At 35.1% G+C, this 72089-nt stretch overlaps 1 protein-coding gene and 1 long non-coding RNA gene across 3 annotated transcripts; both read right to left on the reverse strand.

Moving 5' to 3' along the window:
- Positions 1-29864: 29864 nt before the first annotated feature.
- LOC131060476 (uncharacterized) lies at positions 29865-40007 on the reverse strand. 2 transcript variants are annotated; one of them, XR_009110368.2, is made up of 3 exons: positions 39601-40005; positions 31631-31695; positions 29865-30105 (listed from the first exon to the last, which is right to left on the reverse strand). It is a non-coding gene; the product is annotated as an uncharacterized LOC131060476 (long non-coding RNA). The 2 variants fall into 2 exon arrangements; XR_009110369.2 differs by lacking the exon at positions 31631-31695 and having other exon boundaries at positions 39601-40007.
- A 14537-nt stretch (positions 40008-54544) lies between these two features.
- On the reverse strand, positions 54545-55904 carry LOC131060483 (BURP domain protein RD22). Its single transcript, XM_059217913.1, has one exon. It carries the CDS (start codon positions 55216-55218, stop codon positions 54748-54750), a length of 471 nt encoding a protein of 156 aa, XP_059073896.1. The 5' UTR covers positions 55219-55904; the 3' UTR covers positions 54545-54747.
- Positions 55905-72089: the final 16185 nt, after the last annotated feature.

Raw genomic sequence — 72089 nt, forward strand, 5'->3', positions numbered from 1 at the left:
CCCGTACACGGTTTTAGTTTTTAAACCACGTATGCATTTGTCTATCAATAAAATGCAATTCATTTAATATTCCATTAGGTTTTTCGATAGGATATATAGATAAAATATAACATTTAAGTATAAGTAGTATTTCTATGTATATATTGTTAGGATGTTTGAGAGTGGTTCCAGATCTTTAAGAGTTATAATGCAGATTCTAGTTTTTTGAGTATTCTTGTAAATTTCAGACAGTCAAATTTCAGTAATCAGCATGCTCATATCAGCATTATCTCTGTCATCTCTTCCCTACTTCCCTCTCTCCCTTCCTTAACCCCTACCTTTTTTTCTCTTAGGAATCTCCCTCTCTACTAACTTCCCTCTCTTGTGTATCTCTCTCTCTACTTTCTTCCCTCTCTTGGGTATCTCTCTCTCTCTTTCTCATCTCCCTCGCCCTCTTTCTCTCTTTCATCTATCCCTCTCTTTATCTATCTCTCTCAAATATCTCTATCTCTCACTCTCTCCCCCTCTCTTTAGTGTCTCTCTCTCTCATTCTCTTCCTCTCCGTCCCCCTCCCTTTCTCTTCTTTTGTCAAGTATTTCTTTCCCTCTAACTCTCTTTCTCTCTCCCCCTCTCTCTCCATTTCTCTTTCTCTCAAGTCTCACTCCTTCTCTCTATCAAGTCTTTGGCTATCAACCTTTAACTCTCTCTCTCTTCTCTTCTATCAAGTCTCTCTCTCTCTCTGAGTCCGCTTCTTTTTGTCTCTCTCTATCTCTATGTCTCCCTCTATTTCCCTCTCTCTCTCTCCATCTCTCCCACCCTCGCGCTCTCTCTCTCTCTCTCTCTCTCTCTCTCTCTCTCTCTCTCTCTCTCTCTCCATCTCTCCCACCCTCTCTCTCTCTCTCTCTCTCTCTCTCTCTCTCTCTCTCTCTCTCTCTCTCTCTCTCTCTCTCTCTCTCTCTCTCTCTCTCACATTTATCTCTTGTCTCTCCCTCTTAGTCTCTATCTCTCTATCTCACCCTCCTCCTCTCTTACATGTATCTCTCTGCCATTCCCTCCCTCTTCTCCTCCTCAATCCCTCTCTAGGGTCATATGGCATTCTTAGAGGTCATATGGTATTCTAGGGATCCATGCATGCATCCTAAGGGGTAATAGGAAAAAATATGACTCCTTAGGACACCATATGACCCATAACAACACATAAGATGTCATATGGAGTCCTAAGGGGTCATAGGACACCATATGACCCCTTAGAACACCATACAACCCATAATGACACCAAATGGTGTCCTAAGGGGACATAGAACACTATATGACCTCTTAGGATACCGTACGACCCATAGAGATACCATATGCAGTCCTACGGGGTCGTAGGAGACTATATGACCCCTTAGGACACCATATGACCCCTAACAACACCATATGGTATCCTAAGGGGTCATGATGTGTCCTAGGGGTCATAGGACACCATAAGACACATAATGACACCATATGGTGTCCTAAGGGGTCATAGGACACCATATGACCCTTAGAACACAATATAACCCCTAACAACATCTAAGGGGTCATAGGGTGTCCTAAGGGGTCATAGGAAACTATATGATCCCTTAGCACACCATGGGACCTATAACTACACCAAATAGTGTCCTAAGGGGTCATAGAACACCATATGACCCTTTAGGACACCATATGGTGTTGTTATGGGTCATATGGTGTCCTGAGGGGTCATATGGCATCCCATGACCGCTTAGGACACCATATGGTGTCGTTATGGGTCGTATGGTGTCTTAAGGGGTCATATGGTCTCCTAGGGGGTCATAGGACACCACATGACCTCTAATGACACCTAAGGGGTCATAGAACACCATATGACCCTTTAGGGCACCATACGACCCATAACGACACCATATCGAGTCCTAAGGGGTCATATGGCATCCTAAGGGATCATAGAACACATTATGATCCATAATGACATCTAAGGGGTCATATGGAGTCTTAAGGGGTCCTAAGACACTATATGACCCCTTAGTACACCATACGACCCATAAAGATTATCCATCCAATACATCCACATGATCCAAAGAAACCAATACATTCATCTTATTGAAATGTTCTACTTTATGTCCTATCTTCTTTATAAAAAAAAAGGAAAACTGACCACCTTGTCAATCTTCTTATCACCTCATCTATATGCAAAAAAAAGAAGATATATTGGAGGGAGAGGAAGAGAGAGGGGAGGGAGGAAGGGAGGGAGGGAGAGGAAGAGAGAGAGGAGGGGGGGAGTGAAAGAGAGAGAGAGAGAGGGAGAGGAAGACAATGGGAGGGAGGGAGAGAGAGAGAGGGGGGGGGAAGAGAGAGGGAGGGAGGGAGAGAAGAACAAAGACAAGGATGGGGTATGGAGAGAGAGAGAGAGAGAGAGAGAGAGAGAGATGTGGTATGGAGGAAGGGAGAAGGGGAGAGAGGGAGATGGAAGTAGAGAGAGAGGGAGAGGGAGAGAGAGGGAGAGAGAGAGAGAGGGAGAGAAAGAGAGGCACCTTGTACTTACTTGAGAGGGGGAGAGAGGGAGACAATACACATACATACACACATGTGTATATATATACTTAATATATTACATATTATTATATACATATATATATATTATATATTTAAATATTATATATAAATTATATATTATATGTATATGCATATTATATATACAATATCATATTATACACACTCCCAAAATTTAAAAAAATGTAGCACGTACACACTTTTTATACCATAGGTACCTCGTACACGCTTTTGACTATTTAGGCTTGGAAATAGGCTTGCATGACAAAGCTGCCATTTGGAAGTTTGATTTCCCTCCATTTCCCTCCTTTTTGATGTGTTTTATTTTATCAACTTGGTTTCTTGACTTTGTCATCATCAGGTTTACACTTCATCAAGTGGGTATTTCTAAAATTGCCACCATATTTTCACCCATCTTATGAGCTTTCAAACCATATAATTATTTTTAAATTTGAACAACAATAACATATTATTATTGAATTTCTTTTACCAGTGTCTCCATAGTTTGCACAGACATATGTGCACCATTTTTTTAATAACTTTTGATATACTTATCCAAATTTAAAAAACTTTATATATTATTGTAGTGCACTTGATTCTTTAAAATTTAATAAAAGAAAATTGTATTTTCAATTTTTTTAGTGCAACTTATGCTTTGTGCACGAACAAGTACCTAATTTTGAAGTTGTTCTCGATTGGAAAAATCATAAAAAAACAAACACTCAACAAAAAAATACAAAAAAATATACATATTATAGTATCACTCTTAAATATCTTTCTACCATAGGATTTGTCAAAATACTAAATCTAACTATGAGTTTTTTGATTCACACGTCAGATACTATGTTATGTTTTTCTAAAAAAATCAGGGTTTGTTTTTCATGCGCGAAGGATTTGACCCCCTTTAGCTTATCTAATTTTGCAAAAGTTTAGTAGTTTGGAAACTAGATTCAGAGTACTACAATATTTTTTGTTTTATTATCTTCATATCTTGAGTGGATGACTTTCAAATTTTACCTCCAAGTTCAGGTTCACTTGATTTCAGAAAAAAAGTGTCGACTTATACCCCCCTTTTTTACCACCATCTTTGTGCACTTACCCCTACAAGTTGCAAGACATACTGATGTTACAATAAAAGGCTAAACAAGATTTTTGAAAGTATAAATGTGAAGGTTTATGAAGACATTTCTAAAGATTCTAATGAACCAGATGATAGAAAAAGGGAAGAGAAAAAATAGAGAAGAAGGAAAGGAAACTCAAGAAGCTCCGACATCTATATCTAAAACCCTGACATATGTTCATAAAAATCATTCAGTGGATTAGATTACTGGAGATAAGAACATAGGAACCATCACAAGAAGAAAAGAAACTCAAGAATAAATTTTATTATGTCTATTATTAGAAACTAAATCAAGAACAGTAGAAGAAGCATGCAATGATAAGAATTGGATAAAGGCAATGAAAGAAGAACTCGATCAAATTCATAAGAATCAGACATGGGAATTAGTTCATAGATCGATATATAAGAATGTTATTGGAATAAAATGGGTATTCTAGAACAAGCTAGATGAAGATAGAAAAGTTGTGAGAAATAAAGAAAGGCTAGTTTGCGAAGGTTACGCTCAGATCGAAGGCATTGACTTTCAAGAGACATATGCCTTGGTTTCTTGGATAGAGGCAAACAAGATGTTTCTCACTTTTGTAGGTTTTAAGGATTTCAAGGTCTATTAGATGGAAATGAAATCAACATTTTTGAATGGAGAGATGAAAGAAGAAGTTTACATTGAACAAATGGAAGGATTTAAGTTGAAAGATGACCCGAAAATTGTTTGGAGATTGAAGAAGGCCTTGTATGGATTGAAAAAAGATCCTAGAGCTTGGCATGGAAGGATAGATAAGTATTTGATTGATGAAGGTTTTCAAAAGGGTTCAATTGATAGAAATTTATATTTCATAACTAATTTAGGTAAAATTTTAATTGTTGTAGTTTATGTTGATGACATAATTTTTGGAGGAAATGAAGATATGTGTCGAGAGTTTTCTAATGAGATGCAGAAAGAATTTGAGATGTCCATGATTGGTAAGTTAAATTTCTTTTTTGGTCTGCAAATAAATCAGAATAACAAAGGAATTTTCAATTCTCAGTCTAAGTTCATTAAGGAATTGTTAAAAAAAAATTGGGTTGGAGAACTTCAAACTGGTGTGTACACCTATAACTACTAGATGCAAGTTAAAAAAAGATGGCAAGTCCCCCAAAGAAGATGCAAGTTAGTATGGGTCAATGATTGGAGGATTGTTATATTTGACTACTACCAGACCAGATATCATGTATGCAGTTTTTTTGGTAGCTAGATTTTAGCAAGAATCGAAGGAATCACATCTTGTAGTAGTAAAAATAAATTTCATATTTCTAAAAGGAACAAAAGAATTTAATTTATGGTATCCTAAAAATTCAGATTTCACTTTGATAGCTTATATTGATGCAGATTGTGTCAGAAGTGTTGATGAAAAGAAGAGAACAAGTAGTGGAGCAGTCTTTCTTGGCTCTCGATTTGTTTCTTGATCAAGTAAGAAGCAAGATTCTTTCTCTTTATCTATAGCTAATGCAAAATACATTGCAATATCTTCATGTTGTACACATATTTTATGGATGAATCAAACATTAAAGGATATTGATGTAATGTTCAATTAACCCATCTCAATTATGTGTGATAACACTAGTGTAATATACTACCCTTCTGATAATCAGGCCTTAGGTATTCTCTAGAATTTATCTCTTCCTCATATTGCCTGTGGCATCTAGAAAGAAAGAAACAATAGTCTTCAGGGACTTGGAAACTCCTCCTTTTGTTGTGGCTGCTAGAATTCACAATGCTATCAAAGAGAACTTTCTCCACTCCTGCCCCAGCAAAAAGAATGACTCCCCCTTTCCTACTCTCCACAAGGATTGGGATACCATCAATCAATGGCAAATTGATTGGAATATTACCAACCCAGTCCATAAAACCAAGCAGTGCAAGCAAAATTTTACATGGCATCCTCCCCCTATGGGATGGATCAAAATCAATGTGGATGGGGTGGCTAAATGAAATACTGGACCGTCCGGGTGCAGGGGAGTGGCTAGGAATCACCTTGGTCGGCTGGTTTCCGTGGTGGTGCTCCCCCTAGGCACCCAGACTAACCATTACACGGAAGCCAGTACTGCCCACATTGGGCTACACATGGATAAAAGAGAGGGGTTTACTAAACTTTGGCTGGAGTCCGACTCACTAAACATTGTCAATAGCTTGAGTGGTCGCACGAATCCTAGTTGGACGATTTTCAGCCTGATCAAGGATTGCCGAAATATAATTAATGAACTAACAAATTTCAAAATCTGGCACATATACCAGGAAGGCTATAAGGCGGTGGATTTATTGGCCAATCTGATGGTGGGATACGTGGCAACCAACTGGTGGAGTAATAGGGATGCTTTCCCCAAAAGGATTGCCAAAATATAATTAATGAACTGACATATTTCAAAATCTCGTACATATACCGGGAAGGCATTAAGGATTTATTGGCCAATCTGGCAGTGGGATATGTGGCAACCAACTGGTGGAGTAATAGGGATGCGAGTGGCTAGAGTCCAACTCGCTAAATACTATCAACTACTTGAGTGGTCGCATGGATCCTAGCTAGACAATTGTCAGCCTGATCAAGGATTGCCAAAATATTATTAATGAACTGAAAAATTTCAAAATCTCGCACATATAATGGAAAGGCAATAAGGTGGTGGATTTATTGGCCAATTTGGTGGTGGGATACGTGGCAACCAACTGATGGAGTAACATGGATGCTTTCCTTGAAAAATATGTACTATCTGGCACGTAATGACTACTGTGTTAATCAATGATCCCCCATCATGACATGAATGAGTTGATAGAGAAACAACTCTTTTTGGTTTTCCCTAATCAAAAATCTAGAAATCTCCTCGACGACTGGATTTCCTATCTCATTGTGTGGTTTTTCTACTACTGTTTGGATATCCTCTGGGTGTGGCCCTTTTTCTGTGACCAGTTGGTGATAGTGAGCCCCTTCTCCTATTATTTGGTGACCAGTAGCATAATGGAAGGGGATAAGAACAAACAAGAGCCCTCTACTTGCGAGAAGTGGAAAAAGAATAAATATGTTTGGTAGGAAGTCATCGATGGTGGTCTTGTCCCCTTCCTGGACCAGCTTCATGACCCCTCTCCTCTAATTGCAGAGGCCTTTGTTAAAGGATGGAAAAAAGGGAATCTCAAGGCTTATGGTGTTGATTATCAAATTGATGAAACTTTGGTGGAGATGGTTGTTGGTCTGGCTATGACTGGTAGAAGGTTTTATAGGGATAGAAAAACTGGGGAGGACTTGTTGAGTTTCTTCGACAAAGACAAGGAGCGCTCCAGAGTCACAAAAATGGCCAATGGTGGCTATAATAGAAAAGACCCCATGGCCCCATGGGCTGACATGGCTAAGTTTATTATGAGGTATATCACCCTCGATGGAAGGTATGCAAGCATCTTCTCCTACCATTTCACTATCTTAAATTATTTTTGACATAGTAAAATTATCTCTATTCCCTACTATCTTACCTCCTCCCTTGTGAATATCCTTGAAAAGCACCTGGAGAACCCTAACAACCATGTTCTCCATGAGGGACTTATTGCCCTTATCATGGAACATGCTAAATCCCTTGAAATTGTGTCCCCACTTGCTGAGATTGGCCTACAAACGGAGGTCCAAGATGTGTCTGACTTTGAGATGGACATGGATGATAGTGGGGTCCTTGTTGATGACCTTGAATACAAACCTGCGGATGAAAAGGAAATGATGGTCACGCCTGGGATGCTCAACAGTAAGAATCCCCCCAAATGAGCGACTAGCAAATACAAAACGAACAACAAGTTGATCTCCAAGGCCGAACCCCTCTCCAAAAAGAAAAAGCTAGCGGCTAAGGATCACAACCTAAAGACTACAAACCAAGGGATTAAACTAGACATCCCTATCAATGTCCAAAAGGAAAAATAGTGGACCATAGAAAATGAAGAGAGTTGTGAAAATCAGAAGGCTGTTAGTCTGATGAATCTGGTCATTGAAGCCACCATAAGCCAAGAATGTTGTTGGAAGTGGGTCGAGCGCAAAATTGACACCCTCAAAATGGGGGTTAAGGAAATAATTGACATTTTCACTGCCTCCCCTGAACCCAGCAAACCGGAGAAACTCATGGTTATGACTCAAAAAATCTCCCAGAATGTTGAGGTGATGAAGTACAACCACGAACAAAGGATTGATAAGGTGGAACAATCCATGGCTGAGATTAAGAAAAATCTCAAGAACCTGGTCAACAGTAGTAAAGAAGCCATGAACAACAACATTGAGGGGCTTGAAAAGATTAATGCCATGGTTGTTGATTATAGATCCTATCACAGTGATCCAGTGAAGGATCTTGGAGGAGATGATATGGCTGCTAGCGACAACAAAACCACTGGACCCAATTCCAGAAGAAGGAGCAAAAGCAACAACAAGGCTACCTCCAGATTCATCATGGAGGAGCTTGAGGAAATCAATAGGATTTCCATCGAAAAGAACAAGGATCTGGTGCTCTTGCTTAACTGAGAGCTTTTTCTTTTGCTTTGGCTTGTTTGTCTGTGTTTCCTTTATTTTTGTTTCTATTCGAGGTTTCTCCCTTTTTTTGCTATTGTTTCTTGCTGGATTGGCTATTGGTCAGCTATTGTAAAGCTTTAGGTTTTGGGTCCTTGTAAAACCCATTTATCTTTATCAAAAATACTAGTGTAATAATCATTTCCAAGAATTTGATACAACATTCTAGAATAAAACATATATCTATTTTGTATCAATTCTTGATGGAAAAGGTGTTGGATAATGAAGTAAAGCTCAAAATTGTACCTATAAAAGAGTACATTGTAGATATCTTCATGAAGACGTTGTCTAAAGATACTTTTGAGTATCTCCAACAAAAGTTAGAGGTATTGCCCCTTCCTATCTTAAATTGTTGTACATTTGGATGTGCATTGGTTTAGTGAACTACTTGTATATCATTATTTGGACTTATGCTTGGGTGGTTCCTCCTAGGGGAAGTAGGAGTGAGTTTCGTAGGGGGAGTTATGACTGCCTTTTTCCTTGATATCAAAGGGGGAGAGATGTGCATAGATGAAGAGATTTTTGGTGTTTATTGTTGATGGATGTTGTTATCAATGACAAAGGGGGAGATTTGTTGCAAATTAAATATGATATTGATGATTATGATTGGTTGTCATTGATGTCAGCACTTGGTTTTGGTGTTGGTAATTCGGTAGATATGTTCCTAAACTCTTAGGTGCTCTGGAATATCTGCTATACTTGACATTCAACGTGGTTTGGTTGAGTTGATGGTGATATGGATTTCTCTATTTACTACATACAATGTTGATCGAGTGTATTCTTGTGTATTTTGATTCTAATCTTATTTTTGTTATTTTGGGTAGTGCTATTTTGGGTCCGAATTAACTTTAAAATTTGAGGATGAGTAGTGGCATTGTTACAGTGTGTACGAGTCGTGATTTGGGTCCAGAATTTATGATGAATGTAATGTGTTGATTTGACTGATGATGTACATTGTAGCGTGGTCCACTTATCATTCCTTCCCACCACCAAAATGTTAAGGGTTGACCTATTTTAGATCCCTATCTTGGTCGAATTAGAAGATTATGTTTCCCAGAAGATAATATATATATGAGGATGATATGGTTGTTTTAGCATGGAGAAAGTGTAACATGGTTATTGAAGATATGTGAGATTAAAAAGGAAGGATCTGATTATTGATGATGTGCAAAGTGTGTCAATTGGTGTTGAGGCACCAAAAGTAGTCTGGTTTTGTAGTGTGTGTTACAGTGGTGGATTACCTTTCCTTCTTTCTTTCTTTCTTTGGTAGTGATCCTTTTTCTGGGTAGTGAGCCACCCTTTGTAAAAATTACCATAACCAATGTTATATATTAAGAGCTAACATTCTTTGTGGTTTTTCCCTTCTTAGGTTTTCCATGTCATATCTAGTGTTCATTGTGTGATGTGTTGTGTGTATGAGTTTTCATTTTATATCTTCTTTAATTAATTTTGTTGTTTATTTTGGTTGTGTGAAAGCATTGAATAAATTATTTAATTTATCAACTAATTCACCCCCTCTCATTTCTCTGGATATTCAACAAAAACTAGTAGAAAGGAGGGCCTAAAATGAGCCTCCCCAATATCCACAACAACACACCACAAACAACTAATACCCACCTAACCAACAAAGTCTATCTCCATCTCAATAGAATATGTACGGACCTCAATAGGGTAAGCAAGGAAAAAGACCAACAAAAAGAAGACCTAAGAATAAGCCTCCCCCACATCCATATCAAGTATCTCCACCTCAGTAGGAGTCACATAAAAAGATGCTATGAGAAAATAATAAGAAGGCCTCACCAAAAGAGCAATAAGATCCACAAACATGGCTCGAACAAAACCTGGAAGAATAAAAATTTTCCCCCAAACAAAGGAAGAATCCCCTAACCGAAAGCACCAAAGGGAAACAAAAAATACCCCCATCATAGCAAAATCCAAAACAAGAAGCCCAAGAAGGGAACACAACTCAACCATCAATAGACTGGAGGATGTTGTAGTGGGAGGATAGTAAAAAACACTCACTTTCTCACTAGCCAAAATGATAGCTTTGATGCCACAACCACTCCCACTAGAAAAAAAGAGGAATTAGAACATAGGGGCCAATAATAGAGAAATGACAATACCAACCTCTACCCTAGCTCCAAAGACCATAGAACCAAACCCTCTCACACCAAAACAAAAAAAATCTAGAGCTCTAACCCCATGCAGGAAGCCCCTAGCGAATCTAGTAATATACCCTCGTCCATTGAAAGGCAAAAATATTCCTACACATGGCTAGAGAGACCATATCTGGAGTGGTAAAAGCATAAAAAATATGCCCTTTCCCACAACAACCATGCTATAATAGATCTCCATGCAAAGAGGAAGGAACCACCAATAACATCAGGCAACCACTCTACGAAAAATCATAGAAGCCCTCCAAACTATTGGAAACAATGCAACAAACTGAGAGGGGTGGTGAATCAATTTGCGCAAAAACTTACTAAAGTTTTAACTACAAAATATATATGATAATTAATAGTTAAAGAATGAAACAACTCAACATCGATAACACATATAACACCAATATTTTTATGTCAAAAACTTGGTTAAGAGAAAAACCATGGTGGGAACCTACCCACAATGAGATAATACTCTATTAGGAGTAAATGTGAATATTACATTGGGAATGCACATGCATTCAGGCACACTGCTTAGAACTCACTGCTCAAATAAGAAACCCAGAAAGGCCACAACCTTTAGGGAAGGCTCACTGCCCTACATGACGTCTCACTGAAAAAACATTCGAACTACAATCTGGATCACATGAACTGTGAAGATATCATCTCCATATAATATAATTGAGTACAGTTCCGGTTAAGCACACAATCTTCCATGCAACATTTCTCTTCTCCTTCACACTTCTGAAAGATCAAATCACTTGTTCGCACAGACAACTCGATCATACACTTGCAAATACAATGTAGACACTTGTAAACATACATCTTGCATGATTATTACATTTATTTATATAAACCCTCAACCTTAATTTCAAGGTTGGCTAAACCCTCAATACAAATAACAAAATAACATCCTCACACACTAGAATAATACATGTAGACCTAAATGATATTGGCTAAGACATAGTCTGGGACCAAATCAATACTGCAAACACACAACACCTCCAATAATTATGCCTCAATCATCCACAACATGCTACAACCACCAAGAATGTTGCATTACATGAAGAACATCATCAGACAAGGAATACCTTAAATAGGGCGCACAATAATCAATACAGACCACCAATATGCAAAGAAAATGATCTAGAGATATTCACAAGCAACGTGAATTACATCACAACAACTGCAACAACTCAGATTATGATAATCATCATCATCTCTCTGTTGGAGCTCAAGATTATCAACATAATGACTGTCAACCTGAAATATTCACTTGTGGATTTCCAAACCATGAACCAATCAAATTGAGGATACACATCAACATCCAAAACACATCCGCAACTAAAGATATAGCAATTTTGAAGCAATATATAGAACAAACCAGAATACCAAATAACATAAAAATTTGAATAACATCCTCAATACTAGATCTCATAACTCGATCAAATCATCATGCAGACCTCTGCAAATGAGAATGAACCATCTACAAACAACATACTAGAAACCCTTTGAACCACATTAGCTCAACTGCAACACAAGGTAAACCAACTCATTTATCAAACTACAACACTGGAATACATACAAAACACTTTCCAACAATCTCCTCATCAACAATATTCCCATATGTTGACATCAATGACAACATATCAGCCAATGTCCAACAATATCCCCCTTTGGCATTGATTCCAACATATGAATGTGAAAAACAATCAATGCAAAGAAAGAAATTTTAATTCTCAGCAATCTCCCTCAAAATCACAAGGATCAACTCCCCCTTTGACAAACAATTCAAATCTCAAAGTGCTTTACTCTTTGACAAAGTTTTTCACATGCTTCTCTCCCCCTTTGACATCAAAGACAAACGCTTAGGAATCACAATTTTCTTCTCTTGAATTATCTTCACAAATTTTGACATCTGAACCACCAACACTGACTACTCCCCCTAAGTAGTAGCTACACTATCAATCCGGAGCATAAAATATCTCTATGAAGTTCACTGAACTGATGCAAATCCTTGCACCTTAGTTATCATTAGGAGGGGAAATTACCCCTTACTTCTCTCTGAGATACTTAAAAGTATCTTTAGGCAAAGGCTTCATAAAGATATTTGCTATCTATTCCTTTGTAGATAAATACTCCAATCTAACTTCTTTCTCATTCACCTTCTCTCTCAATAAATTAAACTTGATTGATATATGGTTTGTCTTGGAATGCAACACTGGAGTCTTTGAGATATTGATAGCACTTGAATTGTCACAATATATAGCAATAGGCTCATCATAAATAACTCGTATATCCTTCAACATCTAGTTCATTGAAATTACCCAAGTACAATTTCTAGCAGCAACAATGTATTCAACTTCTACAGTAGATAAGGAAATAGCATTCTACTTCTTACTTGCCCAAGAGACCAACTACTTTCCCAAAGAGAATGCACCACTTGTAGTACTTTTTAAGTCATCAACATCACCTGCCCAATCATCAACTATAAAAGCACTCAATGTAAAGTCATCATTCTTAGAATACCACAAACCAAAATCAGCTGTCCCTTTCAGATACCTGAATATCCTTTTTATAGCAGTAACATGAGATTCCTTAGGATCAGCTTGAAATCTAGCAACATGACACACAACTTTCATTCTATAAGGTCTAGTTTGAGTCAAATATAACAAACCACCAATCATATATCTATATCTAGTCTGATTAGCTTTCAAAGAGTCATCAGCTTTTGTTAGCTAACATCTGGTCACCATAGGTGTACCAACAGGTTTAGAATACTCAAGACCAAATTTCTTCAACAATTCCTTCACATATTTAGACTGAGATATGAAAATACCTTCAAGTCCAAATGAGTAATTTGCAATCCCAGAAAGAATTTCATTTCACCAATCTCAAATTCATTTTGCATCTCTTCAACAAATTTCTTACATAGGCAATCATTTCCTCTAAAGATAATATCATCAACAAAAACTTCAATAATCAAGATATTATTCTGATCAATCTTGAAATAAAAATTACTGTTGATAGTAACTTTATTGAATCGAAGTTGCATCAAATACTTATCCAACCTAGCATACCAGGCTCTAGGGTCTTTCTTCAATCTATACAATGCTTTCTTCAACCTGCAAACCATGTCCTATCCATTTGTCAGCTGAAATCCATTTGGTTTCTCAATGTAGACTTCTTCTTCCAAGTCACCATTAAGAAAGGATGATTTGACATTCATTTGATAAACCTTGAAATCTTTGTGAGCAACATAGGCAAGAAATAATCTAACAACCTCAATTCTAGCCACTAGAGAAAAAGTCTCCTCATAGTCAATTCCTTCCATCTGTGAATAACTTCTATAAATCAATCTAGATTTATTTTGGACAACTTCTCCCTATTCATTCAACTTATTTTGAAATATCCATTTAGTTCCAATTATATTTTTATCCTTGGGTCTAGGAACAAGAATCCATATATTATTTTTCTCAATCTGATTCAATTATTCTTCCATAGCTTTAATCCAATTTTCATCTTTGAATGCTTCATCAACATTTTTAGGTTCAATATTAGAAATCAAACAAATTTCTTCAGCAAGTATTCTCCTAGTCATCACACCTTTATTCTCATCACCAATAATCTGATTTTCTAAATTATTCAACCTCACATACCTAGGAGTTTTAATATTTTCTTGACTTTCAGGTTCATGAACTCTTTTTTTTGCATTAACATATGCACCTTCATTCTTAGGCTTTTTTAAAGCAACCTAAACTTGATTTTGGGTTTGCACTAGCTTTTGTTTATCTGAACTAGCATCCTGATCATCAGAATCATATCTGCAATATCTAATCTATCTCACATTACCTTTATCAACCTTTACATTATCACTTTCAACCATCTTTCTCAATGTTTTATTACACCGGTAGGCCTTACTTTTAGTGGCATAACCAAGAAAGATTCCTTCATCACATCTAGCATCAAACTTTCCAAGATCTTCATCTCTTTTGATATAACATTTATTATAAAAAAATTCTGAAATGTCTAATAGTAGAATCATGACCAAACCATAGCACATAAGGAGTCTTACAAGTATCACCTTTGACATTTACCCAATTAAGAGTATATACAATAGTACTCGCAACTCCTCTCCAAAATATATGTAGAATATTTCCTTCAATCATTATGGTTCTAGCACCTTCTTGAACAGTTATGTTCTTACTCTCCACAACAACATTTTAATGTGATGTCTTAGGAGTAGATAATTGTTTCTTAATTCCATACTCTTCACAGTATGCATTAAACTCACTGGAAGTGAATTCTCCACCTCTATCAGATCTCAGACACTTCAACTTCAATCTAGTCCTAGTTTCAACTCTGGCCTTGTGTAGTACCCCTACCGTAATCGATCTCTAACCTTGGTTTAATCTTGATTAGTTATCTTAATATAATGATTATTGTCAGATGTTTGATTTAACGCATAACTATTGATGTGGTTTTCACTCTAGTATATGCTAGTCGGTTAGTGTACCTAGTTCGTGGTATCAACATTGAGCTAACGTTTTCATTAAGTTATTATATATGTATGCATGTATGATCGTTGGTTGCAGGAGATTTCAGGTACGAAGTCGCATGAGTGCGAGGTTCGTCGTCACCTAGTTTTGCAGGTTTGAGCATACCCTTTTTAATCCTTAGAGTTAGATTAGGTGGTCGTAAGACCCTAGTCGACCTTAGTCGTGCTCTAGTGAGCATCGCCAGTCGTCGTCGGTAATCCCTCTTTGTTTGGGTTTGCGAGTCGTCTGTTTGGTTGACTTTCTCAATTTGCGTGCTTGATGTGTTTGGTTAATTGATTAATTAGTCCTTAGTAATTATCTTGATTAAATTTGTGTTTGTGCATTGAAGATAATGGGTTAAATCAATCTGGCTTCCGTTATGCGACTTTCGTTGTTATTGGATTGCTTGTTTTGAATTGGGAGTAAATTCGATTTAAATGATTGATTTGGAATATTTAATGCATTTTATATATGCTATTGAAAAAGAAAGTTTGGTATTTAATCGCAATAGACGTAATTGCATTCTGTTGGATTCTGAAATTTGAAAGGCTAAATTTGATTAAAAGAGAAATTGATTTTGAATTAAAAAGCAATTTAAATTATTGTAATAGCTAGAAAAGTATTAATTTGATTATTATTTTTATAATAAAGATTTTAATTCCAAAAATGGAATTTTTGGGTCAACTCTTCCATATAACCCAAATTTGGGGAAATTGGAGAGGATGGACATTTGTTTTTTTGGAGAAGAAACTTGGAATGAATTTGGAGGTTTTGGGAAGGAATGATGCTGGATCTGGCAGGTGGGCTCTCCTTCAGCCATTCCAGGATTGCGTATTCAGGTAGGATTCTAAATTTGTTATTGAAAAATCAATTGATTGTCCATTTGAATTTGGCTGGAAATTTTCTTATTGAGGTGTGTTATTCCTCATTGCTGTATGGTGTTTGAAAACCCCTGTTTGTGTTAGGAATGGATGAATTCCATCAAGAATCTTGATGCCCAAAACTGATTTCGTTGAAAACGGATTTTATATTAAATCGAATTTATTTTTAAATCGAAATTTCTTATCAATTTTGAGCTGGGCATTTTATGTATTTTCGGACTGGGCGTTTTATGTATTTTCGGACTGGGCGTTTTATAAATTTTATTTTTCGCTGTGCGTGGTGGTTTTGTTATTGGAAACGGGTTGTGCGTGTTTTAATTAAAATTTGTTATCAGTAACTGAGCTGGGCGTTTCGCGTTTGAAACCCTTTTTGGATGGGGTTTGGAGGGCGGGGAGCGGAGCTCCACCCGCTCCTCCTCCCCTCCCCCTGCTCGCACCCCACGTGTTCTTACCCCCACGCGTCCCCCTTCCACCTCCGCTCGCCTACGCAGAGCCTGCGGCTCACGGCGGTGGCCGCAGGGGCCGCGGCACCTGTGGGCACCACCGTGGGTGCCGCTCGTGCTCCCCGCGCCTGCGGCTAGGGTTAGGGCACGGCCCGCCCTAGCCTGCGCTTTAAGTGCATTTTTTTTTGTTAAAAAAAATAAGAACATAGTTTTATTTAAAAAGCGTTTTGTTTTGAACGTAGATTATTAAATCATTTTTTTTTAATGTATTTTTTTTAGTATTTAAAAAAAAATGCATATGATGATATATCATTTTAATGAGAGTATTTTTAATGTTAAGTTTAATTAGTTTTAATCTGGATTAAGGTGGCATATAGTGGTAAATGCTAATTAGATATGGATTAATCTTATAATGGGTTTATAAGTGAATTAATTATTCAATCCCATTTCTCGACCTATGCTCCTTTCCTGATTAAGTTCTAAAACTGTTGATTTTTGCAATTGAATATTGTTACTTATATTCTGACTGATCTTGGATTAATAAATCTAGATCCCACATTCTAGCTGATTAGAGCATTTGGCTAATTAAGGTAGTTTTGTTTAAAAATAATAGAGAATAATATGTTATTGGAAATCGTTGGAATACGATGTAAATTCTACTTAATGATGTTTTGTTGGAGATTAAATATCTTATTTATTTGATTCATGGTTGTCTGAATTTTATTAATATAAATTGGTTTAAAAACTCTTTATGGCTTAAATTGCCTGTTCGATGCTTTGAACCTTAGGAGTTAGAAAACCAAGAACAACTTATCCCTAGTGGAGGTAGATAACTATAATCTATTTTAGATCATGTAGAAAACTTGATCGATTTTAATGTTTAAATCAATTTGAGGAATTATTGTCTTTTCTGATTATTGCCTTGCGACTTTAATTTATGTATTCGCCTTTAATTATGAAATGGCATGTTTTGCTTGTTTAGTAGGACCCTGTCGTATGGATGATTTGGTGTTCTTGTTTCAGTCTTCGATTCCGAGTTGACTGTTGTATTGTGATGTTGTCATAGTTGGTCATATTCCTTGTGTGGGTGTCGAATGATGATTTGTGGTTGACCGTTGTTGGTCAGGTCTCTAGTTAGAGTACCATCAGTAAGTGCTCATCTTTGAGTCGTGTTTGACCAGATGATTGTCTCTCTCTTCTGGAACTCCGTTCGTCTGACCATGTCTATTCCTTGGTTTTGAGTTCGTCTGAGTTTGGTCTAGTGTCGTATGGGAAAGTGGCTTTCGATTGGGGGCCACGCCCAAAGTGGTTGCTGGGTAACCCGTCGAAAGTGAGTCTAATAAGTGATAACCTAAGTAGATTAGAATATAATCTCTAAATAAGATAATGTGCCTCACACATGAGACGAGTGCTATCATAGATTCGACATGCTGTGAGAAGGCCTGAAATGGCAAACCACCATCCTTGTCATCACGAGAGGATGTGTGGGTCCACATGAGGCTTGGATGGGCCGGAAGCTCGGATTAGGTTGCCAGGATGACCCAGGGTATGGGGTCGGGACCTATGAAGACTTGCCATGGTATCCATACCAGGTCGTGTGATGACACTTGTCCCTACGTTCGCTAGTGTGTTGTCGTTTTGTCCTGTTAGGAGTACCTTTGTGAGTTGTCCTTTTTGTCTCTGCCCTTGTGAGTGTCAGTTTCATGTTAGAACTTGGGTGGTGATGGCTCAGTTTTATGGATGCTCTTCTGGACCTCTGTTTTAGCTTGATTATGTTCAGCTGGATCCTGTTCTTTTTAAGGATCGTTTATGTATTAATTGACCGATGCGATCGTTTGTATATTGTTTATGTATCGCCTTGATGGCTGGATTGTATGGTGTAATCTCTTGTACTCTTAACTTTATTATTTATCAGAGGGGTCTTGCAGTTGCGCAGACCCGGAGATGTAGCCCTTTAGGGGTGAACTCCGAGATCATTATGGTGTTATGTGATGTATTCTCTTATGTTTCCTTTATTCAGCTTTATCATGTATGATTAACTTATGTTAGAATGGTTAAGTGGATAATTGGAATTAACCATAAATGCTTATACTCAGTTCTTTCTTGAATGCCATGTTGATCGAATGCATAAGTAGTTTAGATGAGATTTATCGTAGATGCATGTGTGATCATCCTTTAGAATGCAATGAGTTGGAATATGAAAGAATGTAACTTAGAGTAATGAATTATACTCAGTTGTTGTGAAGGAATTTAAATATGCTTGGAAAGATCTCATATGTTTATGATGAAATTCTAGTATGTTAGATTATTAGTTGTATGGCTTGTTAATTTAAATGAAAAGCTTGAATGGAAATTATGAATGGATCTTAATGGATGAATCCTTGCTTGTGATTTACATTTCCATCTTCTGAAAGAAATTATCCTGATTATGAATTATCTTGTTATTAAGATATTCAGTTTATTGGTTTAATTGTGTGAGTTATGTGAATTGTGAAATTTAAGTAATCTCGTTGGGAAACTCTTTAGGTGTTAGTTGATGTCTTCCGCTTTGTAATCTGAATCTTTGATATCTTGTTGCATCTTATGTGTTGTAACTTTAAAAAAAAAAAAAATTGCACTCTATTCTTGTGTTATGGCTTAATCCCTTCAGGGTTTCCTGGCGGGGCATTACACCTTGAAAATCTTGAACTTCTCCAATACTTCAGACTTCTCCCTTAAGAAGGTGAATAGTCATCAATCAGCAACATGAAATACCCGTCACCCTGTAAACTTCTCATCTAGAAGGACCACACAGATGAGTATGCACAAGATCCAACAATCCATTAGAAATACTATTTTCTCTTATAAGTAACTCTTATTTGCTTCCCTACTTGGCATTCCTTACATACTAGATTAGAGGGCTTTATTAACTTTGGTAAATCTCTCACTACTTGATTAGAACTTATATTAACCATATAGTCAAAATTTACATGACACATCCTTTTATGTCATAACCAACTTTCATCAATCTGAGCAATCAGGCAACTTTTACCACCAGCATTCAAGTGAAAGATATTACCTTTTGTCTTTGTCCATGATGCAATCTCAGTTCTGAAGCTACTCAAGATGTCACATTTTCCATTCTTTAATTGCAAGTTATATCCCTTATCAACCATCTAACCAGCACTCAAAATATTATACTTTAATCCTTCAACATACAACACATCATCGGTATTATACTTACCATCAAGATAAATAGAACCTCTACCACGGACTACATGAGCTTGGTTATCATCAATTCTTACTATACCACCATCACACCTTTCTAGGTTTACAAATTTAATCTTATCACCTATCATATGATGAGAGAAACCAGTATCAATTACCAATTCATCTTTCTCTTCAACTTTAGTAGCTAAAGCTTTCTCTTCATTAGTACAACTTGCAGAATTTGTAGCTACAGGATCATTTTCCTTGATAGCAATGAACACAAATTCATTTCCTCAATTTCCCCTGATCCGACTCATAATCTATCAGACCTTCATCAACAACATAATAATACTTCTTCTAATATTTAGGCTTATATGGCTTAAATGGACTCTTAGGATTTCTATCTCTTTCCGAGAACCTTGACGCAAAATGTAGTATCTTATTACATGAAAAATATTTAAGAGATAGCTTTCCTTCATACTTACCGGCACCTTTAGGCAATCTTTTGGCAATAACTGCTTCAAACTCCTCAATTTCTCTTTCTTAATCTTCCATCTCTTTCATATCTTTCTCATATCTAGATACTCTTGTAGAAATTTCTCTCGGATCATATCTATGCTTCCCAGAAATATTAGATTTGAATGTGGATTCAATCTTAGGAAGAGAGTCTCCAAACTCATTCAACTCAAAAGCAACAAGTTTACCAATCAACATGCCTCTTGTCACATTTGTCATAGTCCGAATCTCATCAATAGCAACATCTTTATGTTTGTAAACAAGAGGCAACGATCTCAATACTTAAGAAAAAATCTTAGAATCTTCGTAACTTCCACCAGCACATCTGATTCCACATAGAAGCTCATTCACTTTCTACATATAAGAAGTAATGTTCTCATCTTCACTCATCTTCAGGTTGTCAGATTTACCCTTCAAGCCCTACAACATAGAAATCTTCACATGACTATCACCTTGATGCAAGGTGTCCAATTTTAACCAGATCTCATGAGCAATCTCTAAGTCCATCATATTGGTCATCTAAAAAACTGACAAGGCACTCAACAATGCTTCATTGGCTCTAATATTGAATTCTGCATCCTTTATCTCATCCGAAGTAGTAGGACTATTCTAATAAATTGATGCAGTCAAGGTAGAGAGATCCAATGAAGGATGTCCCATCCTTGCAACCTAACACAAACACCATGAAAGATACATTGATAACCAGTAAAAGAACACTAGATAAAGAAAAAAGAACAACCTGTAACAACACAAAATACATAACCGGTAAACAATATGACCAATTCTTATAATAATTTGAAAAATTACATATGCCATAGGCTAGATCGTAGTCTAGGATTAAAAAAATGCTTACAACACAAATATAAGATCCGCATATTTATACATCAAATCAACCTCCGGTAATAGTTTCCAAGTTCAACCCTAATCCGAACCTCAACCCTTCTGGCTTCAGTCCTACTAGACCAAAATTTTGTCGGTTCTATATCTTCGCTCAATCTCTTCTTTCTCTAGCTTGTGTCTTATATCTTTTGTCTTTTGTCCTCTAAAATGATTCACAAAACTTCTATTTATACCATCCACAAATAATAACAAACTGTTAAAGTCGTCCTAAGACCAACTAGTTCATAATGAAACGTGTAAATAATAACACGTCAGCTCAAATAACTAAGGACATAACAGAATCATAAAACATCATGCGGTCTTCCGGGAACATTGAACGAGGCACAAGAAACATAACTCAACGATCCACAAGTCACAAAAAATCAACCGTAACCCGATTCAACTTCACTCAACACTCTGCAAGACTAACTGGTAAGAACACATCAACCGGGCCAATACCAGAATTGATATCTCATCGGAATTAAATCCAAATACAATGAATTTAAAACATGATAAAGAAAATGAACTCAAGGGAATAAATCCAAATCCCCAATGCTAAAATCTCAAAAATGAAGAAATGTCACAATCTCAAATCAATTCCACTGCTAACTACTCAAACTGGTAAGAACTACATCAGTGCTCCAGCATCAAACTCTCGGGATTAATTGAAAAGTGAGTCTCATCACTTGATCTAGTTTGGCGATCTATCACTAGGTACTTGCAACTGCCTCTGGGGTTCAACGATCTGACTTCAAGTTTCAGTTGCCTCTCCTCGGCGATCTACCGATCCAACCTGCAGCTTGCCTCAATTGGCAATCTACTCAATCTCCACCCACTAACTACTTCAAGATCAACCTCTAGGATCGGTGGTCTACCTGCAAACCTTTCTCTACCTCACGTTCGATGATCTGAACAAGTCCACAAGTTACGTCAACTTCCTTTCCAACCAATCGATACGCAATCAACACTCACTCCAACAACAAGTTCACGAACCAACTCTAATACCATTTGATGCAGTCAAGGTAGGGAGATCTAATGAAGGACATCCCATCCTTGCAGCCTAACACAAACACCATGCAAGATACACTGGTAACCGGTAACACAACACCAGATAAAGGAGAAAGAACAACCGGTAACAACAAAAAATACATAACTGGTAAAAAATATGATCAATTCTTATAGCAATTTGAAGAATTATATATGACACATGCTGGATCACAGTCTAGGATAAAAATAATGCTTACAATACAAATATAAGATCTGCAGATCATCTACACATCAAATCAGCCTCTAGTAACAGTCTGTTGGTTCAACCCTAATCCAGACCTCAGCCCTTCTAAGTTCAATCCTACCGGACCAGAATCTCATCAGTTCTACATCTTCGCTCGATCTCTTCTTTCTCTAGCTTATGTCTTCTATCTTTTATCTTTTATCGTCTAAAATGATTCACAAAGCTTCTATTTATACCATCTTCAAATAATAACAAATCGTTCAAGTCGGCCTAAGCCCAACCGCTTCATAATGAAACATCACGCGGTCTTCTAGGAACATCACACAAAGAACAAGAAACATAACTCAATGGTCCGCAAGTCACGGAAATCAACTGCAACCCAATTCAACTTTGTTCAACACTTTGCAAGACTAACCGGTAAGAACACATCAACTGGGCCAATATTGGAACCGATCTCACCAGAATTAAATCCAAATGCCATGAATTTTAAAAATGATAAAGACAACGAACTAAAGGGAATAAATCCAAATCCACAATGCCAAACTCTCAAACATGAAGAAATGTCACAATCTCCAAGTAATTCCACTGCTAATTGCAGAAATCGATAAGAACTAAACCGGTGCTCCTGCATCATAAATATAATATACATTCTTAGTAATCTTCCAATACTCTTCTCCAATGCATCTCAAATGACATTACACCCGTCTTTTCCAGAGAGTGCAGTTCGTTCCATCAAATATCGAACAATCCTTCTTGAAAGAAAAGGTTACCATCTCGGATCACCTCAAATGTTCAAGCTTCTTCCAGAGGATCTAGCTCTTGTACAAATTGTTGGCAATAATGCAGCAAACTCAGAGGGGGAGTGAATCGATTTGCACAAAAACTTATTGAAACTTTAACCACAAAACTTATATGATAATTAATAGTTAAAACATGAAAAAATACCACATTAACAACACACATAACACCAAGATTTTGACATGGAAAATTTGGTTAAGGAAAAAAATATGGTGGGAACCTACCCACAATGAGATAATACCCTATTAGAAGTAAATGTGAATATTACAATGGGAATGCACATGCATTCAAGAACACTGCCTAAAGCTCACTACTCAAATAAGAAACCCAGAAAAGGCTATACCCTGTAGGCAAGGCTCACTACTTTACGGGAAATCTCACTGACTTATGAAACATTCAGACTACAATCCGAATCACATGAACTAGGAAGATAACATCTTCATATGCTTGAGTACAGTTATGGTTAAGCACACAACCTGCCCTACAATACTTCTCTTCTCCTTCACACTTCCAAAAGATCAAATCACTTGTTCGCACATACAACTTGATCATACACTTGCAGATACAACACATACACTCACAGACATACATCTTGCATGATTATTACATTTATTTATAGAAACCCTTAATACAAATAACAAAATAATATCCTCACACACTATACGAATACATGTGGGCCAAAACGATGTCAATCAAGATATAGTTTGGACCCAAATCAATACCACAAACACACAACACCTCCAACAATTATGCCTCAATCATTCACAACATGCTACAACCACCAAGAATGTTGCATAACACGAAGAACATCACCAAACAAAGAAAATCTTCAATAATGCACACAATAATCAATGCAGAGCACCAATACACATAGAACATGATCTAGAGATATTCACAAGCAACACGAATTGCATCACAACAACCTCAACAACTCATATTATCAGATTCTTCATCATCTCTCTACCGGAGCTCAAAAACATCAACATAAGTGACTGTCAACCTGAAAGATTCACTTGTGGATTTCCAAACCATGAACAAATTGAATTGAGGACACACATCAACGTCCAAAACACATCCCACACATCCACAACTAAAGATATAGAAATTTAAATAACATCCCGAATAATACAAAAAATTAAATAACATCCTCAATACCAAATCTCATATTTCGATCAAATCATCATGCGGAGCTTTGCAAATGGGAATGAACCATCTACATATAACATACCAGAAACCCTTTGAACTGCATCAACTCAACTACAACACACAAGTTAAACCAACTCATCCATCAAACTGCAACACTGGAATACATAGAAAAAACTTTCCAACAATCTCATCATCAACAATCTTCCCATATATTGACATCAATGACAACATATCAACCAATGTCGAACACAAACCACCAGTAGATCTTCCAACCATGCCCCAAAGAAACAAATCTAAAGAGGAATCAACCACAAGAAGAGCTTCCACATCATTATCTGCATCTTCATCATCCTGAAGACCCTTCACACCTTTCACCATTTGAAATTCACACACGACCTCTTTTCCAGCCCTTCTCTCCTCTCTTTTAAATTGAATAGAAAATAGAATGACCATTATGTTGCTGACCGAGTATGATTGTAATTTAAATCTAATTTTTATTATTATGCAACTATATTTCCATAAAACTCGATTGTTCCTTAATAACTTGATTGTTAATTAATTTGCACTTAAAACCAATTTGCCTTTTATTGTTTGATCATATGTCAATCAAATATGCCAGATTTCTGTGTATCTTTCATTATACTTGCGTCTTATTGTTTCTATGCCCATCTCCAGTAATATTGTATCAAAATTATTGGAAACAGAAAGTTTTAATTGCAGATTGAAAGCATAAAACATCAGTAATAATAAACAGAACACACAGAAATAATACATAAACACAGCAAGTCACATGGTTTCGCAAAAGGAAAAGCAGGCACAGGTTTCTTAGCTTCAAATACAAAAGTTTTCATTCATTAAAAAATGTGTTAATCCCCAACTTATATGCTGAGCTCTTCAACGCAGATGAAAAATCCAAAACATAGTAGACAAAAAGAATGTGGCTGGTGGACTTTACACTTCTCAACAGAAGGGATCCATTAGAACATTTAGATGTTATTTAGAAGGTCCTTAACTATTAGAGATAACTCAAAATAGTTAACTTTCTATTATTCATAAATATAAAATAGATAGCTAACTCAGTTTGTTATATGAAATTTATTATCATGAAGTTCTTAAAAAACAACTAAAATAGGTAAACCTTATTATTCATAAATACCAAAAATATCATCCCTTTTTCAATATCTTATACCATAGTACAGGAACAATCTGTTCCTAAAACTATTATTGCAAAATTCTATAAAATAAACAGTTATAGTATATTCAAAGCACTAGCCTAGCACTTTGAGAATGTCATCAGCACTTGGAATCTCAAAATTTTCACCTTCTCAATATTTGCGACTTTGATTTCGAGATTGTCGCAAACAAGGGCAAACCTTCTAGATATAATTCCCATCCCTATTTGTGACCAATCTACACAAGTATACTTTGCCGATTCATCTGAAAGAAATTTGATGTGCTTCTTGTTTGGATAAAAAAAACATAAAACATATTAGATGAAAGAACGTGAAAGTTTATGTGCTATGCACAAAATGGATTAACATTTAATGCTAACAAAATTATTGTTGAAATGACATGAAAGGACGTGCAACCGTATAATGTAGATCACATGTGACGCATAAAATAGATTATCATATAATGGTAGCAAATAATGCATACCACTAATCAGAAGAATGTAATCGACACCCTTGGCCTTCAATTCCTCCGTCTTCTCAACAAATCCCGAAACCTGCTTCACACTGCGACATATAATGATCGTTTATCCATCACTTCTGCTTTATATATAATAACCAACACCACCATCCTTAATCCCCAAACAAACCCAAGAAACTTTTACAAAACCCCAAATCACCAGTAGGTATAGTCATAGGCGGAGGGAACACCGATGACGATGACCTTTTTGCCAGCTACGACAGAGTGAAGAGAAACTTGGAAAACATGCTGCAGATTGAAGGAGTAGAGGGGAGTAGAGGGTAACTATCACATCTGCAATCTTATCACCAATAACAATGGGAGTCATTGGGGGAAGAGTATCAGTAGTCGTCATAGCGCATCCACAGATCTTAAACGGTCAATTAGATTTTGATTTTGTTTTTTAGTTGTCTTCGTATGCGACTTAAGTGCTTATAGCTATTGATTTGGCTTCTGGATAGTAACAAAGTATACATTTCAAAGTGTTGCCTGGCACCTAACTAAAGATGTCCCAGTAACCGTCAACTCAAAATTGCTAGTACCTGTTGACAAATGTCCCAATAATGGTGCACAAATGTTCCAATAGTGGTGCACAAATGGGACAAATGTTCCAATAGTTGTTCACAAATGGGCCAATTAATTACAAAAATGATCCGCTATTAGGACAAAACAAATTTATTAATGATATTTTCACTATGACTGCTATTGAAGGTCAACATGACAATAAGAACTATGTTATTTATTGGTACTCTTCTCTTACTCAAATAAATAAATACTATTCAAACTCTAAAATCTTTTTGAAAGATAATGTTCTGATTCAAACATTATACAGGAATTCAGGAGCATAAATGAAATTACATATTAATTGTGATTTGATAGTCTGTCATGAAGCTTTTTCTTTTTTTGGACACAAATCATGCAATAGCCAGAATAGGGTGGTGATGTACTGGGCAGACATTTAAAATGCCACTGCCAAAATAGCTGGTGCTGCAGCGAATAATTATTAGGTAAATATACTCGCTACCTCCTTAAATTAAAATCTCTCTTAAAAGTCTTAAGGATTATTTTTCTCTTTAACATAAGGAATATAATAAGATGAAAGGATTTTTGGCAGAAGCACCAACACATTAGACTGTTGGTAAATTATGCGAGCCTTAAAACAACAGCTCAGAGTTAAAATATATTTTTAGAGGAAAAAAAAATACGAGTATATTAACATGCATATCCCATATGATGCATTTGTTCATCATTGTATTATAAAATCAATATTTCTAAAAATGATAAACATACATTTTAGATTATACTATTATCTTCTTTTCTTATAAAAAATATAATTGAATGGAATCAAGTAGATGCATAACCTTAAAAAAACTTTCTAATCATTTTGCACAGTCATTCAAAGAAAGATACAGAATAATTTTACAATTCAAAAGATGTAATGAAAACTAGTTTAATGATGCTATCATTGATGTTTATAATAGCTAATTTGGTCACAAATAATTTTAATTTAATCTTAATTATTCACAAATAAGAAACAATGATAAAAATTTTAAGAATCTTATTCTTATAAAATAAATCAAATGCACAAAGTTATGGGTTAAACAAGTCCAATAATAAAGAACAATAAAACAAAACATAATACAACATGTACAAGATTATTGATTAATCAAGTTCAAAATGAAATACAATATAACAAAACATGATACAAGGAATCTCACATGTATCTTAAGCAACAAAAGAAAGGTGGCAAACAATCACTACCCATGGAGCCCTTTATAGAGATATATATGTATAATCTTCCATATACCTTTAAGGTACCTAAACTTTAATAGAAGTTGAATTTAACTTAGAGATAATACTTGGTGCTGATTTTGTTTCTTTTTTCTTTTTAATTAAGTATATAACTAATTTGTTTCAATGTCTAATTCTTGTTGGGCTTCCATATTACTGAAAAGTATAGAATTCATATTTACTTTTAGGGGTTCCAACTTTTATTTAGGAGGTTGTCTCCCCTATTATAAAAGTTTGACATGTTCTAATGTTTGATGTTATGATAATCTATTTTATTTGGAAAGATTATTATTTCACTCCAACCATATTAGTTAGACAACATCATATGTTCTAAATATTAAAATGTAAAAATGATCCCAAAACTATATGTTATTGACTCATAATGTACTTACATTAAACAAGTAAATGTGTTGGTTTTAAAATAGTACTAGTTACCAACATTCAGTATGCATAAGTAGTACTATTTTTATGTTTCGTTAGACGTAAATGACTATAAAGAAAGTGTGTGATTTAAAAATAATGACATGGTCTACACTATTATGTGTCACTTTCTCTAAAATTATACTAGACATTAGTTTGAGTACACTAAGTGCCTTTTCACTGCTTGAACCTTCACGATTGTCTAATTGAAAGTGATGTTTCCTTGAAGAACATTTCATATATGAATGATACTACTTCAAATCCTTCCCTTCCTATTGAAAATAAAATAAGAGACAATTTTTCTAATTTTTCTATATTTCTCAATTACAAATAAAATTGACATATAAAATCTCACAATCATTTGTTTAGATTATCTTTAAATTCTTATAATATTGTGCTATCTCTTACACATTAATATTGAATACAATTTCCATTATTTTTGAATGACTGGCCTATATTATGATGAAAAAATGATTCAATTGAAAATCTGAAAATGATCAAAATTAACATTAAACTAAAACATAAATACTTAAAGCATTTGTTTTATTATCACTAATCATTCTTCGAAATTTAATTTATCACAAACTCCATATAGATAACATTTATTTTCTCACAACAATTATAATTAGTTTTCCATGTATTTAAGACAAGCTAATATTTCCCATAGATCTCTATTTCTAAATAGAAAGTAGGAGAAACTAAGAGAACATGAAGAACTCAGAAAATAAAACCAAGTATATATTCATAGACCAACTGTTCTTTAGTTTCACATGATCAGACATGATAAACTAAGCTCCAAACAAATCTAAACCTACATTAGCTAAGATTAGTATAATTTGAAAATTGGATATTATATAAGGAAAGCCATAGATCCATTCTTTAGATAAAATGAATCATCAGTGTCTCTAATGATCCACCATTCACTGTTTGAAAATGTGCCATGTTCCATCAAACATATATCATGAAGAAGAGCTTAAATTGGGGTTGCCAAGGGCATTGCTATGATTTTCTGTGTGCATCCATCTGGGTATCCACCTCATTCTCATTGGGCTCATCAAGTGAATCAAGTGCATCATAATAGGTCTCACCTTCACTAGAAGAGTCACTAGTGACCACCATGTGATTAAGGGGCAATGAGGACTTACTCTTATTTTCTTTTCTCTTACGGTACTTTTTAAGGAAATTGTGCTTAGACCTGAATAGACGATATGCATAACTATCTTTGTAAGTATTAGTATTACATTTTTCTTTTAATGTCTTCCCTGGTTCTTCATTTTTTCTGCGCTTCTCTCTGAGATGAAACATGCAGCCATGATGAGAGGTACTGCTTCTTTTTCCATGAGTCATCATTCTCAGAAAATGAGGCATTCTACCTTTGGGTTCATTTTGGCCTTCTGGTTGGGATTTCATCTTGGATTCAAACATTCTAGCGTATGGAGAATTAAATGTGTAGTATTTTCAAATATCAGTTTGGATAAATTTATATGAAATTTTGACAGGGGATGAACGTGGTTGAAGTAAGGTTGCGTCTCTTCACATTAACGTTGTTTTTAGTTTGTTCTATGTTTTCAATTTTCTAAGTCTTAAAGCCGTATCATATTTCTATAATTAAATTAGCATAATGTTTCCTTTTCCATGATCAATTTTATTTCATATATTCAATTTTTTCAATATTTAATTTTAAAATTGTATTATATGTTTATAGCCAGATTAGTACAATATTTTCTTTTATCTTTATTTTATGATCATTCTTATCAATAAATTCTAAGATTTGAATGTTTATAGGCCCTTTAATCTTCTATCTTTATCCAACATTTTTAATCATTGAAATTTATTGTACCTGCATAATATTCTATAACATTATTCTTGTTACATCCTTATAATTATCTCTACCTTACATACATTGTAAGACCCGAATATAGAAATATTTATCAAAATCAAGTGGTCCAATGAAAATAGAGAATTGTCCAAGCTAATTGTTAATTCTCGATTCTATGCAATTGAAAACAGATTATCAAATGCCCATCTCTAAGACAAAACAAAAATAAGGATGTCTACACTCTCAATGGTTGGAACATATTATGATGTTTGTAATTCTAACATAAAGAACACAGGTTGTGAAGATTTATAGCAGAATCTCACGCTTTCTTCAATTTCTGTAGATTTCTGAAGGTACTTGGAATCTCTCCAGCTAGTCCAACACTATTAATATACCTGTCCAGTCAACAACAATTCTGATTATTCTTATAATCAAACAACATGATCAAGAAACTTGTACCAGAATATGACAGACAAAATGTAGGAGTTAATGATAAAAGATGTTTTTACTTAGAAGGTATAACTAGGGAAATGTTATCATCAATCGAGATTCAAGCTTGAGCACACAATTAAAAAGGAAGGGACCTGGCAGTTATATTGTAATGATTGTATTTTAAACAATAATTTTATGAGAAAATAATCCATATCAACATTAGCTAGTAGTTATATTGGTAGTTGTATTAATAAAAACATTCGACATCTAACCTTGTTTCCCATCTTCCCTTTGGACATAAATTTTTATAGTTATGTGCATTTTAAAATTATCTATCAGCCAAATGAAATATTGCCTTCCTCTGTATCAGCATTCCCCACATCAATAGTTTTAGTTAACTGAATATAAGTGTTAGCCAAAGCTTATTGAGAACAAAAAATTTTAATAACTGATTTGATGGGAAGGGAAAAAATTATCGAATAAAGTGCCTAAGAAACAAAATCAAAATACTGTGTAAGTTATTTATTATTTATGGGGTAAAGTGGAGCTATATATTTTGCAACTGCCAAATGAAAGATGTGATTTTGAACTACAAATTGAATAGAAGCATCTTTCGTGTAAATTGTAGGTTTCTTAACTAGAATAACAAGAATACCAAAGCAGTGTAGCATAACAAACAAGCAATGTTTTCCAAGTGCAGAGTATGTATAAGGTCACATTTCACAATCTTATAATGGTGATAGCTCTACGACAGTGACTTATTGAAATAATGACTTATGCAATATTGACATTCATATCTAGCAAATGCAATGACAGTAAGTTTATAGAAGAAAAGATAATTGGTCTCAGTCAAAATAACAGAGGACCAATCCATCGAAGATATGTCATAGCTATGATCTCAGTGCAATGATACCAAACAATATAAGAAGAAGATAGTACTATCAATAGCAATGAGAAGTCACAAATACGGTAGATTTGGAGCAGTAGAATCATGTAGAGCTAAAGTAAGAAAAAGTCCTCATCACAATGAACAATCAAGCTAAAGAACAATGTATAAGAGACCTATATTAAGTGGACATCACTATGAAAAGGTGTGTCAAGGCATTAGTGCAATACATGGTCACATAGAGAAAACTTCATAAAGCAACCAATCACTGTTGTGACAATCCCAAAGAGGTTATAGTAGTAGTACAAAGGACACATGCCACAGAAACCAAGGATATGAGCAAATCATTGAGAGCATAAGAAACAAAGAGATTGTCATCATTGATCATACACCATGTTGACAATAGCATGATTAAAACTTGTGCATTAATCCAAAAGGTATTGCTAAATATAAGGCATAAACAAAGGGTTCTAGATTATTACTTTGATGAAAAAATGTGTTAATTCCTTAAAAAAATCCTATTAAAAACTTTTTTCACATTTAAGTTGCTAGCTTTCCACAGCCATATCTTACAGATCTATATGTTGTAAAATGATACATACATCTTCAATTGCAATTGCAAAGTGTCCAAACCCAATGCCAATGCCATACTTGTCGACTCCATAATCTGTCAAGATAGGACAACACTATAATGAGTAGGAATACAAAATGGTTCTAATGTGCAATATGATTTGCCTAAAATATTATTTTAAATATTAATATATTGTAGATATGGTGTCAATTTTCTTACCCATAGTCAATGCATTGGCAAAAATTACACTAGAAAGGATGAATAGTATTCAAAGCTTGATGACCTTGACAGTGATCATCAACACTTTTCCATGTAACATGTAGTCTCAGAGTTGAGTTATACATGGTACATGGAAAATTTTGGTATATAAGTGAAAGAGTCAGTCATAAACAATAAACTCAGTGTGGCCTTATCACACCATAATACAACCTATTTGGCAGCTTCAGAAGAGACGTCTATAAATTTATCAAAAACATTTATATGAATATGGCTGAGACTTTATCAAAGCAGATATTTCTTGTTTTCAGTCTGGTAAACTTTAAAGTTATAAATTCATTCCTCGAATCCAATTTCTAATTTTTTTAAGTTTAGAAAGCCTTTTTGAAACAGTTAAACACAATAATCTAAATCCCAACTTCTAGAATCTTAGATCTCATCAAGTTTCCAAGTACTACCATCCCACAAATGTAAGTGGGTTCCAAGTTCCAACAACCTCGCAGACTCTGCAAGCCTATGGGGGCTGCAAACTTCACAACTCTCATTTGATGAATAATTACAATTTATATAGCTTTTTAAAACTCTAGTAGAAAGTAACTGTTTCCTCTTTTTCCCTTCACGAACCTTTTGAAGTTTGATGGTATTTTCCTTTGGCTCTTATCAGTGTCATTTGATACACAATTTCTGTGAATTCTGTTAAAAAAATATGAATAGAATGATTTTTGCAGATGAGAATTACTAATATTTGCATGTAGTAGTGGAAAACAAGAAAGATGAAGAGAGATGGATTTTAAAACCTTATGTAGATGCTCATTAACAATGGATGCATGATAAGTTGATAGCCACAACAGGTTGATGATTCAAAAGAAATTTTCAAAATAGCATTCAAGAAAATCTCTTTTGTAAGAGTATGATACCTAGGAGAGAATGCATCAATATCAAAAAATGATGATACACATAAGAGAATATTGGAGATGTTCAATAAATGTCATGCAGAGACTTCTAAAAGAATAAAAATAAAAAAAACATGGACATCTCACTTCAACAGAAAAAACAATTGGTATGCATTACGATAAAACAAAGATATCAGAATTCAAATAAGTGTGTTGCTAAAAAAGATTAAAAAGAAAGGACAGCCTATCCCCCTAAGCGAAGCCATATAACCTGACTCCTAGGGTGTCAATGTCAACCAATAGCATGTGAAATTTCTAGTTTTGAGGTTTTTAGTGATAAAGGAATGAACTGAACACCGAATGCAAAGGTCACTAATAGTGTCACTAGGCCCACTTATAGCAGCTTAGTTTTGCAAAGATATCTAACCTGAATATTTAACCTGTAGTGACCTCTAGTTAAAAGTAGGAAGCATAAACTGTAAGTTAAAACTAAGCCCAACGAATTAATAAATTTTTCCAAACCCAAAATGTGAACATCCCAAGGATGGTTGGATGGAAACAAAATATTCCCATTCCATCCCTCTGGGTGCCACCTGCAAAGTGCAGGGGAAATCGCTGGAATCACTTCTTGTGTAGGGATCATTGAAAGACACCCTACCATCCAATAACTATTCATATTAAAAGAACACTCACTTTTTTAAACCAAAGTTGATCTCTGTAAATTTTATTTTCATAAATGTTCGCAAGTTTCTGAATCCTCGTTAACATTTCCTGTGAAGAAGACAAAATGAAAACGGATAAGAAAATAGATTAAAAGAATGAAAATACTCCACTTATTCAACTGCGCAGCCCTCGCCTTCAACTCCCGTGCTATCTATTACACAACCAGTCCTCAGTAACATTTACACTATCTTCTTCATTTTAATCTTAAATTAAAAAAAAAAACTTTTAACTCAAATATCAGTTGATTTATTTTTTCAAACTTTATATTTCAACTAGATATATGAATTTTTGAATTAATCCCTTTAAGTTTCATTTTTCTACCAGTCTGTTTGTTGTCTGCAAATCAAATATATTGTAAATTTCTATTTTACCACTTGAGCTTGGTACATTTAATAATGCTTTGTTGCATTTTTTATCTCCTATTAAAGACGAGCTGAAAACAGAAAAAGAAATGGTCAGCCTTTGGAATCTAACAGTTAAAACTGGATTAAAAATTTCTAGCGATTAGGAGTACACCATGGCAGTTGCATCAGAGACCTTAATCCAACCCTATGTCACAACAAAGAACACACCAAGGGCTTTGTTCTTTAACCTTGCTGGGGGGTATCACCCCCAAACCCTGTCGTGATTTTAGCAAGCAAAAAAACAAATTGGGCTATTCCAAATGGAAAAGAATTTTTTCTTCATGTTTTTTCCTATTAAATCTTGAGTTATTAACTTAAATTTATAAATTTGGTTTGCCCAGTCAATCCCAATTTAAGTGATGTTACTGTGATATAAAGCATTTTTTTAAATGTTAAGTATTTAGAAATCTTGGTTCTATTAATAGTCAAATTGTTCACATAAATGATGAATTGCAATTTCTTTTATATTTAGTATTTTGCATAACTAATTTTTCAAATATTATATTTTGTGTTAGCTGTTGTCCCCTTGCCATTCCCAAATTTTGGGGAAAAAACACAGCTCTAGACACTATTTAGCATGAAATAAGAAAAGGGAAAAAAAAATCTTTTTCACTATTTTTATGAATATTTTAGATTTCAAAGTTTACCAACTTTTCCCGATTTAATCCCAAGTAACTTGAATTCCATATATACTTATTTGTTTGTTGAACCAATTCCAAGTCCAAGTAATGCTAATATGTCTAAAGTTCTGGTACTTCACTTCATAAACGCATATCAAGTGATGGACCGAGAATAACACAAAAAATTGTCTCAAGCAAAGGATAGTCCCAGATCTATCTCTTATTTCACTCTGAGACACAGTACCAGAACTTCAAAGAGTCAAAAAGAAGAAACCCTCACAAAAGAGAAAGAGATTACTGTCAACAACAACAACTTAGATACAGTTCATCAACAAGAATGCAGTCCAAAGAAACAAGTATTGCCAAGCCCTATGAGGAATACGTGAATGCAGTCATGAAGCAACAGTCCATTATTTGGAATACAAACAAAAAATGAAACTCCAACCAAATAGTGAACAGGGAGCATTGAAGAATCACATGAAAAGGCAGTAAAAAAGGTTAAGTGATAGTTATGAGCAACATCCACTGTTAAGAAAGATCTAATGACCATATTCAAAAACCAGTATAAGAACAACAAAGCTTGGTCAATCAAGGAGACAATCCATTGTTCAATCATCCTAACGAAAAACAAAAGGTAACATAGTTTTGAGCTTTTGTAAAAATAATATTGGGGTATACTTCATCAAGCAAAACTATGGCAGTGTATTGGTCAATAGATAGTCCTATAACATAGAGGAAAAATCACTACCTCAACTAGCCATATTAGAGCTCTGAGACAAGTTTGATAACATCACAGTGACCTTAGGAAGATAATGAAGGTCAAAGAGTAAAAGAAGCAGTAAATGTCTTGAATAAGCACAACACAGATAGTATTACTGTCTCTAAGCAGTCAATGGGCACAAAAGAATCATAACTTTTGAGAATCCAATGCATCAAGGACAACAACAATGAATCACCAACCACAATCCTCTATACAAGAAAGGTTATAGTCACATATTAATTGCAAAAATAAGTTATAACAACATCATAATGACTGGTAAAAAACCAGTAAAGTTATTGGCAATCAAGCATGGATAATACTTTGAAGGTAGACAAATATAACAGTCAGTGCCTAAAGGATCAGAACAGTAAGGTTGTAGTCTATTTGTAAGACAATAGTCCCAATATTTGAAGGTCAACACAACTTTAAGAGTAATAAAAAATATTTTGCTGATACAAAGAGATCAAGAATATAGTAAAATACAAATTTGAAACAAGGATAACATCTGGAGATCTCAAGCAAGGTCAAAGAATAAAGTCACAAAGCAATGGATGAAAGCTTATGAATAGATGCACAAGACTTAAACACAAATCAGAATACAGTTCTAAGAAGCCATGGGAATGCACATGAGATCTTCAATGAACAGAATGCTGAGAGGACCTAACAACAAAGAGACCAGTTACAACCTTGTGCATGGAGCAATAGCTTGAATCATCAAGAAAAAAATCTCCGCAAAGAAAAAATTGTCGCAAAACATCACATAAGGTTATTCTCAAAGGCAACAATGAGCCTAGATCAGCATTTTAAGAGACATGATTGTACTTCAAATGATTTTATATACAGTGGTAATAAGTATTGTCATCATACAAGTAATAGAAACAAAGAGCTGCCAATACCAAGAGTTGAGAAGTAGTAATAAAGATACTAGTGTGTGCTTTTACCCTATCAAGCCTATTAATGATAAAAGAGATAAAAGTTTGTTGGAAAAGATTCTGGATAAGAGATCTCCATCAAAGTTGTATAAAGACATAGCAATGACAGTGAGCTAGTATTATGGGTAGAAGGACATTAAATTAAGGCTAAAAAAATACTCCATAGCTCTATATCACAGTTACTAAAACAAGAATGACAATCTTGTATAGTCAACAAGCATGCCATAACAGTGACTAAGATGAGAATAGAGAGCAGTCTCAGTCCAATGAGATGAGCATGTGAAAACGGGTACAAACAGTGCAGTCCAAAAGACAACATAGCAGCACAAAAGGCTTAATTAAAATTATTTATATGAGTTTATGAGCAGTTCCAAAGCATGTATACTAGTTAGTATTACCAATTAAATCCTAGGTTAGTATTTCATTTCATTAAAATGACACTACAAGTACCAAAAACAATGATATAAATACATGATCTGTCATTTCATATGGACACCAAGAAAATAGCCTAGTAGGAATCTACAAAGAAAAGTGTGTGGATGCTAGTTAGGATCATAACATAAATAGCCGTTAAAATATATGAAAACTTGTAGCCCAAAAAAACCATAAAACTATTCTAAAATATAGTTTGAGAAATTAATTAAAAAAATGAAGATTTGATTAAAACTTACGTAGAAATTGATTATGAATTGTTAATGTAGAATAACGGTATAACCTAAATAACCTGAAATACATAGAAATTGATTATGATATATATGTTTAGGCAAGGTTTTTTTTTTGAAAAAAAAAGATAATATAGCTATTGGTTTTATAGGATCACACTCCTAAGAAAACACTTTTACAAATGCATAATTCCTACATTCCATATGTATAGAAGATTGTAATGATCATTAAGAGGTGAAAGAAGATTGCAAGGTGTTGAAGCAATTTTTGAAGCCAAAGATGTAGCAAGCAGATTATTGAGAGTCTGAAGATGAAGGATTGCTACTTGAAGACAACGATTTCTGGTAGTAAAGAAAGAAAGAGATTGGCAGAAAGAGATTGGAAGATCAGAGGTGAATATCAACTTTTTGAGCTTGCAAAAATATGAGTGAAGTTATCAATGGATAAGCAAAGGATATGGTTTAATTTTGTAGTGGTTGTGTTACTTGATAAATGCTGAAGTCCCAAAGATGATTTTAAGGTATGCTTCCATATGCAACTGTAGCTCCATTATATCCAAGATTAATTATTTTTTTTGTTAAAACCTCTAAGAATATCAAAAGAATCCATGCACATTCTTTAACATAGAGTCGATATGATTGTAATGAGCAAGGCATGAAGATATATTTGCACTTTCCTTGTACGTTCAATATGATAAAGGTCATCATAAACTTGATAAACTCAATAAATGCATCATGCAAGAGACAGGGATACTATTCTAAGCATAAACAAAAGTTTCAGTGACCTAACACAGAATAGTGATGGAGTTTAGCTTTGGCAGCTTTCAAAATGATAAGAAGTTGCAGCCAATAGCATGCAAAGAAATCATAGACAGTTAGAACCCGTGAATGCCATCAAGAAATATTAAAAGATGACAAAGATTCTATTACAGTCCAAATGGAAAGATCATGGAGAAGTCATTGATGCAATCACAGTCATGAGGATCTCAGTCTAATGATAGCCACAACAGATAAATGGATAGTAATACACAGTCAGTGATAACCACCAAAGATCAAGGAAAGCTTCAAAACACAGTGATTCTTCCCACTATCTTAATGATGGTACAGGCATACAAAGCATAAGTAAAGAGATTTAAGTACAAGGACAATGAGAATCTTCAAAAAATAGTGCACAAAACAAATATTGCAGTCAAAATGACAGTAACAGAACAACCCTTAATACAAATCTCTGTCAAAATAGAAATATTCCCACAGTAATTAGGCCCTATCATATTACAAGCACTCTCAAAAGGTTGCATGAGTAGTCTTCAAAGTTTGTGATAAATAATACAAAGGATATACATGCAAGAAGCATCTAAGATCACTCAGTCATGTTTGGAGGACAATAAAACTCTTTAAAAAAGACAGTCCATAACGACAGTAAATACTTCACAACCAAAGACGTAAGGCAAAATAGATATATTATAGTTAAAGAGGAGTCTTAAGGATTTTCCATAAGAATAGGACATCATTTAGAAATGATTAGAATGCAAATGATAGTATATGGAAAGCAAGACCAACAAAAGAGCATCATGGAAATCATAACTGAAATACTAGAGATAATCGAGACCATAAAAAAGATGGTCTCTCCATGAAGGGTATCTGTGACAATAGCAGCCTACAAATCTTTAAAAATAACAACCCTAAAGCCCAAAGATAGTCAAAGGGAAAAGGGTGTTTGTGCGATCAACATAGGGTCACTGTAATTAAAAAAGTAAGGATTCAAGAAAGCAGTAGGCATACCAAATCATGATGCATTCACATCAAGATTATGGTCTCTTAGGTTAGTGAAAAGCAATATTATAAAAAAAAACCTTGACAGTCTCCAAACATCAAAAGCAATCAGTCTTCACTAAAGTTACAACTAATTATTCAAAGAGCTATTCACAGTGACAAGAAGTTTTGTAGCAGCACTGACAATCATCAAGAACAGAGAGCCAATAAGGAATACCAATGACTACCAAGATTACAAGGAGCTGCTAATGAAAACTGCAACATTCACTCAACCCTAGTAGCTCTATGGTATCCTAAACTTGCTCGAAGTACTGCATTACTTTTTTACTTCCTGAAGATAGTGTGAAAACTGTCATTTCTTTTGCTAGAAAGTTGTTGCGACAGCTGCTACTACAGGTGATCAAAAACCATGTTTTGCTATCTACAGAGTTCTGAAACCCTGCATATTGCACAAAACCTCTTCATTTTTTATGCATGCTTCCATCCCATCCCTGCTAATGTGCTTGTCTCTATTTAGGACAACTTCACAACACAAAGGAACACTTTAAAACAATGTACATATATTCCAAGTGTTGGGAAAAGATATCAAATGGCTGCACTATTAGAAACAAGCGCCTAGGATTTTGGGCAGAGTTATTGTTCGTCTTTGCCATTTCTCTTAACACTTAGATGGAATTTTAAATGAATTTAGCCATAAGTCGAATTTATATGACCTAAATATATTTTATCATGTGGCAGAACATTTTGTTCACTGAACAAAGTATGGCACACACTCCATCCACACTAGCCACTTTTCTAAGTTTTCGCGGAGATTTAAATATGTTTTTTGCTAGATATTAAAGTTGAAAATGCTCTAGCAGACACGCATACAAATGTGGAATCATAAACAACGCACCTGAACCGTTTGATAGACTACCTCGAAGAGATGTTATTTCAAGAAAAAAAATGAAATGATTGCAGGGACTGTGCAAAATAGACATGTTGAAAAGGTTTTAGGAAATTTCAAACAAGTACTTACCTGATTTGACCCAGCTTGGGCTATGGCATCGATCTCTAAACCCCTTGAAAAATGGATTTGACCCAGCTTGGGCTATGGCTTCAAGATCAGTTATTGCTTGCTCTATTGTCATCCCCACCTCTGCTCCCGATGCTTCAGCTTTCCTCGTAGCTCCTACCTCTGCTAGCCGGATGGGAAAATATGGGCGTATTTTGCAGGCTAAATAGAACCCATCCATTCCTTCATGCAATCCCGCCACTGATAATGAACGTCAATGTGAAACAAGAAATTACCAAATCATGATTATGGACCGAGAACCTCAGAGAGATGCAGTCTTTGCACAAAAGTTATACCCCTACCGGCGATCGAGCAGAGACATGCGTTGATGAGTTGAGTTAGAACTAGAAAAGAGGGAAAGAGAAGAGACATGCGTAGTTGATGAGTTGAATTAGAAGTAAAGAGGGAAAAAATATTTTATTTTAGGGAAAAAAATTATATCGTCTTAATTTAAGACAATTAAAAAATAGAAAATATAAGTTAAACTTAAATTATGTATTTAAGACAATATTAATATATTTTCTCAAATAAACATCTCAAATGGCCCTTTTATGTAGTAGTGACACTAATCTTTCTTTGTTTCTGATTACTTTACCATCTTCATTAAGTTTATTTCTCAAAACCCATTTAGTTCCAATTACATTTTTGTCTTTAGGTCGGGAAACCAATGACCAAGTGTTATTCCTTTCAATTTGTTCCAATTCATCTTCCATAGCCTTATCCAGCATTTATCTTCACATGCCTCATTAACAGTTGTAGGTTCAATTTGAGAAATAAGACATGCCTCTTCATTTGCAAATCTTCCTCTAGTCATAACTCCTTGATATTTATTTCCAATTATCTGACTTTCAGAGTGATTCAATCTTACATACCTGGGTGTATTAACTTGTTGCCTTTCTTCAGTCACTGTGGAATTTTCAGATGATGTCGATGTGACTAGATCAACATTCTGTACCGGTGTACTTAATGTAAGCTCATTTATGATTATCTCTATTTCCGATTCAGAGTCATTTTGACCTTGGATTACCTCTAAACTGTTCATCAATCTTCACATTTGCACTTTCAACAATTTTCTGCAATCTCTTGTTAAAACATCTATATGCCTTTCTCTTAGATGAATAACCAAGAAATATTTCGTCATCACTTCTAGGATCAAATGCCAATACACGCATCTCTTTTGATATAGCATTTACTTCCAAATATTCTGAAATATTTAAGAGTAGGAGTATTACCAAACCATAGTTCATGAGGGGTCTTACCGATTTCACCTCTGATGTGAACTCTGTTGAATGTATAAACCATTATATTGACTGCTTCTCTCCAATATATAAGAGGTAGGTTTTCTTCAGATATCATGCTTCTAGTTGCATCCAAAACTGTTATGTTCTTCCTTTCCACAACTCCATTCTGCTAGGGTGTCTGAGGTGTTGATAATTGTCTTCTGATTCCATTCACTTCATAGAATGTATTAAATTCCTTAGATGTGAATTCACCTTCTTGATCTGATCTTAAACATTTTATTTTCTTACCAGTTTCATTTTCTATCATCACCTTGAATAGTTTGAATTTCCCAAATACTTCAGATTTCTCCCTGAGAAAAGTAACCCAACACATTCTAGAATATTCATCAATGATTAGCATAAAATATCTATCTCCTTGTACACTTCTAATTCTTGATGGACCACATAAATCAGTATGAATTAAATCAAGAACATTGTTATATTTCTCTGGAATTCTTTTGAAAGATGCTCTAACTTGCTTTCCTAGTTGACATTCCTTACATACCGGATTGTGAGGTTTAACAATTTTAGGTAAGTCTCTTATTGCCTTAATTGTACTGATTTTCACAATGCAATCAAAATTTGTATGACAAAGTCTCTTATGTCATAACAAACTTTCATCAATATGTCAAATCAAACATGTCTTCTCATTGTTATTTAAATGAAAGATATTACCTCTAGTCTAATTATCGGTTGCAATTTCCAAACCAGTTCTGTTTAAGATTTTAAATTTACCATTCTTGAATTGTAACTGAAATCCTTTCTCAACTCATTGACCAACACTCAAAATATTATGCTTCAAACCTTCAACATAGTAAACATTATAAGTATTGTGCTTACCATCAAAAGATATAGTGCATTTTCCTTTGATCAAACAAGCTTTATTATCTCCAAATCTTACTAGACCTCCATTGTATTCCTGAAAAGTTAAGAATTTGCTCTTGTCACCAGTCATGTGATGTGAACATCCAGAATCAATGATCCATTCATCCTTATCTTCAATTTTAGCTACCAAGGCTAGCTCTACCGGTTTAACTGTAGGTGTTAGTTAATCTTTTGTTATTGCAACAAAAGCCCATCCATTGTCTATCGGATCCTCATCAGAATCATCATTGATCCCTTCATCAGCATAATAACATGATTTGTCTCTATTCTTCTTGAATTTATATCTTTGATAATCAGGGTTAGGCTTATATGTTCTTTTAGCTTCTTCTCTTAATCTTGCATGTCTATCAGGACACCTAGAATCCATATAACCAATCTCATTGCAGTTAAAACATTTAAATGGTGCTTTACCTTCATACTTACTTCCAACTAGACCTTTAGGCATTTTCCTTGCAAATAGTGCTTCAAGATCTTCCAGTTCCTCATTCTCCTTTCTGATTTCTTCAAGTTCTCTTGCATAGAAGGCTTTCCAATCAGATTTCTCAAATGATGATGATGTTGCAGATGATGATGATGCCTTGAAAGCTAAATCTATATTAAGAGTAACAATAGGACCAAATTCGTCAAGTTCAAAAGCTGAATTTTTTCCAACCAAAGTATCTCTAGATGTTGATGCATTAGGCATTATTCTCAATTCATTTATAGCAGTAGCTTTCATTTTATATGCCGTTGGAAAATCTCTTAAAAATTTAGAAACAATCTTCACTTAAGGTTCTCTTGCATAGAAGGCTTTCCAATTAGATTTATCAGATAATGATGATGATGCTGCAGTTGATGATGATGCTTTGAAAGCTAGATCTGTCTTGATAGTAGTAACATGACAAAATTCCTCAAGTTCAAAAGTTGAAAGTTTTCAAACCAAAGTGTCTCTAGATACCAATGTATTAGGCATTGTTCTCAATTCATTTATGGTTGTAACTTTCATTTTATATGTCGGTGGCAAAGCTCTTAAAACTTAAGAAGAAATCTCATCTTCACTTAAGGTTCCTCCACAACATTGTATACCTAAAACAATTTCATTTACTCTTTCCATAAAAGCAAAAATTATTTCATCTTCTTCCATTTTCTGATTTTCATACCTGACTTGGAAGCATTCAAGTTTTGCAATTTTGACTATGGTATCACCTTCATTCAATGTTTCTAGCTTGTCCCAAATAGCTTTAGTAGTATATCTATCTGATAATCTCATGATTTGTTGATTTGACAATGCGCTCAAAAGTGTTTCTCTTGCTTTGAAATCGTTTTCTTCATCTTTAGCCAAGGTTGGTGGATTAGATTGACCTTGAGTAGGAGTAGTATACCCATTCTTTATAACATCTCAAATGTCCTTTCCAATGCAATTTAAATGTGTCTCCATCCTGATCTTCCATATGCCATAATTAGTTCCATCAAGCTTTGGACTGTCCTTCCTGAAATAGTTAGTAGACATTGGATCTCCTCAAGCTGTTAAACTTCTGCAAAAAAGAGGACTAGGCTCTAATACCAATTGTTTGGTCCCGGAGACAACTGAGAGGGGAGGTGAATCAGTTGTCCAATAAATTCAAACCAAAATTAACTTAACCAAAACTTAGTGCTTAATACCGCTAAACCAAACTTTATGTTGGTAGATAGTTTTATCAGTTAATTGCAGTAATAGTAAAGATTAATGCATGAAACAGAAAGATAAATAACACATAACACAATTATTTGTACGTGGAAACCCTGTAAGGGGAAAAAACACGATGGGAAGCCTTACCCACAATCAGATGATACTACTACAGATAGTATGTGTGTACAATATGGAGTTTGCACATGCAGAAAGGCCAGCTTCCTAGAGCTCACTGCTCAATTACAAGATGGAAGTCACATTGACTACAATTGGATGATTAAATCCAATGATAATGTACTGCTCAAAATAGCATCTTCTTTTGCTTGATTCAGTATTGGTTAAGCGTTGATATGCCTGCTTCAAAAACCTTCCTTCAATCTTCAAATGATGTCTGCATTTATAGCTCTACTTATTTTTGCATATACCTTATTACAATCATTTTTCCAATTGAATATCACATATTCGATCTCACAAATAAGATCTAACATTTATACCATAACCTAGGACCAAATGTATAGTTCGACTCACTAAAGATATTACAATAAAATCAATTACAAGTAAATCAATATCTGATGCATCATGTCGGCTCTATGGATTTACAACAATAATAAATCATCTCCATAACGTGTTGTGCTGATATGGAATAGATGATCTTGTCGGTGTATAACCTAGACCTATTTGTCGGTAAAAGAAAATATGCAAATCCGATTAGATCAATAACCAAATCGCCAAAACCAAGTGATCAAATAATGTCTTCGACATAACCAAGTAATCTCTAGATGATAATAGATCATCCTCAATGTCGGTGAACAATATAACCTGTCGGTGAACAAGATGTTGGTGACTGTGCATAAGCCACTAAACGTGCCAATGAATATAACCAAGAAGCTCCAAATGTTGATAAGTTTTTACAAGTGATAACAAGTGTAGTCACATAAATCTGTCCACTTAATTAAATGAATACTTAGTATTTATTTGATTATTTAACCATCAATTAATAATTAATTAAATTAATATTTAATTAATTCATCTTAACCCTATTCTCCTATTAATTAAATAAATTATTCAATTTATTTGATTTAATTCACTTAACCAAATTCAGACCATTAATTAAATAAATAAATCATATTTATTTAATTAAATCTTCTCTCACATTTAAATAAATAAATCATTTATTTAAATCACCTTTATCCTCCACCCACTTGTATTTTCCTACAAAAGCAAGTTGCACAATTATTTTAAATAAATAATTTATTTAAATCACCTTTATCCTCCACCCACTTGTATTTTCCTACAAAAGCAAGTTGCACAACTATTTTAAATAAATTATTTATTTAAAATCCTATTTATCCTCACCCACTTGAAACCTTTAATGGTTTCCCTTAAAGTAGTCAAACTTGATGGCTTTAAAGTCTTCAAACTTGATGGCTTCCTTCTATAGTCTTCTTAAGACTTTAATGGTTTTCCTTAAAGTCTTCAAGCCTTTAATGGTTTCCCTCAAAGTCTTCAAGCATTTTAATGCTTTATCTTCATTTTTCTCATTTAAATAAATTAATATTTATTTGAATATTTATCCAAATGCAAATTACACCATTTAATTGAAATAAATGATTTTATTTTAATTGAAAATACCAAAATTTCTCCCACTTGCATTTTCCTACAAAATCCACTTGTATGCCTAAACCCCTTCTAGATTCTTCTAAACCCTTCCTAATTAGCCTAATCCATCCCCTAAATATTGTCACATTCCTAAGCAAATTGGAGTCACTTCTCAAAGACTCTAAAGTCTTTGAAAAGCAATTAATGCTTTGTGTGTTCAACAAATTAACCCTCAAAGTCTTGGATAACCTTTGAAAGCTTCCAACCTTCAACCACTAAATGGCTCAAAGTCTTTGATAACCATTGAAGGCTTTCAACCTTCAACCACTTAATCCCCAAAGTCTCCAATAACCATTAATGGTTACCTCAAACCCTCCCACATGGTTAAAACATTTGTTTTGACTCAACCTCTACCCAACCCAAAGGTCTCATCAAGCCTTTAATGCTTTGACCATGATTATCTCTTAAACATTTGCACAAAGGTTTATCCTTGGATTAACTCTTAATCCAATGGGTAATCTTAATTTAGACTTGACCCTTACCTTCTAGATAACCATGAGGTCTTCTCAGGCCTTTAATGCCTCCAACCTCTTCTCTCAACCCAATCCTATGTTGACACTTGTCACCATTTTATTGGTGCCAATTGTGCACATGGATCCCCAACTTTCAAACTTGGCCCTTGATTAAACCATTCAATCTTAACCCTTCATTTCCCCATTTCTTCTATAAATAGAACCCTTCTCCTCAAGCAAAAGGAGAAGCATTTTAGAGTATTGTTGTTATACTGGCATTAGCATAGAGCTTTTTCATAGCATCACTATCTACTCTAGCATAGTATTTAGCTTTTCATTTCATATTTGAAGCTTAGTATTAAATCTCAATCCTCCATAAGCATCCATAGTGCAAAAAGCTGCTGAGAGCTACACTCATTTGGGACTTGGAGAGGAGAGGAACAAGGGAGGAGCAACTATGAGCATCTTGATTAGCTATTTCATTTTATGTTTATATGCTTTCTATTTCATGCTTAATATCTCTCTTGATATGCCTGTTTAGGATAATCTTTTGTTGCTAACACTAATGTTTGTTTCTTGTGCTCTTGTGTGTGTTGCCATCAAACAGATTTTCTAATCCTTTTTGCAGAGCATCAACAAGTGTTGACATCAATGACAAAACCAATGCAACACATCCAAAATACCAACATTCTTTGTGTTATCATGGTTATTTGCTTGGAGACATGACTTCCCTTGATATTCAAGGTTATGTGGATTTATACTAGGTAGGTGATATGGATAGCACAACATCCACTAGTGCTTATGTATTTACTTTATTTGGTGGTGCAATTAGTTGGATGAGTAAGCAACAGGTTATGGTTGATTTGTCCACTACTAAAGAAGAGTATATTGCAACTACTCATGTTTGTAAAGAAGTCATTTAGCTTAAGAGACTATGTTCAAATATTGAAATAAAACAAGGTACAATGACATTTTATCGTGACAATCAAAGTGTGATCTTCCTAGCTAAGAGCCCAACATTTCATGCATGAGCCAAACATATTGATGTTCAATATCTTTTTTGTCAAATAAATGGTCGAAGATGGCAAGGTGAAGCTGGTTAAGGTAGAAAATTTGATGAATGTTGAAGATTATTTAACTAAGGTTGTGAGCACAAAGAATTTTAGATGGAGTTTGGAGTCTATTTGCCTCATGGCCCCTAGCAATTGATATATTGTGTTGATACTCACTTTTCTCTTACAAGGTGTTTGACAAGTGGGAGAATGTTGGGAAAATGGTGTCTCAACCTTGCATTTACATGAGGTTACTATTTATATTAAAAAAAAAATTGGTACCAAATGGTGCGAAATTCTCCCTGAAGCGTCTCGTTGGCTAGATAAGCATTTTGTCAAAGTTACGTCGCATGATCATAAATAGTTTTGAAGATATTAAAGTTTCCATTTTAGAGGGGTGCAATGAAAGGTTTTAATTTAATTTTGTGGACTTTAGAGGCCCTAAAATACCCTAAACAGTGGACATCAACATAATAGTGATTACGAGGTAATGAGAACTTTGTGAGCTTTTCTATGATTCAAACGGTTCGTCAATAGGACACATGGCTCTCAAGTTATGGCCTTCATAGGTTTGTACTCCTAAAATAGGAAATATAAAATGTATCGAATGTACAAATGAGTTGTAAAAGGGAGGGACACTTGTTGATGTGTTTGTGAACACGTCATAGGGCATCTAGAAGGGAGATAAGGTTGGCTCTACTTTGTTGGGTTGTTTTAGCCCATGGTTTTGTAATACCATTTGATGGTTTCTTGTATTGTATCTCCTATATGTGATGTGTGTGAGATAAAGGGTGGGAGTAAGAGTCTTATGTAAATTGAGTTACCTATAAGTCTCTAATTATTTTTACCTCTGAGCTGCTTTTGGAGTGTGGGGTTTTACTCTCGAAAGGGTTTTCCTCATGTAAATCACTACGTTGTTGTGTTGTGGTATGCATGATTATTTGATTATTTTTGTTGTTTTCAGAACTATTGTAATGATCTGTAAAAGTTTTTGCATTATCCTCCTCTCAAGGTAAGTGTAGGAAGTTATTTTGCTACTTCAATTCCTTACACATAAATACCCAAATCTCGATGGTCTATATCTACCCCATTGTAAGATGGATCAAGTGTGCTAATAGTTTTTCATTGATGTGACTTTGAGCAATAAAAGAATCACCTTAATTTCCCAATCATGGCATTTGGAGATCTCAAAATAATCAAATATTTGAATCACATAAGTCACTTACGAAGACCAATGGAAGCAAAAAATAGAAAGTATTATTCTTGCACAGAGAGAACCCACATTCTTCCATAGACAACATCCATTTTTAGTAATAGCATGGATGTGGTATCTATGGGCTGAGACATATGATTTCATATTCACCTACATAATTAAACTCATCTAGGCCACATCTAAGTAGCCATTTATATTTTTTCTTGGAAATGAATTCCTTTAATCTTATATAAATAATTGTATAGTGTCATATTTAAAATAAAAACTTCACAAAGTATACAAGGAAATGGATCACAAAAAAATGGAGTATTGTGTTGTATTTCTCTATACAATAAGGACTAATGCATGTTGCATAACAATTTTACATTGGTGCAGAAAAGTCACCTTGTTTTACATCTTGTTTCCATAATAAGTGAGGCTATATTACATGAATAGATATATAGTGTCCATAAAGAATTTTCGAGCACCATAACAGTAAACTAAAGAAGAACGGAGGATATCTGATTTATCCCCATAATGCATAGACAAGTGAAATTCAATCTCTTTCTTTATAGAAGAACTTTTCTATAAAATGATTTTTGTACCATCTCTTTACTATAAATTTTATCCCAAACATTTTCCAATGATTTAAATCACTAACAATATATCAAAACACCAGGAACAACCAGATGTCATTCTCACCTAAAGGTACCAAATTTGGAAGGGATCTACTAGCAATACATGCTTAATATATGAAAACTAGAAAACATATTAGCACATCCTAAGTAACTCTCATTTGTCACCTATAAGATCTCTCTCTATTATTGGGCATCACATACAACTCAAAATTAGAAGGACTTTTTTGCTCCTCGACTAAAAAAATTTCACCATCATTCAATTCTACTCTTTAAATCAAATTTTGGAGGCTCAATCTACTCATCTTCAAAGTTTCCATCCCTTATAATAGATTATTTATAGATCACAATTTATATTTTATCAATCACCATTCTCATAGATAACCATTCTCACTTTGAATTAATTTTATAAATAATTGTAAATCAATTTCTGAAATCTAATACATCAATATAAATCTTTAAAAAAAAAAAAAATTTAAAATATATATATATATATATATATATATATATATATATATATATATATATATATATATATATAAATGAGAAAAGTCAAATTTATAACACATAAAGTACACAACAAATAAATTCTAATAAAAATGATATTCGTATTTATGCACAAAGTGCTTGCTTGACAAAACAGTTCATGGTTTAAAAATAAATCATCCTGTTCCATAGAAGCATTTGTTTTTGAAACTCTTGTTGAATTGGTGTCACAAGGATTACATGTCGCACAAGCATCGTGACAATTTCTATGTAGAACTAGTCAACCATTTAGGCTTACTTTCATCTTTTTGATGTGATCAAATTGTATGAATGAATCTATTATTTTCCAAATTTCTAGAAAGTGAACTATAAAATATTTTGTATTATGGATTACAATTATAAAAAAAAATAGTTCTTAAAAGAAAACTGACAAAAATATCTCAACAAAGTTTGGTTTCTTGGATTTTGATTATCAGAAAACCTTAATGCAATTGTCAAGGTAAATATTCTTGATTAGGAACCCCATTTTAATCAGCACCACCAATCAACATTTTGAAATCTAGGCTACAATATCTACATTAAAAATAATCGAGTTAGAGAAATATTGGAACATATCTGAAAAACGCTTAATCTTTTAGTAAAGATATCAGGTTAGACTTTGATTTTACCCTTTCTAATAAATGCAATCACTAGTTGTTTAGTATGAGGCTTAGAATTCTCCAATTTAAACCTTTAAGAGTAATGGGGAATCTCTAGCTGAGGACCTATTGGAGGATATGGGGTTTTATTTTACCCATGCATTACATGAATGAGGCCTTCATAGACTTCTCCATGGCAGGAATGAACCAAGAAGGGATAATATTTTGGGCATTTATTCCTTGATATTGTGAATGTGGAGCAGATTGTTGGCTTCCATGAACACATTCAAGAATGAATACAAACTCTTCATATCATCAACATTCAAATTTGGTGAGTGAAACCGAAGTATTTCTAAGCAAAACCTGAGACACCAATTATTTACTGTCAGAGTAGTACTTACTACCATGACTTGAAAGGCACATGGATTGTAAGAGTTTTGATGAAGGGGGAAGATGGCATTGGTGTGACGAGCAGTTATTGCCTCTACTGTGGTGCCATCTTGTCAAGTCACTCGAAATTCCTTCAGTCTTTGTGCCTTGCAAGTCATTGCATCTTATGTGATATAATAATTTGTTTACTTCTTTGTTTTGCTAAAACAGTTGGGCCCTACTTATTTGTGTGGCCACACCAACAACTTATGGGTAAGGGAGGACTAATGCCTACAACGAAAATGTGGATGTTTGCACCAAAAAGAAAGAAAAAAGGCATTTCAAGGGCAACCAACACCTTTTCCTTTGCTTTGTGGAGTAGGCACCAATGCCTTTTCACTTGGTTTTTGGAAAAAGCATCCCCATTTTCCTCATAGGCATATCATGAATAACTTATCATCTGGAAAATACTTGGAAATGGAGACACCCTCTCATCTAGACAATTGATGGCTCCTTTACCCACTATTGACTGTCTCTTAGCCAATATTAAAAAGTTATTCTATTTTCACAGATCATTCTTGAGACCTCTAAGTAAGAATGATAAAAACATGTTGTAATGTATTGGCGCACTAAAGTAATCGGTCCACACAAAGAAATTTAGTTTATGTCTTCACTGACCATACAATCAATTAGCCTACTATCTACAATAGCGTATGATAATTTTAACACACCTTCAACCTTAAAATATAGAGTCTTTTAAGAAATTTTAAACATTTCTCACAAGATTATAAATGTTTTAAACCAATAATTTTATGAGTCTATTATCATGTTTTGAGTTAAAATTTATGCCTAAAGATTTTGACCGCCAAAAGAAGAAACAACTGAAGTTTCATTTTGTTAAGTCTATAAAATGTGCATCGAAATTTTTCTCCAAGAGTTTAGGACACATAATAGATAATGGAGGTTATGATATTTATTGTTTGTTTCACTGAATAAATCTATAGTCATGGCATGACACAAGCACAACTATTTTCAAGGACATGTTACTAGATTATGATCATCATAATTTTTATGACATGTGATTCTTTACATATGTTGTGAGTGGAGGAAGGAGAATGTGGCATTGATAGAGTGTTTGTGTTTTAAATATGGCCAAGAAAGTATTCACAACACTTGCTATGGAGAGGGAGAGGTTCTTGAGCTCTGTACCATACCGCCTCTACATGACAACCTCTCATTTCTCTAGGTATGTTGTGTCTTGAGGAGACTTAGGCAAAATAAATGTTAATCTATGTAGCTCCACATTGAACACCTGGAATCAAGGTTGGGTTGAAGAATCTTGGGATAAATCTGAATAGTTATTATTATCATTTGAAGGATTGACAGATCTCAAATACCAAATGAAGCTCAAACCCTATATGGGTCTTATTTAAAGGTGTTTCATATTTTGCATGTATTTCAATCATGACAGGTTAATGTGCATGCTAAAGGCCAAATAGGATGTTATTAATGCTAAACTAAATCAGCACTAAAAATATATACTTAATTTGTATCATTAAAAGCACTCCACCAAATTTTATATGTTCCATCATTTGGGAAAAGGACCTACTGTTTTCTAAGTTGTTTGGCGATAAGAGTCAAACAAGTGATCTTAATGCAAGTGATCTTGGTTCATTGTTTTTCTAATGACATTGCAACAAGTTAAACAAAAGATGAAAGAGATGCATTTTATTTCCATGAACGTGAAAGTCATGAAGTCTATGAAAACCTAATCTTTTCTCATGGTTTTGGTATAATTCTACTTGACAAACTTTAGAAACTTAAAAAGAAAGAAGACCTAAGATCTCATTGAATTCTTAAAATCCCAAAAGCAATAATAGTCAATTTAGACAATGAAATGTATGATGGATAGAAGTTTTGCAAGGTATGACTTGACAATATTAAATTAGTTATAGCCTTCAATGCAGAACGTTGGCTTTAATGATACCCTATAGGTCTTAAGGGGTAAAATATGAAGGCTATGATAGTGTAGAGTAGTTTCGCATCTGCTATAATGGAGGAAAGAAGAGAGCGAAAAAATACACAACCACTACGTAGGAGAAAATCACCACAATTATTCATTACAATAAAAGGAACACCCACCATGTATTTATTGTCTATTCAAGTATCAGGGTAATGATTACTACTACGGCTAGAAGATGTAGAAAAAACTATGAAATCAAACAATGAATAGTGATGCTAGAAGGTACATATTAGTCATAAGGAAAATAGCAGCCAAATATTGTAAAGGCTTTATACCTTGCAAAATGAAAAAATAAAGGGGTGCCTTCAATGAAGAGATATGCCCAATGACAGGTGCTATGAATTAATGAGAGATAAGCATCATCAATAGGTAAAAATACATAAATGACAGTGTCTAAGCTCATTGCGGCAATGACCTAAACACTAAAAAGATAGTCATTCTAAATAGGGTAGCAAATCTTTCTATTTCAAGGCATTAAACATTTATGATTGTCATTGTATGGTCTTTGATAGAGCAATTTATAGCTGAGAAAAGATAAATCATATGGACTGTTTGAATAAATATCTCAAAAGAATGAGATCTCAAAGTTGTAAGAATTGTACTTGAAGGTTGTATATAGATCAATTGCAGCGGTCAAGGAACACCATGATTAGATATATGAACAACAAAATTCCTCTACATGGTTAGCTATGAAGATAAGGTGAAAGGTAGCAAAGAAGAAGTCAAAGAACGGTTGTAAAGGTAGCTTGCAAAATATTACATAATGAAAATTGTGATGGTATTCCAAGTTTGGAATTGAGTATTAGAAGATACTATTCCCAATGAGTTTTAGGAATGGATATGATGAAATAAATTAAGGGCAATCCCTATTTGAATAGAAACACCCAAGAAAGTTATAAGATGGCAATCCCTTTCACTTGCTAGTGGTACACAAGATAGTAATATGCAATGCAGCAAGGAGTTAATAGTCAATTAATACTGTGTGTACAAAAATTTTAAATGTCCTTTTAGCATTCAAATATGATTTTTGTAGAGGTTTATTTTGAAGTTCAGTATGGGATTATCATTCAGAATTATGGAACTCTATGTATCCATATCCTCTAAGTAATTTTGGAGCATGGGATTATATTTGCAACAAGAGTTTCACCAAGTAAAAACTACCCTAGTCTATCTATGCTTTTCTTGGATACTATAACAAAAGAAAATATTGAAAAAGATACTCTAGGTACCAAAATAAAATGTTGTATCAAATAATTATAGAAGTATGCCAGATTGAGTCAACTATTTTTCTTTTTTAATGTTATGCTTATAGCAATTAATTATTCAAAATTAATGTCCCTAGTGGGATTAGTGCAACATATAACAAAACATCCTACTACGAACAAAAGTTAAGTAGCCTAAAGTTGCGGTATTGATGCAGGATTCACCTTGTCTAGAATGCCTTCCCTAGCTGCAATGATCTAAATTGATTGACAAAATTCATCATGCCAATAGTCCAAAGCTATTCAAGCAGATACGTAGCAAATCTGAATTTCTTGTTGGACAATAGAACGTGTTTTGATTAAATGACAATGGTGGCGAAGTAGTGGGTTTCTGCAACAACTGACAAGGATTGGCTATTTTGTACCACCCAACATGGCCATGGCTAGTAAGCTTATCCTCATCAGTAACTTGTGAAAGAAGCACAAATCCTGTGGAGCCCAATGGAGACCTGTTTCTTGTAGCTGGAAAGGGCTTGAATTGGCAGATTTCATGTGTTGTACTAGCAAAGCAAGTGTCGGGGAATGATCTAAATGACAATGGTGGTGAAGTAGTGGGTCTCTACAACAACCGACAAGGACTGGCTATTTTGTACCACCCAACAAGGCCATGGCTAGTAAGCTTATCCTCAACAGTAACTTGTGAAGGAAGCACAAATCCTGTGGAGCCCAATAGAGACATGTATCTGGCAGCTGGAAAGGGCTTGAATTGGTAGATTTCATGTGTTGTACTACCAAGGCAAGTGCTGGGGAATGATCTAAATGACAATGGTGGCGAAGTAGTGGGTCTCTGCAACAACCGACAAGGATTGGCTATTTTGTACCACCCAACAAGGCCATGGCTAGTAAGCTTATCCTCAACAGTAACTTTTCAAGGAAGCACAAATCCTGTCGAGCCCAATGGAGACCTGTATCTTGCGGCTGGAAAGGGCTTGAATTGGCAGATTTCATGTGCTGCACTAGCAAGACAAGTGTTGGGGAGAATGTCAATAATGGCGTTGGTATAGTACATATGGATAAGCCACCCAATGGGGATTTGAACACCATAATATCTCAAAATGTAGCAGCCATAAATGGGCATAAGAGAACAATCAATAAGATAGCAAGTGGGTTCTCGTGTGCACCAACCAATTATGGCATGAAATTTGGATCTAAAATGATAGTTTTGATAAGTTCCATTATTATTTCTCTATGATCTTAGAAATGGTAAGGGTGGCAGTATTAAGTTTATTTTGAAGCACATAGCCTATTTGATTAATTTAAATGAATAAGATCGTCAGTGTGTATTAAGAACTAAGAACACAAATAACTTGAAAAGATATAGCTTTGAACATATATTTATGGTTACAGTGCTACAGGCACGAGTAATAACTTAGAAATGACAGAATGAGAGCTACTGCTCCTCACAGCAACAAACTAGACAAGCTCGTCACACCAGCAAACTAGATAAGCATTCCTGCAACTCCCTACTATGTTGCAGATTATTTATTTATGTAGAGAGAGAGAGAGCAAGGAAGCAGCCTGGCGTGGATCTTAGTTGCCTCCCAGCCACACAAAGTTGTTTTCGGGAATAAAATGGCAGACAGATGCAGCACCAGGCTTGACGTTCAACACCTGGAACGCCCTGTGTTCGGGATTCCAGTCACTGGTGTCCATGTGACAGATGGTTGCCGCCTCCATTGTGCTGCCATCATCGCCCTTCATCCAAACTCTTGCGACCTTGGTGCCTTGCAATTTGTGGCAGTAATACACCGCGTACGGATATTTTATAGTGTGGCAGATGTACATGGGCTTCTCCCCTTGGCTCTCGTATTTCACTCCCGTGATGGAATATTGGTGCTTCACAGATTTTGAAGTCTTTGGAACATTCGTCGCCAGCAAGGTTACGCCATTGCTTCCCAGCTTCGAAGTGATGTAGTCAATCATGGACTCCAGCGATGTTGTGCAGTATTTGATTTCGCCCTTCATACCAGGAGCTTCGCAAGTTTGTAAAGTCTCCTTCATAGCCAGACCCGTGACGGAATCTGGCGCTATATTGAGCTCCTTCAACGCCACAGAAATCTTGTTTGAGGAAAAAGGGATTTCATCTGCCACGGAGCGTGGAAGAAAATGCGTCTTCTGAGTGCTGGAAAGGCTTAAGATACTTTTTGTTTCCGCTCACCAAATCCTTCTCCAGCACAAACGCGCTGTGCGATGGGAGTACTGTTGGCATTTTCGGGGATGCAGTGTAATAACTGTAAAGTAAAATGTTTTCATCTGGAGGGTTCTCAGTTTTGGGAGTGCTTTCCAATTCCTGGGCCAAGCGTATCAAAGACGGCACCCCAAATTTTCTGCCTTTGATTTGCGCTCCTTCCTTTGGGACATTCTCATCATCGCCTTCGCCTGAAATAAGTTCCCACAGAGTCTGTGGAATGGGTGTCGTGGGCAGCTTCTCGAACCAGTACGCTATTACCCTTTCCCTTTCCCTTTCCCTTTCACCTTGCACATACGCCGCTCCGCTAGCCGCTACTGACTGTCAATTCCAAATAAACAACCAAAACTCATTCGAATCCACTCCACCAACCAAATTTCATAAAGAAAATAGACTTATTCGATTAGAATCAAAATAATTACAAACAACCAGCACAATAAACCTATTCGATTCCACTCAAATTAATTTCAAACATCCGAAACTCATAAGCAAAGTGCTCGTGCTCAAATACTTTCTGACCTAAATAATTTCTCAAATCAATCAATCACTAACTACCTAGGTGAACTTTTATGGAAAAATAAAAAAACATACAAGGAGAAGAATGAAACTAGTTAGAGCAGCCCTCATCTTGTTGAATGACGGCAGGCAAGCTCGATGACTTCAGAGATATCAAGTGAAGGAGGATATCGCCCATTTAAATAGGTGCTGAGCAGACATGCATGGCCCAAATCACATGGCTATTAAAATTGTTTTTAGAGTAGTTGTGTATTCTTTAAATGAACTTGATATCTAAGAATCTCAACAATCTTCATAAACAAACAATACATTTATATTATAAGGTTTTAAACATATAATATATTTTGTCATTAATAATTCATTTAGTATTATAAGATCTCTTTTGGATTTATTGTGTATTATTTAATCTAATGAGATTTGCATGTCTATTAAAAATAATATAAAATATATTTAAATTAAAAAGGCATGTACTTATCATCTGTATCATATAGATCTATTTTATTTATCATAGATAAATGTGACCAATATGATGGCGGGAAATAACTATTAATATGGTAGATATAGATAAACAGACATATATAATGTATATTAAATATTATTATTACATTATGTTTCCCTTTATTAATTAATAGATGAAAAGTTTATGTAGCATAGCTACTATTGGATAATTATATGCTCCTCATTAATGTTCAATAAAAAACTAAAAGATAAGCCACATGCTCCTACCAAAAATGTTAACAAGGTATTATTTTATAAAGTCGTTTATAATGACAAATTTTACATTTTCTATTAATTATTACTAAACAAATACTAGTTAAACTTAGAGCCATAAAAATGTCTTACACTTAATCCCTACCCTTTAATCTCTATACCTATCATAATAGATTTAAAGTTGAGCATAGATCCTCACTTTTTATTTGTTGGAAACAACACCTATATGCTTTAGAATATTTTTTCTTCACATGCATTATGATATTTAGTTCCAGTCAATTTTATTTTCTCAAATTGAATTTTAGAAAAGCATGATCTCCCCTAACTATAGTAGTCTTATATATTCATATAGTTTTTTATTTCTATTAGAAATTACTGAATAGTTCAGTGGAATAATATAAATCAACAACATATTTCCTATTTATAATTAATAGATAGACATTTCAATGGTAATTATATACATATTGATAGAGTGAATGATTTTTTTAATTAATTTTATTTAAATTAAGTTTTTCTAGTCTTTAATGTATTTTAAATGTTTCTCATTTTCTTATTTTTTAATTATGTGATTGAATAAGGAATACATTAACTAGAGAAGATATTTATAAAGTGATTATTTCAATGAAATTAATTGTTAAAATTTAAGTTATACAACATCTAAGTAAATTTCATCATATTATCTCATAAATATTTAGGAAGTTCCAAATTGGTTGCAATGAGCATGGCCAGCTTCCTCCTCCACTCCATTCCATTTTATCTCTTGTTTCAAAAAAATAATTGTTTCAATATTGATTATATTAACCTTTGTAAACTCCTCATTCAAAGATTTTGTAGTATGTGCTTAGCCATAAGTTCCTTCAATAACTTAATATATAGGATGTCTTCCAAAATTAACTTTTCATGTTGTTTGTGCATTGACTCATTAGTGATGTCCTTAAAGTAACTAGGTTGGTCCCCAACCAGGTAACTAGACCTACGTATCTTAGGTCTCATAATCAAAGTGACCCTATCTATCACCATTAAAATTATTGTTTTGGTTAGCATCTTTTCTAGACACTTAGCCAGGATAGAACTACTTAGGCTTCCATTCCAATAATTATTCAATATTTTTTTTACCACTTGTTTACTTTGGGTATACTCTCCATTTTCTTTCCACAAAACAACTTTTAACCTTAGGTTTAGGATTGTCATAATTCAACTCCTTAGGAGATGGGTTTTTTTTTGTTGGGTTCACTACCAACTAGAAACTTCCCTTCACTTGGGGGGTGGAAAAGGAGGAACTAAGAAAGAAATCCTTAATAGGTTTCATAAGGAAAAGGACTAGGTGAAAGTGATATAGGTAAAAAAATGAGGTTGTGGTGGAGTGGGATGGGTAGAAAGTTATGGATTTTCTCAAACTCAACAAAATTTAATGCCTCAGATGATTCAGAAGAGGAATGTGGTGCATGCATAGTAACATTTAAATTAACCTTCAAGAGTAAAATATTTTATCAAAACTCAACATACCCAGTCATACAGGAAGGCAAGGATTTTTTGTTGAACCTATTTTTATGCTTGATAAAATCCTCTCCATCATTGAATAATTTACTCATATATTTAGTGATCCACTTTTCTATGCTTGTGAACCTTTAAATAGTGACACTTTAGGCTCATTGCAACAAGAATAGCCTCTCGGTTAACTTCAATTACAACATTAACTAATAAAAATTCTTCTTATTTCATGATTTTATTAATTGAATGGAGAGGGTTTTATTACACTCATTGAGAAATTTTATATAAGAATTAATTTTGCCTTCTCTAAAAATAATATAAACTATATTATCTTCCTTGACTTATTTATATGATATTAGATCTATTCAAACCTTATCTCCACTCATAATTTGTTATGCCATCATTCCTAAAGAGAAGCACGGAGGGAAAAAAGTGTAAGAAGTAGGGCACAAATTATAATTCTAGATTATTATAACATTTCCAATGAAGGAATAAATGTTGTCTTCTTGAAAAAAAATCTTCGACATAAAATGATCCCATCCACGATCACAAAATTAATTATTAAATAATATTATTTTTTATAAAATCATATAGAGGATATGTATGATTCAAGTGGCTATAATTATCAAATCCCATGTTTTTGATAAAGACAAACAGGTTTTAAATGGACCCGAAACCAAAAGTTTTACAACAGTCGGCCATCAGCCAAGCAAACATGAAACAACATCAAAACAGGGGAGCGACCTTGAGAGTCACGAAAACAAAGGAAACATAGACAAACAAGATAAAACAAAAGAAAAAGCTCTCAGTTAAGATAGAGCACCAGATCCTTGTTCTTTTGGACGGAAATCTTATTGATTTCCTCCAGCTCCTCCATAATGAATCTGGAGGTACCCTTGTTGTTACTTCTACTCCTGGTTCTGGAACTGGGTCCAGTGGTTTTGTTGTCTCCAGCAGCCATATCATCTCCTCCAAGATCTTTCATCAGTTCACTGTGGTAGGATCTATAATCAGCAACCATGGTATTAATCTTTTCAAGCCCCTCAATACTATTGTTCATGGCTTCTTTACTTATGTCGACCAAGTTCTTGAGATTTTTCTTAATCTCTGCCATGGAATGATCCACCTTATTAATCCTCTATTTGCAATTGCATTTCATCAGCTCAACATCCTGGGAGAATTTTTGTATCATAATCATGAGTTTCTTCGATTTGTTGGGCCCACAAGAAGCAGTGAAGATATCAATTATCTCTTTAACCCCCATTTTGAGGGTATCAATTTCGCGCTCAACCCACTTCCAGCAACTCTCCTGGCTTTTGGTAACTTCCATAACCAGATTTATCAAATTACTAGTCTTCTGATTCCCACTGTTCTCTTCATTGGCTATGGTCCTCTATTTTTCTTTCAGGACATTGATAGGAATGTCCAGTTTAATCCCTTGGTTTGTAATCTTTGGGCAGTGGTCCTTAGACACCAGGTTTTTCTTTTTGGTGAGGGGCTCGACCTTAGAGATCAGTTTGCTGGTAGTTTTGTATTTGCTAGCTTCCCATCTGGGAGGATTCTTGTTGCCAAACATCCTAGGGGTGACCATCATCTCCCACTCATCAGCAAGTTCATATAAAATCCTCCCCAGTTTTCCTATCACTATTAAATCTTCTACCACTCATAGCCAAACCAGTGACCTTCGCCACTAGAGTTTCGTCAATCTGATAATCAGCACCATAAGCCCTGAGACTCCTATTTTTCTATCCGTTAACAAAGGCCTCCATAAGTAGAGGAGAGGAGTCGTGAAGTTGGTCCATGTAGGGGATGAGACCTCCATCGATGAATTCCTGCCAGACATCTTTGGTCTTCTTTCATTTCTTGCAAGTAGAGGGCTCTTGTCTGCTCTTATCCGCTCCCATGATGCACCTAGATGCCAAATAGTAGGAGATGGGGCTCACCAAGGAAGGCACCAACTAGTTAGAGAAAATGGGCCACACCCACAAAATATCTAAACAGAAGAAAAAAAAATGCACAATGAGGTAGGAAATTCAGTCGTCGAGGAGGTTTCTAGATCTTTGATTAGGGAAAACCAAAAAGAGTCATTTCCCCATCAACTCTGTCATGTCATGATGAGAGATCATTGATTGATGCAATAATCATTACGTGCTAGCTCGCACAGATTTTTTGGGGTAAGAATCCCTGCTATTCCACCAATTAGTTGCCACATATCCCACCAGTAGATCCACCGCCTTGTTGCCTTCCCAGTATATGTGCGAGAATTTGAAACCTGCCAATTCATTAATTATATTTTGGCAGTCCTTGATCAAGATGGAAATCGTCCAGCTAGGATCTGTGCATCCACTTAGACAACTGACAGTGTTTAGCGAATCAAACTCCAACCAGACTTTAGTAAAGCCTTCTCTTTTAGCCATGTGTAACCCAATGTGGGCAGCGTTGGCTTCCGTGTAGCGGTTGGACTGGGTGCCTAGGGGGAGCGCCACCGCAGAAACCAATAGACCAGAATGATTCCTAGTCACTCCCCCGCACCCGGTCGGCCCGAGATTTCCTTTAGCCGCTCCATCCACATTGATTTGTATCTAGTCCATAGGGGGAGGATGCCATATAACATTTTGTCTGCACTGTTTGGTCTTGTTAACTAGATTGGCAATATTCCAATCAATTTGCCACCGATTGATAGTATCCCAATCCACCTGGATGGTAGGGATGGGGAAGTCATTATTTCTATTGGGGCAGTAGTGGAGAAAGTTCTCTTTGATAGCATTGCGAATTGTAGCAGCCACAACAAGAGCAGGAGTTTCCAAGTCCCTGAAGACTCTGTTGTTTCTTTCTTTCCAGATGCCCCAAGAAATATGTGGAAGAGATAAATTCTAGAGAACTCCTAAGGCTTGATTATCAGAGGGGCATTTCCATTGAAACCACATTCGCTGGGTAGTATTAGGGAAGACCGAGGCAATGTTCCATATGTTAAGGAAGTGATTCCAGATATCCTTGGTATAAGCGTAATGAAGCAACAGATGGCGAGCATTTTCCTCTGCCTCTTTACAAAGAAAGCATCTATTAGAGAGAGGAATACCTCTTCTACAAATATTATTAATGGTAGAGATCTTGCCCTGCATAAACAACCAAAAAAAATATTAATTTTAGGAATTAAGTGCTTGTTCCAGATACCCGCCCAAAACAGGGGGGAGAAGCATCTAGAGATGAACTTATAGGCATCAGCAACTTTGAACTTCCCAGTAGAGGAGAAGTTCCAGTACACTTCATCCTTCCCTTGAGAGTGGGGGATGTGAATACAATTCAATCAAGGTTGCATGGGAATCAGAGCATTATCAACAGAAGAGAGGTCCAGCCAGCCTCCATTTCTAATGTAATCAGCCACCCAGGCGCCAATTTTTCTGAGGCATAATTCTTTGAAAGGGGAGCACAAACAGAGTCTGATAGGGGGCCATCACCAATCCACCAGTTATTACAAAACCTAGTTCAGGTACCATTACCTAGCATCCATCTGCAACCATGCAATATAACTTTGGAGGAGCCAATGAAGTTGCTCCAGAACTCAGAAACCACATTGGGAGAATCATAAGATTCTAGTGTTTTGGATATTTGGAATGTGGTATTTATGTTTGTATATATCAGTCCATTCATTGTTCTCTTTAAGACATCTCCATAGCTGCTTGGCCATCAGAGCTTTATTGAAGTCTCTCAGGTTCCAGTTATCCAGACCTCCCATGGATTTGGGTAGTCAAACTTGATTCCAAGCCACAAGGTATAATCTATTCTTAGATTAAGTTCCAGTCCACCAAAAAAAAATTGAATTCTTTCAAATTTATCAGTGATTTTGGCTGGGATTTTGAATAGACTCATAGCATAAATAGGGAGGCTCTAAAGCAAGGCTTTGAGCAACTGGAGCTTGTCATCTTGGCTTAGCAAGGCATCTTTCCACCCAGCCAACTTGTTCTGGAATTTGTCTATAAGATTTGCCCAAAAGGAGTCAGGAGTCAAGCCCTAGCAGAGAGGATGACCGAGATAGGAATCAAGCAAAGTACCAACTTTGTAGCCAATAATCGAGGCAATCTTAACTTTCCTATGCTCAGGGGTGTTAAAGAAGAAGATGGAGCTTTTAGCTAGACTAATTTTTTGCCTCGAACTATGCTCATATATATTCAAAGTCTTTTTTAATTTTTTAGCTTCTTTGACCGAACCTTCCCCCATCAAGAGAGTGTCATCAACAAATTATTAATGGGAGCATGTAGAGGCTTGAGAGGAGGGCCATAAGCCCATAATATTTTTGTTTCTGACCTCCCTCTGAATAATTCTACTGAGAGCTCCACTCAACAAAATGAAAAGGAAAGGAGATAGAGGATCCCCTTGTCTTATGCCCCTAGATGCGGAGAAAAAACCGGAGGCAGATTCATTAAGCAACGCAGAGAATTTTGGGGTGGAAACACATTGCTCAATGATCTGGATGAACTTATCTCTGAATCCAAAGGCCCTGAGGATTCGGAGGAGAAAGCACCAATTAACTCTATCAAAATCTTTTAGTAGGTCCAATTTCAAGAGAAAACCCATTTTTTTTTTATTGAAAGGGAGTGAATGTTCTCGTGAACCACAATGGCAGAATCCAGGATCTGCCTCCCAGGCACAAACCCATTTTTATGTTTAGAAATTAAAGAGGGGATGAAAATCTTAAGCCTGAGCACAAGAATATTGGTGAAGATTTTATAGATAGAATTGCAAAAGCTAATACATCTAAAATCCTGAAAAGAGAAGGTGTCAAATTTCTTAGGAATGAGGACCGGGAAGGTGGCGTTCATCTCCTTTAGGAGAGAGTGGGATCCAAGAAATTCTTGAGCAGCAATGACCATATCAGATTAGATAATATGCATTAAATTTTGAAAGAAAAAAAGAGGGAAACCATCAGGTCCGAGGACCTTGTTACCTTCAAAAGATAAAACCTCATTGCGAACTTCCTCAAGGGAGGGGATTCTGGTAAGCTCCAAGTTCATGTCCGGAGAGATGATGCAAGGAATCTCCTACAATATTTCATTCTGAGTTGTAGGATCAAGAGGGTCGTCCACAGAAAGGAGCTTAGAGAAAAAATTGATGGCTTCCTAGAAAATCTCATCATGCTTATCAACCCATCTCTGTCTGATCTGAATAGTGTTTATTCTCTAAGAAGCTCTATGCTAAGAGTCATCATATGAAATAACTTAGTGTTTTTGTTACCACTTTTAAGCCATAAAGCTCCGGATCTCCGCTTTCAAAATTCTTCTTCTCTGGAGATAATGTCATGAAGTTTGGTCAAACTGTCACTTTCTTTATTCAAGAAATCTTTATCAAACCCGTAAGCTTGAATATGATTTTGAACCTCTGCAAGATCTAGTTTGAGCTTCTCTTTAGCTTTGAAGATGTTGCCAAAAGTGGATTTATTCCAATGTTGTATATTAGACTTGACATTGAAGACCTTCTTGGCTATACGAAACATAGTTGTTCCCTGGATATCAATATTCCACCACTCCATAATTTTATCTTGGATTTCAGGGCCATTAGCCGCATTTTCTCAAATCTGAAGGGGTACGCCTTTCTCTCATATCTCATGCGGCCACCCAATCTAAATTACAAAATCAATGATGTTTAATTAAAACCACATGCGGGTGAAAGATCATAGGAAGCTCGCATAAATAAAATTCAAATAAACTCCTATTATCAGAAAGGTGGGAATCATTTAATGTGTGTAAAACGTTGAGTATTCTTGGAGTGAGATCTTTGGTACTACCACATCAAGCTTTCCAAAATCACAAATCTAATATCCCTAAGGAAAGACCCTTTCTTTATATCCATAATTATAGTTTGAGTAACCTCATTATGAAGCTTCCCAATATTATAATATTTTCTCTTCAACATAAGAGCTTACCTTTTGTTAAACAAAGAATAAGTTAAAAAGATCATGTTTAATGACAAAGGATAGTGAGGGGAGGCGAATTCTCCTCATGGTTCCAATAACTAATATTCTCTGAAAGATAGCTAAAAAAAGTTTATTATTTCAACCAAGTTTCCTTCATGATAGGTATGTAGGATCTCACATTTTTAAATGTTATTAATAAGGCCTTTATTATCTTTTATGATTCCCATTGTATTCCAATTTAGAGTGGAAATCTCATTTAAAGAATTAATAATTAGTTTAGAATCTCATTTAATAATTAGGGATCAACTCTGAGAGCCAAATTTATCCTTGAAAAATCCACAAGTACTTTACCTTCATAATTATATCTAATACTTAATTTTCTAGCATAGGCAGCAATGACCTTCCGATCATGAGATCTCAATACACCAGCATGACTAGTAGACCTGCGGTTTCCCTTGTAATCACCATTGAAGTTTAACTTGACCTATATCAAGTGAGGAAATTTTCATTAGGTAATAGCATTTTGGAAATTCTTAGAGATGCATATTAACATTAGTATTGTCAGTTTTTATTCCCAAGTTATTGGCAATGTCAATTCTAATAGGGGCTAAGGAGAACAAAACCAGTTTGAAGTAATAATTTAGCAATTTGATTTTGATTTTTGGTGTAGGAGGTCGAACCTTAGAAGTCGCCCCAATTCGTATTACTCATAGTTGAGACAGATAATCTCCCCTAGTTCATAAGAGCTTTGGGGTATGAGATTTTCATTTGCCCGAGAAGTGTGTGTCGTGGCGGGGGACCCAGCGCCACTAAAATCTCTATCTATCCACTATATTTCTTTATTTTGAGAAATCCAAGTGGACATTCGGGAGGTACTATAGATTCATATTTCCAGCCTAAGATGTATGTTTGATTCTGCATTTTGGTTCCTTTATACCAATGGAACATCTTGGGATAATTCAAACACTTGTCATTTTCATCACTTTAGCCTGTCCAAAAACAATGAGATTGCCTATAAAAATAGCAAGATAGCTCTTTCTGTGTTCTTTTACCAGTCCTCTGAAACGATGAAAACACTCTTCCGGATAGTTTTTAACAGTCTAGAAATAGCAGGATCGCCTATAAAAATGACGATATCACTTTCATTTGTGTCATTTTACCAGTATTTTGGAATAGAGGGATCGCTCAGCCTATTCAATTTTACCAGTTTGTAGTAACCCTCTATTGATTTCTAAAACCCCGGGATCGCCTGTTGAAATGGTAGGATCACCTATTGAAACGACGAGATTGCCCTAAGAAGTGGCAGGATTGTATATTGCCTTGTTACTCTGCCCAAATTTTTCCAAAATCGAGTATGTTGTTTTATTTCCATGCCAGTTTGTCTGTCATCTAAAATTGGTCTACATCTATTTGCATCATTATTATCGCTTACCAAGATCCTAATTTATCCTAGCATCTTTATCATCCTAGTTTTTGAGTCATTATCTTGGTCATCATTTTGATTTTGCATTGTTATAATCACCGGTTTACATCCTTTGACAACTTGCATTATCACTATCTCATCATTGTTATACTTTGTTCCTAAAGTTAGGTATTGATCTTTCATTTAAATCAAATCTTTTAAATCAACCATCAAACTTTTACAAGTTCATCACATCAAATCAAATCAAAAGTTAACCCTTTTGTCACCTTTGGTGTCACATCCTAAACTACAAATCTACATCTTGTTTTTAGGGACTATTATAACTATGCCTTTTGACTATATCGAGTTTAGAGCTTAGTTTTACAATATTGTGGTCTTATTACTTCGATCCAGAGATTTGGCCCATAATTTATCTTGTTGCTTAAGTGTGTCCTCTTTAGTACCCTTGAAGTCATGTCGTTCAAATTAAACTTACCCATTTACAATTTTAAGTATCAAATTATCTCAATCAATCATCTCATATATCATATTGAGAATCAATTAGTTAATTCAAATCTTTGCCTTCAGCCTAGTTCATGGCTCTTATCACTCGATTTCATTCTAGACAAGCAATGGAACAACAATTTTCTCAATTAGGGGTAGGGATGTCTGATCCACAATTGAATCCCAATTTGTGTGATAACCCTATGGTATTAGAAAGTGTCCTTCTCAATTTTGATCCATTAAATCTAGTTATCTCTAAAGAAACTATGGTTAATAAACTAGATGAGGTTGACGCTCCAGTTAATTCTACTGATCAATTTCTATCAAACCTCGATAATGCTTAAATGGTGGATGAAATTATTGAAAGTCCCAAAAAAAAAAAAATTCTAATCTAGTTGCCCAAGGTCTAACCATTGCATCCCTTGATATACCTGTAACTGCTAATTTACAAGGGTTATCTCAACAGCAAGTACCTTCACAACAACTCCTACCAGTGCCACCTTCACTCTAAACTTTGATAACACCATCACAACAAAGTATTACATTTGCATATATGGAGTTACCACCTTTAGGTATGATGAAAGGACATTAGCATACCTTTCTATGATGCTTTATAAGGTATTACGCCATCTCCAGCCTTGAGGGGAGTTATTTATAATGCACCAATTATTGCACCAACTACACAGCTTCTTACCTCAATTCCCATGGTCACACAAATGCCCATGACTTCCAACATAGTACATACTGCTCCTTTCATCAATCCACTTATGAGACTATTGAATTCACCTTCTACACAAACACCAACTTGGACTATAGGAATGCTAGGTTTTCCTCCACTATCTACTACACAGGCAATGATTGGAAGAATGAATTATATAGTGCAAATATCATATGTGCCCCCACCTGTACAATCTATACCACAAATCATTAGGGTTCCTCAAAGTCAACCTCAAGTAATGGTGTCACCTATTATCTCACAACCATGATTTAGTTACTTACAAGTGTCATCTTCATCTTATATGGTTCCACATGTGCAACCGTTACCAGGTGGTACTAGTCAAAATCCTCAATTGTATAGTATGCCACAACCTAATTTAATTATCCCATCCAAGCTACATTGGAGGTAGTTATTTGTAAGGTGGTGTTCCTGAAATTCAACAAACTTCAAATGTGCAGTATCAACAACAATATATTTCTTCACAACAAAATGTTTCAACTTACTCGTAGCCACGCCAATATCAAAAACAATAGCCACCCCACTATCAACAACAACATCTGCCTTAATATCAACAATAGGCATCCCACTATCAACAACAACGTCCACCTTTTATTCAATGAAATGTTCCCATTTATCAAAACATGATAGGCTATTAATATCCTCGACAATAATATGTTCACCCATATCAAATGGCATATAAAACACCACTTTATGACCTGGTCACCCCATCTCCTAAGTCGTTTCCAGTCAACACTGAGTGAGAAGAAATGAAGGCAACTCTCAAAACTTTACATGACAGTAATTTTGAGAAGGTTTATAAATTTTATGAGCTTTGTCCATATCCATTTGATAAGTCAATAACATCAATTCCATTCCCCAAATATTTTGAAATGCCAAAATTTGTTAAATACAAGGGGAAAGGCGATCCACGTCATCACATAAAGGAATCCTATATGGTTTGTCAAGAAGACACATATTGTGATAATTATCTCCTATGTATATTTCCTAAGAGTCTTAGTGGTCCATATCTAGAATGGTTTTCTAAGTTACCATTTGGTGTCATCACTACATTTTGAGACTTATCATAGAGATTTGTGTCCCATTATCTTTACAATGTGGAAAGTGATACTCCTATACTTATTTTTTAGAACATACAGAAAGGAGGTGACAGTCTTTTGGATTATATTCAAAGATGGAGAGCCCTTGTTGGTCGTCTTCCTTGTATAGTACGTGACACTCAATTTGTTCCAATATTTATCAGTAATTTGCATCCAAAGCTTGCATACCACATTCACTTAAATTTTGTAGCTACATTCAAGGATATCATGTACAAGAGACCATCGGGAGAAAAGGATTTGATTGATGAAGGAATCATGAAACTATATTAAGATTCTTTTGATAAACCAAGTGGAGACAAACAAAGGTATTGAAACAAAAACAAGAATGTTGTAGGAGATGGCATTACTAATTCTAAATATTTTAAATGGTTGTGGCTATGAAACCACCACCCGCTAAAGCATATTCTCATCAACAATCATATACCAATCCATCTCCAATGATACATATCAATCCACCACCTTAGGCTTATCATAATCCTCAAACACCGACATCAAATTTCTAAAGTAATCGTAAAAATGACATCACTATTTCCCAAGCTCCTTGTCGATACAAGAATTCTAACAACTTAGAACATCAGTTTATACACATGGGGTAACCCTTGGATGTGATCTTCAAGTGTATGGAGCATCATAATATGGTCATTTATCCATAAAGAATACCATTTGATGAGTCTAAACCCAAGCCTGATTGGTATAAAGAGAATGACTATTGTGTTTATCATCATGTCAAGGGTCATGTGAAAAACAAATACATGAAGCTTAAGCATCTAGTCCAAGATCTTTTTGACCAAAGAAAAATTGATGTTGATCCTACTATGGTAAATTCACCTAATGCGAATCTATGTATGTATAAAGATGCCCTTCCCAAACATCAAGGAGAGGCTATTACATCAAATACAAGTCAATCTCATACAACCAATACCATTAGTTACAACAAATTTATTATGGCAGTACGATAGGTTGCATTACCCAAGTAGAAGAGCATGTCAATATGATTCGTGTCAAAGGATTCAATACTCAATGTGTCGCAACCACTAGAAGAGATCACATAAGAGGTTTTGTAGCTCCACCTCCTACCACACCTCAAGTTCTTATGTCAACGCAATACAATATTCTTGAACACTTAGGGAAGACCCCTACATGGATCTCCATTTTAGATTTGTTAAAAGCTGCACCTACTCATCAAAAGATTCTTATTCGTGCATTACAAGAAACCCATGTGACTAGAAATATAGATCCTACACAATTCCAAGATTGAGTAGCACATTTATCTGCCACATACCATCTTAGTTTTACCCAATCTAATGCCATGGTTTCTAATCCTAATCATATTCGTCCACTTAATATGAAGGCCATTATCGAGCACTACAAGATAGAGCTTTGATCGATAATGGTTTTGTCCTAAATCTTTGTACTTTGAAAATTGTTACGTAAGTAGGGTACACTCTCATATATTTTAATAACCAATGCATCATTATCAAAGCATATGATAATGCAAATAGAATCTCAATAGGAATGATTAATCTTTCAACGCAAGTGGGCCCAATAACACAGGATGTGCTTTGTCATGTCAGTTATCTTGATCTTCATTCAAAATCCTTATTGATCACCCATGGATTCATGTCATGTAGGTCATTTCATCCACTTACAATCAATGTCTTAAGTTTACTTATCAAGGTTGTAAAATTGTCATTCTTAGTGACAATCATTTGAGTATTGCCATGCTCTTGAGGCATCTTCGCCATATTCTCATTATTGCCTAGGCATCAACGTTGGAATCCCTAAAGCTACTCCATCATCCTCATATGTTGACCCTTCTTTCATACTCATTGCTCATAAAAGAAAAACTTCTATTTCATCTATGTTTTCCTAGCTCAAGATCAACATCATTGTCTGTGGTGAATATGCTCTACAAGGGACCCTTGCAGTCATCACATTACCTCTAGATCCTTATACCCATGGAAAACCTATAAAATAGAAGATGAAGAAAGAACTTGTGGTCAAAATGTGTGGTTTTATTACATTCCAAACTCATGGTGAACTTAATCATGAGGTCATAGAAGGAGATATAAATCACTAGCTTTTCAAAGATGTATACAATGATACCCACCTTAATCACTTCAAAAATAAATACCTAGTAGTACACAAATTAGCTACCAAGAAATAGGATTATCAAGCTAGAGGATTGGGACAAGAAGAACATGGAATAAGAAGACCTATTAGTTCCCAGTTCCAAAATTTTTCCATCAAAGGCTTGGTTTTTGACATTATTTTCTTGAGACCTCATCTTCAATAGGCAATTTTGGAAACAATAAAAATGTTATAATGCTCTCAACTTTGATATTACATCCTTCTTAATTCCTGGTCAAAAATACAATGCTCTCATATCAGCTACCATCTTGTTCACACCTAGTTGTCCTGAATATGGTGTATTATGCATCTCCTCAAAAATCAACATCCTCAACCCTCCTTACTTTGGAATATACATTCTTCCTTGATATATAAGGATTCCATCATGCTCAAAAGTATATCTGTCAAAACGATAGTCAAATGGGTTCTCCTCTAGAGCTATCTTGACCAAATAATAATGCTCATCTCCCTAAAGATTCTACAACACTTGTTGCCTCAAATTTATCCTAGTTGTGGCTATGACTGCCAGGTGTCTTCTCCTTCTAAAGGCATAAACTACCCTATTTTGCTTACCCTTAATGTATTCAATCCCAAAATCATATTGGCTAAGGAACTCTAACCATCTCCTTTATCAAGAATTAATATTTGTTTGTGTAAATATACACTTGAGTCCTAGATGATATGTTTCTAATTCAAAAGGCTTGCCCAATAGGTAATGTCTCCACATTTGCAAAGCGTGAACTATGGAAGCCAACTCCAAATCATGTGGTGCATAATTGAGATCATATTGCTTTAGTTTCCTAGATTCATAGATTACAACTTGCTCATTCTACATCAACATTTCCCTGCTCCTTCTCCTGATGTATCTGTTATTATAGTGAATGTCCTATTTGGATCGGGTATAGTTAGGATAGGAGCTAAAGTTATTTTTATTTTTAAAAGTTGGAAGACTTGTTCACATTTTTATGTCCATTCAAATTTCTTTCCCTTTCTTTGGAGTGAGGTGATTGAAGTTGCAATCTTCTGGAATCCCTTAACAAATTTCCTATAATAACTGGCAATTCCCATGAAGCTACGAACTTTTGTAACATTATGAGGTATCATGTTGAGTTTTATTTTTATGGTTCTTCCCATTCCTCCCAGATGATCATTGGGGACAAGTATTGGCATAGTGTTACCCAACACAGACATAACACCCATCTCGTGGTCCTTTTTGTCCTTCGGGCTTATTATGCTTGAATTCATTCTTGTAGTTGCTATTGTTGGGGTTGGGCTTCATGTTGCTTCCACTGAAATTCTATGAACCTCACCCATGCACAAGCGTATTCCTCTCAAGGTTTCAAATCAGATGAAAGTTGCCTCTCTACCGGTTATTGCCATGAAACTTCCTCTTCTCATATCCTAATGAAGTATTCACTTTCTGGCTTTTACGAAAGTTGGCCATCTGTAGGAGCTTTTGTTCCTGTTTTGTTCCCTTTTCAAACACCTCATCCATAGTTAGGGGGTTGTGTATATCCACCTCAGATCCAATCTGAGGTTTCAATCCTAGAATGAACTTACAAATTCTAAAATGTTCGTCCATCTAGTATTGTGGTACATGTTTCAGTAGATTAGAAAAATTTTCCCAGTATTGTCTCACTAACAGATTGCCTTGGGTCAAGTTTTGAAACTCTCTCATCTTCTTATCAAAGAAATATTGAGGTAGCCACCTCTTACTAAAAAGTTGGAGGAATACTTACCAAGTTATCTCCCTTGGTAGAAAATGCTTCTCTGTCATCTCATTATCTAACCATGCAGTTGCCTCTCCAGTAAGATGGTATGCACCCCACATATCTTGACATTCATTAGATATGTTACGGAGTTCAAATTACTTTTCCATTTCGATTATCCAAGCCTTGACTCCATCTCCAATTGTCTAGCCATTGAATTTAGGTGGTGCAACCTTCTTGAGGTCCTTTCTTAATTCTTTAGCAATTCTGCCTCGGTTGTTCCCATTATATTCATTTTGTTGATTTTGTTCCTCATTCCTTTTCTCCTCCAAGATTTTTATTTTGACCTTCACAAATTCCTCTAACCTCTTGCTCACGGTTATCCATCCTAGCTCCCTGCTAGGTCAAGAGGTTAAGGATTTGGTCAAGTCGCTCGTTCTTTTCATTATTGGGACCATTTCTAGAACCACCTTA

This window comes from Cryptomeria japonica, chromosome 3 (assembly GCF_030272615.1).
Source record: "Cryptomeria japonica chromosome 3, Sugi_1.0, whole genome shotgun sequence".
Lineage (NCBI taxonomy): Eukaryota > Viridiplantae > Streptophyta > Pinopsida > Cupressales > Cupressaceae > Cryptomeria > Cryptomeria japonica.

Excerpts from the sequence above, each read along its gene's own strand:
- LOC131060483 (XM_059217913.1), bottom strand. The coding sequence starts at position 55,218 with ATGAAGGAGACTTTACAAACTTGCGAAGCTCCTGGTATGAAGGGCGAA.